General features: G+C 40.1%; 1 protein-coding gene across 3 annotated transcripts; it reads right to left on the minus strand.

The window, feature by feature from the left end:
* Positions 1-16,155: 16,155 nt before the first annotated feature.
* MTNR1B (melatonin receptor 1B) lies at positions 16,156-43,240 on the minus strand. Of its 3 annotated transcripts, none has more exons than XM_054627740.2 (2): positions 42,397-43,235; positions 16,156-21,236 (listed from the first exon to the last, which is right to left on the minus strand). In XM_054627740.2, the coding sequence occupies exons 1-2, from the start codon at positions 42,611-42,613 to the stop codon at positions 20,368-20,370; spliced, it is 1,086 nt and encodes a 361-aa protein (XP_054483715.1). In that variant the 5' UTR covers positions 42,614-43,235; the 3' UTR covers positions 16,156-20,367. The 3 variants fall into 3 exon arrangements, with proteins under 3 accessions (XP_054483715.1, XP_077030105.1, XP_077030104.1); XM_077173990.1 differs by lacking the exon at positions 16,156-21,236 and adding an exon at positions 41,813-42,069 and having other exon boundaries at positions 42,397-43,240; XM_077173989.1 differs by lacking the exon at positions 16,156-21,236 and adding an exon at positions 41,813-42,114 and having other exon boundaries at positions 42,397-43,240.
* Between the last annotated feature and the right edge of the window lie 28,849 nt (positions 43,241-72,089).

A 72,089-nucleotide genomic window follows, 5' to 3' on the forward strand; every position in this document is an offset into this window, starting at 1 on the left:
GGAAGCTGAAGGCTTGATTTAATTGCAGTTGTTCACTCTCATAATGAGAAATGTGAAGAAGATGAAACCATCATTTCCAGAATGTGTGCAGTGAAAGAAGAGGAAGAAATGTTGCAAAAGTTGTGACAAGGGAAATGGAACCAGTATAATTTAAAAATCCTCAGCATGAGTGTCGGATGGCATTAGGATGTGTTCTGAGAGAGATCAAGGGACATCTATCCCTGGAAAAATTCAAACTCATTTGACAAGGCTATGGGTGACTCCAGATGAGCTCCAGAGGTCTCTTTCAATCTAGATATTTCTAGAATTCTTTGACAAATTATGTCTTTGCAGAAATTATGAGAAAGATCACACTGCTATTACTGAAAACAATGGAAACAGTGCTGTATACTCAAAGTGACCCTGGAAGTGTCACTAACAATGAGATATCTCAGAATTCTGACTGGGTTGCAAAAATAAGGATTGCACCCCAGTGATCAGTGGAAAACACCCAGTGCTAAAGGGGAACCAGAACAGGATACACCCAGTGGTGTGTTTGGAGGACAAAACCTGTTTTCTTGTTGGGTGCTTAAAGGTAAACACTTTTCAGACAAAAAGAGATATGTACAGTACTGCATCTATTATGAGGCTATGAAAACCCTAGTTTTCATGGATACATGTGGAAACCAGCAAAATGCCACAAGGGATTTTGGTGGTATCCACATGTATCCACGAAAACTAGGATGGGTTGATGGGTTAAGCCTCTGCCACAAAAGAATATTTTATTCTATTCATAAAAGTATGACAGGTTATGAACTGCTGGTTCTTCCCTTGCTAATAGGAATATCCCAGAGAAACCATCTCCTGTAACCTTAGTCCTGTCCTGAGTGACCACCATTAATTTGCAGGTCTATTGTCAGTAATTAAATTGCCTCTTTGGCAAGAATTCAATGTAGCCAGGAACCACACATTGGCAAGGCTGCCTGTGGGCTTTTACCATTTACAGTGAGGAATAAAAAAAGTACATTGCAAATAGGGAGCTTTGCAGCAAGAATAATGTAGCTTTAAATTATACCTTTACCTCTGATTAATTGCATAGAAATAAAAATTTCCAAATAATGGATATAAGATTATTTGGTTTTGTACTGCAGGCAGTCTGGTGCTCTCAATATGTGTCACTTGATGCATTAACCTTACAGAGATGTTTTTCTGACAAACAGAAATAAAGGCAGAAAAGAAGCTGACTTTGAAAAATCCCTTTCATTAACACTCTGGCTTCTTGGTATAACTGAATTCTTGTCACAATCCACTCAAATTGTCATGTTACTTACATAAATGTAGCACCTTCCTGCAGCAGAGCATATTAACTGCATGGGAAAATTGAGCTGGAGTGGTTAATTGGAATTGGGTTTGGCTAGGAACAAAGTAAAAAGCAAAGCTAATCTTGTAATGAAATCATGGTTTTAGCAGATTACAGTGATAAAGATTTGGCTGATGAAGTACTTATTGGGTTGTTATGTTAGAATTTAGTACTCCTGACTTTTAAAATATATTGTTTAATAAGTATAATCTGGAAGAAGGTTGAGAGGTCAAAATATAAAGTAAGTTATAAAAGGATATGAAGGAAAAAAATTAGCAAATACTGTGTTTTCTTTTCCTTTTTTCTGAGCAATCTGATCTAGTGGAATATTCCCTGCCCAACAGGGAGGCTGGAACTAAGTGATCTTTCAGGTTCCTTCCAACATAAACCATTCCATTATTTTGTTTCTTTTTTTTAGCTTCACTTTCATCTTCCAAAACTTTCCAAATTTTGAAAATCCTGTTTAATTTGAGTTTTTAGATAAATTTGTGTTTTTCAAAATTGAGACATTTTATAAACAACATGGTAGTAAAATAAAGAGGAGGAGAAAATACCTATTTATATGTCATCTGTTCCATTGCATGCTCAGGGACAGCTTGCATGACTGGTTGAAAGTGAGCTCAGTTGGGCAACCCATGCTGCCAAAGAGGCAGAGATCTAGATGAATATATGACTGTATGAGTAAATTTCTATAATGACTAAATTTCTCTTCTAGAAAATATCTCTTCTAGTTTCCAAGCCTCTCTCAGAGTCTGCAGGTCAGTATTGTGAGGATTGCAGAGGAAAAGCTCTGCCCAGACCCCCAGAGATTCCCAGAGATGTATTGGAGAGTACTTGGGAGGTGAAATATTACTGAAAGTTGCTGAGGTACATCCAGACTCTTGGTCAAGGCATAATTCTGCTTTTTCTCCTGAGCCCTGCTAGTGTTCCTATGCTGATCCAAACTGACTGTGAAATAGTGGAAGGAAAATTGAAGGACTGGGGACTTCCATCTGTTCCTCCAGTGAAGGGACAAAGCACATCCACATAAAAATGTATCCAATTGACAAAGCCATAGCTAAGCAGATGGTGCTGTCAGGAGGGTTTTCACTGCTTCATCCAAGGATATTTAATGAGTCATTCTTTGACTGATGGCAGAGTTTAGAATATGTGAAGAGGAAGAGAAACTTTGAAGTGGTAAATTTTGTAAATCGGTTGAGAAGAGTTTTAAACCAGGATCAAGAGTAGCAATGGACAGTGCACTACAGATGAGTATAAACTCAAGCTGACTTGCTGACTTGGACAAAGGCCAAGAAACTAGAGGAGATAATTTGTTTTACAGAGTTTAGGAGTATCAAAGGGGATTATAGAAAGCCTGCCAAACAATTTACATTTCTGTATATGATAAAAACCATGGAGAACACATCTGTAAACCTGAAATTTTTTTCATGCAGAGGATCAGAATGTGATTTAATTTACAGAATAGACTTGGAGAGAAAATTCACATAATTGGCATATTGATTAAAAGTATTAATTTAAAGGGTATAATGTGTTCATGGACAAAAGGAAGGAAGTGTTCCTTCCATGTCAAAGATGCAAGCTTGATCTGAGGTCTCCAAAAAGCATTAGGAAGTGAGTCAAGCTGAAAATATCTGGGTAGGCATGAAAGGGGAAAAAATACATATAGAACAAGTGGGTCACTAAATGAAGAGTGTGGATGAGACTTTGTGAGAAAAAAGACAATCAACCAAAACATAAATCTCATGACAGTGGGAAAATCACAGAATAAGCTGAGTTAGAAGGTTCCCAAAAGGATCATCAAGTCCAACTCCTGGCCCTGCACAGGACAGCCCAAGAGTCACACCATGTGCCTGAGAGCATTGACCAAACCCTTCTTGAACTCTGTCAGGCTTGGGGCTGTGACCACTGCCCTGGGGAGCCTGTTCCAGTGCCCAACCACCCTCTGGGTGAAGAACCTTTTCCTGACATCCAACAAAACCTGCCCTGACACAGCTTCAGGCCATTCCCTTGGGTCCTGCCACTCATCACCAAAGGGAAGCGGTCATTGCCTGCCCCTCCTCTTCCCCTTACAAAGAAGTTGTAAATGCGATGACGTCTCTGTCAGCCTCCTCCAAGCTGACCAGACCAAGTGACCTCATTTACTTCTTGGCTTCTATGGCTTCCCCTCAAGACCCTTCACTGTCTTTGTTACCTTCTTTTGGACACTATCTAGTGGCTTAATCTCTTTCTTACATTGTGGTGCCCAAAGCTGCACAGAATATCCAAGATGAGGCTGCCCCAGTGCAGAGCAGAGCAGGACAATCCCCTCCCTTTGCCAGGCTCGCCATGCTGTGCCTGATGCCCCCCAGGAGACACTTGGCCTTCCTGGCTGCCAGGGCACTGCTGCCTTATACTCAGCTTGCCATTGACCAGAATCCCTGGGTCCCTTTGTGCAGCACTGCTTGCCAGCATCTCATTCCCCAGTTTGTCCGTATATCCAGGTTTGACCCATCCCAAGTGCAGAATCCAGCATTTCCCCTTGTTGAACTTCATATGGATAGTGATTGCCCTGTCCTCTGATTTAGGAAGGTCCCTCTGCAGGACCTCACTGCATTCAAGGGAGTCAACAGCTGTTCATAGTAAGAAATAAAGGAACACAGAAGTTTTACCTCTCCTGCTAAACGAGGGGAGACAAGGACTGATCTCTGTCTTTGAGGGACACACAAGCATGTACATGGGTTTACTGCCTTACTGTTGAGGGCAAACCTTATTTAGAGCAGAGGGACACAGACTGCTCTTCACAACACTTGGTCTTCAGTCTACTCTGATCCCCTGTGGCTTAAGGCACAATCATGATTTTCTATGATATCTTCCTTTGCCATTCAATGTGTGTGAAATAATGCAAGGGCTGTGTTACAGCTCACCAGACTGGTGCTTTCATGGCATGGAATGCAGAGCACATGCTGCTTACCCTGGAGATAACCTGTGAAGGTGGAAACCTTCAAAACCAGGTTACATAGTAATTTTTCAGGTAAGATTTTGGTTAGATTTTATTTTTAATGTACCATCAAAATGCATAGAGCACCAGCAAGGCATTTTTATTATATTTCTGTAAGCCTGAACAAACAAATGAAGAAACTAAATAAAGGAACCAAGAAGACTAGGAGGGAATTTGGATTTAGCTACTGAGGAAAATTGAGGCATGATCAAAATCCTAGAGGCTTGGGAGCATTGCCTTATATAATCATGTACCAGAGTACTGTTATGCACTATATGTATAAACACCTGACTCCAAAGTAAAGTGACCATCACCTTCATTTCAAATAAATGGAAATTGGCTTAGCTCCCCCTATTGCTCCTTGGATCAGGCTTATACTCCCCCAGCACAGGCAATCTCCATTTCTGTAAGAGCATGGCTCCTACTGCCCCACCTCCCTCAGGGTCATCCCTTGACCTCTGCATGGCAGTTGTGTGCTAGAAGAGCTCAGGGACCACTGCATGGGTCAGCATTCTCCTCCTGAGTCTTCAAGTATTGCTCACCCTATATGGCAGACTGTGGGCACCCCAAGACCACGCAGTTGTCGTCACTGTAGGATCTGGAGTCTGCCTTCCTTGTGGCATCTGATTTCTTACTAAATGGTTTGATCTTCAAGAAATCCTGAGCTACTTATGAGACGTCACTTACAGTTCAAGGATCTGCAGGAGTTTCTTAACTCAGTCTTATGTCTATTCAACTCCACAGGACTTCTGAAGCCAGCATGACCCTGTCTGACTTTCATTTGGAAATTGTATACAACTAACTCAGACCATAGCATAACAGTTTTCCTCTCTTTACAACGGTGTTGTGGTTTAACCCCAAGTGGCACCTAAACCCCACACATCCTCTTACTCAGTCTCCTCACATTGAGATGTTGGAGAGAATTAGAAGAGCAAAAGTGAGAAACCTCCTGAATTGAGATAAAGAGAGTTTAATAGGTTAAGCAAAAGCTACACACACAAGCAAAGCAAATTGAGGAATTCATTCACCAATTCCTATGGGCAGGCAGATTTTCAGCCATCCCCAGGACAGCAGAGCTCCATCATGCACAATATCAACTTGGGAAGACAAACACCATCACTCCAAATGCCTTCCTCTTCCTTCTTCTCCCCCACCCAGCTTTATATACTGTGTATAATGCCACATGGTCTGGAATATCCCTTTCAGTTGGGATCAGCTGTGTCCCCACCCAACTCCTTGTGCACCCTCACCCTCATGGCTGGTGGGGTGGGGTGAGAAGCAGAAAAGACTTTAAATCTGTGTAAGCTCTTCTGAGAAGTAACTAAAGTATCTCTGTGTTATCAACACTGTTTCCAGCACAAATGCAAAATTTGCTGCCTGCAAAGTCGAAAAATTTTCACTAGGGGAGAAATGATGCAACAAAGGAACAGAGAAAAGTCTCCAATTCACATTTTCAAATCCCCCCAAAATTTTCTGAAAGTATATGTTTAGAAAAGATGGATTGTGACAAGCAGTTAACATTGCGTTCCTGACTTCAGCTTTTTTGCATGCATGAGGTAATGTAATATATTGGCTAGGAAATCAAGAGAATTTCTGAACATTCAGGCAAATCCTGACCCTGCTGAGTGTACTGAAAAGCAAATCTCAAGCACTGGCTCAAAGATTATTCCAGGAAGTGATTTAAAAATCTTTTAGACCAAGATACTCCTAAATTTATCTTCACATATCTCACACTCCTTATGGCACTGATTTTGTCTCCTTACTCCACCAGTGGAGCCCTTTTTTCATGCCCTGATTCATCCCCTTCCTTCACACCTTTTTTCACTCTTAATGGTTTATTTGTTCCAAATGATGATTCCCGGGTATTAAGCTAAATGATTCTAGTGATATAGTTCAATCTGTCAAGCAAAAGGATGCAATAATTAAGGTTTGGTCTAACTTAATAGTTCTCATGAGTTGAAGTTAAAAAGGGGATATAGGAAAGAAAATGGAAAATCACACACTGACTGAATTCTTAATCATCTCTGGTGTATAAAAATACCCCAGAAAGAATTACTTTTTATCACATTCTTGGCTAAATGAAGCACATTCTAATATTCTAATTACAATATTAAGCAAAGTTATAATGATGAAAGGTCAAAGTAATCAAGAACTATCTTTACTCACAGTATGTGCTACCCATTCTTACACAAAGAGCTGTCTCTGCCAGCCCTCATCCCTTGCTGCCTGTGATAAGGAAATTAAGCAATTGTTTTAAAGCGGAAGTAAGATCAAGTGACATATTATGACTAATGAAGATATTAACACTTGCACAGGGAGGACTAAGGAGAATGCAAAGGTTTTTCATTTTAGCTTTCTTCCTTGTAAAACTTTGAGTTCTCATTCACAGTGTATAGGCTATCTCTGCTACCTGAACCTTGCTCAGTTGTGCTGACAGAGTCCCAGCCTTAATTCTGCAGGGACTGGAAGATTTTAGTTCCATCACAGAATAAACTGTCATTGAGGTAATGAAATAAATCTACTCTTTGCATTTCAGCTGTGGTTTGATTGCTGCCCTTGATTACCTGTATGTGCCAATTTCCCGGGCCTGGGAAGATCAGAGCTGTGACATCTTGCAGCTTTGCAACCGGGTATCTCAGCCTTCTGATCAACTATACATTTACTCTTAAAACCTGGTTCAAGACCTGAGCTCTGTCTTTAACTTGGTGCCAGAGAGGGAAACAAGAGCTGTGTCTCCTTTCTTTTCAATTGCATCACTAACAGTTGAGTCTGAAAGTAAATCACTTGATTGCATCCTTTTGTCCATAAACCTCCTTTGTATCCGGTGTGCTCATTTGTGAGCCAAGACTTGTTTTACAATGTTCTGGAAGCTTTATGTACACTCTGGTCTGATCAAATCATAACAATCATGATTTATAGCCCAATCTCTTCCATAAAAATGTGGACAGTGAAAAAGAGAAATATTCAATGTAGATGGAAGATCTCAGCCCACACCTTTTTCACTGGTGAATAACTGCAAGTGAGAAACTGAGTTGACCTAATTTGCTTCAATGATAGTGACCTGTTAGCTCCTTACTGAGTGCACCTCTAGAGGATTAGGGTAAAATGAGACTTTTTATCCTGGAAGATAGTTTGAAAGTCTGACTGATATTTAATATTTAGCATCTAAACAAGGCAGAACAGAAGTACACAAGTGGTGCTCTGCCAAACAAGGATTTTGTTGCATCAGAGGCATTATGGAGTAAATTGGTCACTAGTAAAGTCCAGAAACTGAAGCATTAGGGAGAATTTCCCTGAGTTTCAGTGGTGTATTGAAATTTTCTGTATTTTATTGCTATACCAAAAGTTTTTTGACTGAAAACCAATGGAAAAATAGGAGGACCCATGGCTTGGGCTGTACTCTGAGTTTTATTGCATTAAAAACTTCTTTTCTTTCTTTTCCTCAATTTCTTTAAATGAAATAGAATTTTTACTTGTACCTTTACCCAAGCTTGAGTCCAAGACATTTGGAAACTGTGAAGATGTCCCAACAGCATATAATTATATTTACCTGCTTTTACACTTCCTATCATGAAACAGAAGTACCTGGTTGGAGGACAAGTTGCCACAAGCCCGAAGCACTCCAGTTTGCCTGGAAGGCACCTGGAAGGCTTTTATTCTTCTTGCTATGAATCCAGACTCCAATTATCCTTTTTCAAGTTCTTACCCCTGAAGAAGGAAACTAAAAGCAGATTTTTCTGTGTAATTTCATACCACATCAGTTACCTGTGTGTGTCCAGAGCTTTGTAGAGATTTGCTGCAATCATTCTTCATTGAGCTACAGATGCTGACTCTGAACCTTTATTTTCCAGCAGAAGTGCTTGTGGAACTGCTGTCTAATCTAATTGATTAAGCATGATCTACCTTCTCTTGGATAGTAGATCGCTTTTAGTCCTAGTTGTATTGAATTAGTTCTGCCAAGGAGCAATTACAGGGACAGTTATGCCATCGGATGTGAGGAGCAATGACCGGCCTTGGGCATAGGATAGGGACAGAAAAATTTTCATTGGAGTCAGCCACAACTGAAGACAAGATATGTGATACCAATCTGATGGTATTTTGAATACAAGTCATGAATCTAGACTTTTGTGGAAAAGAGTGCACAGCAAGGTTTCAAATTAACTTTGAGCTACAAATACTGAAAAGTCAGGAATGAGTGGTTGTCGGGATTTAATCTAGCCTAAGAGGTAGTTGAAAGGGAGAAGATGAATGATAAAAGCCTCATGCCCAACTTTAAGATAGTTCCCTTCTTGGTAAGAGTGGAGATATTTTCCTTAGTTATTTTGGGAACCATTCTTTTTTCTGCTTTAAAGAGCTGACATTGTATTAAATTATGCGTCAAGTCCTCCACAGATCAGCTGTGCCCACCACTGACAAACAAGTTGAATTTATTAGGTTTTTAGCCTGTGTTGTGTTTCTCAGCCTTGGAAATTGTTTCTTTTGGATATGAGTTTTCAACCGGAAAGTGGTGCAGAGGTCTCTTCACCACTAGATACTAAAGACTTCTAAATGGCCCAAAAATACAAGTCAGTTCTCACTTAGCTGAGTCAAGCCCATAATTTTGTTGGAAAATGTTTTAGAGGTTTGAGATTCTATAGTAGGAAAAAGAAAACCCACTGACATGCTTTAAGTTACACTAGAAAAACATTATTGTAAATTAATTAAATTAATGTCTTTAATTGCTTCGAGTCATTCTCTCATTAAATGTAGTTCCTGGACTGCTGGGTGTTTGTATTAAAGATGTTTGTGTAAAATAAATCTGACAAAGCACTCATTATCTGAGCTGTTTTTTGCAAGAAAAGTGGTGTTTTGGGAATATGGAAAAAGTTAAAAATCATACCAAACAGATCCTTAGATTTGAGGCATGTAGAGACTACACTTAAAACCAACTCTGATGTGGCCCATGAATTACCCTTTGATTTCCAAATCTCCAGGAACCACTACAACACAGTAGTGTAAATGAGAGGTTTCACTCTTTGGTGTCAGTTTTTCCTTAATGATATTGCAAAGATACACTGATGTTGCTAATTAATGAAAGTCAGTATTTCATTATTAATGTTGCAAAGCTTTAAAATCCTAAGTGTTTTCCTTGATTTTTAGATGTCAAATGCCTACCTGATTTAGCTTGATTCCTGGCTAGATTCCCCACAGAAAATCCTCCTTATTCTGTGGTAGAGCAGCCCCTCTGAGTCAGGAGGCAGAGGCAACAGGGAGAGCTGCCCACAACTCCACACACAGTATGATTCAGATCTTTGTGGGGGTGTCTCTAAATGCTGTGTAAAAGGCTCTTGCCTCCATCATGATGACATAATACAGGGTTTTAACTTACCAACTGTGGATGTGCTCTATTTGTTTCCAAACGAATAGTGAACAGACTGCAGATACCATAAATATTCTATGTAGTTACTCAATAAACCCAAATGGCTGTAAATAAAAAGGACCTTTCTGAATTACTGAGTAAATAGTAATTTCTCAAAGCCCTTTTACCCCATCAGACCCCAATTAGAACTGCAGACTATGTCAGAAAACATTTAATTACTTTGCAGAGGATTCCATGATTATATTTATATATATTATATATATTATATTATATTATATTGGCTACACCTCTCTATTATTCCTGCGCAAAACCTACTCTTTTGATGAGTTTCTGTCTTGGTTTTGTTTTTGGTTTTGATAAAAAGAAACAAACAACTCTAGGAGGAGTCTTGCTGCCTGTCCACCAGAACTTCCTGCTGACCAGAAAATTTGCTGTTCCTCGACTCCTTGTTTTCAGGGCTAGGGATGGTGCTTACACTGCAGGGCATCAGATCTGACATCAACTGAAGTCACTAGAAATAAGTTTAAGTCATAAATTAAGACATCAAAATGAAAATTAACATTTATGACCCAAGTGTCTAAGGTCTCATCTATGACAGATCCACTCATAGAACCCATGTGGCACTGAAGGCAAATTGTCTGACCAGACACAAGAGGTCCAACTGACCAGGGTATGCAAAGGCATTTTAAATCATCTGAAGTGCCCTAGAGTTTCTTGAAATTTGCACATTCCCACAGGTCCATGGTTATATATGCCTTAAAATACAGCCTCAGATATCTCAGGTATGATCCCACTAACTGTTTGGATGTTATGGATTTATAGGAATATGATTCTAGATTTATCTATTTGCCTGAAATTCCTACTCATCTGTGGAGGAAAACTGAACCTGATATTCCATACCCAGTACACTGCTTGGCTGTTTAAATGAAGGACTCTAAGGGAACTAGAATTAAGCTAAAATTAATGAATCTACTCTCTGCATCTTGAAGACCTGAGTCCAGAAACTCATCATGCAGCTTAAAACTGTGGCCCAGAAGCAACAAGGAGGTGCCCCCAGGAAATCTGTAGGACCCTGCACACCCATGTGTGAGCACTAGGTGGCTTAATATGCCTGATATGTAGCTTAATCCACTAGCAAAAAGACATTGACATGACAGTTTTATGCACAGGAGTCAAGTAAATCTAAACCCACATTGTGTTCCTGGATGTTCCAGAACCCAGATAGTTAGATGAAGAATGTGTACTATGTGTAACAATTGTGCCCTTGATCCCTGAATACAGGGGGAAATGCAGAGTACATTTAGATATTCTTTACTTCTCTTGCTTGTTTCTTCCTACTCCAGGAAAAGAGGGTGGACATTTTGTGGCTGCACTGATAGAAGGAAATAGCAAATAATGAACAGAACTGGCAGCTGGATTTTTTTTGTTTTTGTTTTGCTTTGTTTTTGTTTTGAGGGGTTTTTTAATGTTTTCTTTGCTCTCTTGGAGATTTTTGTTTGATTTCATTCTGGTGAATTCCTTCTCCTTTCACCAAGACAGGAAATCTTAGGATGGACGTTTTTACTTACCTCTTGTTTACTTAAAATATAAACTTGTTGCAGATCAGATGCCATATAGTAGCCACCTATGATGAAAAATGAAATGTGTAATGTGAAGACTCCCTCCTACACCAAAAGGCAGCATCCCTATTTTCACTGGCAGTTCGAACCTCACTGGGAGTGTATGTGTATGTATGTCTTGCATAAGTGCATCCACTGTATGGATAGATGGCTACTGCCACATGGGATGAGGCTTCTGTCTTGTTTTGTGGCTGCATGGGAGATGTAAATGGTCTTTTCCAAGTCTCTTTAAATGCCATGCAGCCTGAGAATGACTGTCCTCTATCTCAATGCAGCTATTCAGTTAACAACTCAGCTATGTTTTCCTCTGCCGGAAGCCTTGCCTTGCTCTATTCTCTCTGTAATTATGGAGACTTGTACCTGTGTAATCTAGAGAAAATGTCATTCCAACATGAAAACCTTCATTGTGGAGTCTGGAAATCATGCAGCAGTTTAGCAGTCTGAAGTTTAGAAAATAGCACATTAACATTTAAATGAAGTGTTAAAATAATAGGCTGCTGCTGAAGTTCAAAGCTGAGGATGTGAATTTTTTACAAAGGGCACTTTGCATCTTCAAAGAAGGAATCATGGGCTTTTGAAAATCCTAAGTTAACTCTTGCAGCCAGTGCCAATCCAGTAATCATAAATGAAAAGGGCCACGAGAAGAATTCCAGAGGCTCCATAGCAAGCTATGCAATGTTGCCTGGAATGAGAGCATCTGGAAAAAAAAGTCTCTTAGGCTTAGTTTACCCATCCTTTTAAAATCAGCTAATTTAACATGTGGGTGACCAGGGAAACCTCAGTAAAATCTGAAGCATTTTTCTCTACATGAAGACAGCCAGTATCCTTCCATCAGCTCCTTTCTCTGAAGAGCCATAGGAAATGATTCAGCCCTTATTGCTGTCACATCTCATAGAGCAGAGGAGAAATACGGATGCTATGAGCAATATTTTACCAAGTTTTCCTAAAGAGCACTCTAGTGCCTGCTTCCTCTTTTCCTGGTACTTCACACTGTAGACAAAGAGGTCTACCAGTATGTCTAAAGGCAAAAGAAACCTGATATAAAGTATGAAGTGGTAAAAAACCTGCTTGCCAACTGTTTTCTTCTAAGAGATTCTCAAAAATGAATTTTCTTAATTTTTAAATATTTTTTGTTACAATTTATCCAATTAAAACCATGAAGACACTGCTTATATGCAACAGACAAATGAACTGTGAGCCACTTGGAAAATAGAAATGTGTAAACAACTTGTGGCCTAATGAAAGATTGTGCTTGCTGCTTACCCTCCAAAAGCACACACACCTTTTACAAGACAGAAATCCTAATGAAGTTATGAGTCTCCAAATAAAAAAAAGTCCTTTAAAATTAGAGGAACATATTTTTAATACATATACTGGATTTTAAAATAAAAATAGGCAATGATGTTTGGGGAAGAATAAAATAAGCTTCTTTCCATGTACTTCTGATAAGAGATAAAATAGTTTAAAATGTCATTTGCATCACAGAACTGTTTACCCCTGTATCCCATTCCTGCCAATTTAAGTGAACATTTTATGATAAGTTCAAGAAAATAGGATTAAAGGATGGAGTGGGAAATTTCAAGTAAATTTTCCCACTTCCTGGAACAACCTGAAGATTTTTATGTCTTGATTTCTTAAATATATCCCTCCTAAAGGCTCACAGTGGGTTTGCAACTTAATAAATAACAGCTTGATCCCATCCTGCTTGTGCAGTCTTTTATGGCATAACAACTCCAGGGAGTTTGTATGTGTATGTGTGCTATTACATGTTCACACAAATCTGTAGCTGATATTCTTTACCTATTTTTAAAAAAACTTTGCCACCATGCCAATGTCTCTCAGGAGCTGGGCAGGCTGGGTCTTCCTTTACCCACACATATGGGCAGTACAGAACTGGTAAGGAGCACAGATTCCAAAAGGATTCAGGTTCCCTGGAATCTTAAGGAATTACAAACCACACATGGTGGAGCCACTGTCCTCTCTTCAACTGCTTCAGCGTGGCCCATAAATGCTGAGGCTATGGAGCGCTCCTAGGGTTTGGGTGGGAGCAAAGCCCAGGACCTCAGTGGAGCAAATCCAGGAAGCCAGAACTGAAAGCTGACAGAAGTGCTGGCTTCTTGTCCTTACCTTGAGGTCATGAGGTGGTGTATTCTAAACTTGGAATATTAATACTTGCAAGACATCAGAACAAACCTCTCTACTTTGAGTCTTCCATAGAGCCATGAAAAATACTGCGTTTTATCTTTGTATCATTAAACTATAAGGCATCCCGTTCAAACTACTTACAAGAAATATCATCTAGAAAAAAGGAAAAAGAGAAACAATATAGGATCATAGAATAGTCTGTGAAGAGAAAGTGACCTTAAACATCATCTCATTCCAAAATACTCCCATTTTATTCTGTTTGTGTCTAACCCCTGTGGTTTTATCACTAGTCTCACGACAATTAGGTGTTTTTCTTTAGCATTTAGTCTTATGATACAAGTGCTAGTGGCTGTAGTAGAGCAGGAGGGGAGGAAATGCTGCTGATAGAGTCACCCAGGAACCTTGAGCCTACTGAACTATTTCCAGAAAACTTGATTTTGCAGACATCTGCCTGTGTCCCAGAGGAGGGTGTGAGAGGTGCACATTTGCATATGTGTTGGGAACTGAGGTCCTTTGCAGAGATCTTTACTCTGAGGAGCAGAAACACTTCCTTTGTTGGACCATTTGCATTACAGCAGCACACAACAAATTCATCCTCACAACCAGTATAGTCTGGCTTTTTAGTTGAATCTCTATTTTTTTATGGCAGTATGATTTGTAGTGTCAGCAAATCTGTTGGGTCAAGGGAAAAAAGCTGAGGTAGAAAAAATGCTTACCTGGGTTTCATTTTCAGGAAGCCAGGTAGGACATGTTCTGCTACAGGGATTTCTACTGCTCTGGAGAGTGTTTAGTGTAGGCAAGTAATCACATGCATGGTGTGTGACATCTAGGAGGTTCTCATACTACAGATTGAATTTTATGACTGTCCAGATGCCTTTCATGCTTTTAATTCATATTCATTCCATGAATAAAAAGTATGATGTGTTTAAGATCCGTTCTCAGAGACAGCTTTTTTGGAATGAATTTGAGTAACAAAGACATATTATTCAAGCAGATCAACAACAAAAAAGCCGTGATGTCTGCACAGTGTTCCACTTGCTGCATACTGGCCTAAGGACAGACAGAATGGATCATGATTTGCATGCATATTCTTTAGTGATTCCTGCAACTTCAGATACCATTCATTAACAAACTATGAAGAAGACCTCACTGTTTCTGATACCTTTTTTTAATATTATATGTAGTTGAGAAAGCTACATTCAAATTTACTGTAAAATTCCTTCCTTTGCTCAAGAAAATGAGCATGTAAGGGAGAATCTATCAGGATACAAAGGACATGAGATCATAGCCTTGTTGTAACAAAGCCCAAAGCTCTGAGGTGGCACAGGGGTGGGGCACAGAACTAAATGCATCAGTAGGGCATCAAATTCTTTCAAATGACACAATTTTTGTTGTGTAGTCTCCATCTTTGGACATGTGCAAAATTGACTGGGCATGGACCTGAACAATTTGATCAGTTCAGATCTGTTTTGAGCAGGGCATAGTGACAATTTGAATTCTGGCGATCCCTCCCAGTCTAAGACATGATTCTGGAATTCTGGCAGTATTCTTGAGATTGTGAGGGAAAATTTCTATCTGCTCATATACTGATTGCCACAGAGATATGAACATTTCAAACCAGAGGTAGTCTTTATTTTAAAGTCCCTTAAGAGTTTTTATGTGTGTTTCCTAAGTAGTCAGGCAGGGTCTGTTTTGTGGACAAAGTAAAAAGCATTTAAATTCGCAATTGTGCAATCTTCCATGTTTTGCCCTCACACCATCCTGTGTGTCCTATGGAGACTTCTGAAAATTAGGAATTGGAATTGCTTTCACAGGCTTTTTTTTTTTTTTTTCCTCCATCTTCTTTCTTCCTCCTTGAACAAAACCTCAATGTTCATTAGTTTGTAAATAAAACACATCTGGCACCAACAGACCTAATTTATGAGGTCTGTACTATCAGTTCACATGCATTTAGTTAATTTTATCACATGACTGTAGGTAAAGGGAACCTCACTAGGTTTACAGAAGAGTAAAATTAGTTGCTATGTATTTCAGACATAAAATATTATTTTTTAAAATGCTGTTATTGTAGCCAACTCTATTTCTTTGTCCCAAAGAGGAATTCTCCCTTTATACTGCAGTTTCAAGGCTTCATTCTGCAGCCACTGAACTATTTGGAGTTTGCCTGTGCAATGCCATGAGATGAACTTGCTCTGTGAGTGAATCACAGCAACATTCCATAGGACCTTCCCAGCTATCCACAAGGAGTAAAACCCTCAGGGCTGAACACAAGAGTCTCTACAGTTAGTGAATGGGACAGTTCCACCTCTGTGACCAAGTCCAGAGGGTCACAGAGTGCATCACCTCCAGGTTTAACCTCCAACTCCAGTTAAATTAGGAGTACCCAATTTTTCACAGCTCCTTCATGTTCTTATCCTGGAGTAATTTTATGCCACAGAAGTATTTATAAATATAGACTGAAAAAATAATCCTATTAATCAGATGAAGGTGTTACTAACAAGACAATGAATAGGAACCGGTTGTGTGTCCTGCAGCTGACATTCATAGTGGTGTCACTGCATGCTCATTGTAATGTGAGGTAAAATATTGATTTATTATTATAGATAATAATGATGTGCATGATCCAGGTAAACTAGCAACATTTCAATAGATGACTGAAAATAAATTGTCTCCCTCATTTTCCATTAAATCTGTAAACATCTTTAGGTGCAACAAATTGTTCTGATGACCAAAACTGTTTTATATACATATTAAGAAATATATACAATCTTCAATATATATTTATTCATTGGCAAATTCCCAGACTGGTTCAATTCATTAAAATACAATTGGGAAATGAAAGCAATAATTTTTGTCCAAGTACGTTCTTAAAGGAAGAAGTGGAGAGACAGAAAAGCATTTCTGCTCCTGAGAATGAGCCAGGCAGAATTATTCCATTCAGTCAATAATTTATGAGAAAACTCATCAAAGTCACCATTAATAGGACTGTGCCTTTAGTTTTAATTCTTCCTTGAGAGTGATATTTTCACTAGCACAGAGGACAGGATAAGATTAATGTATTGTTTAAGTCTCATTTAGACTTTACCAGACCTCCACTTCTCTCTTTACTGAAACAGAATTTACAACTGCTCTTCACCCATCTACATGGGAGTAAGATTTTTTCTAATCTGAAATCTATTGTAAGAACAGTTCTAGAATACATTTACTTCTTTTAATTAACACAAAATATAACACTTTTTAATCAAGGTAATACTTAAAGGTCTGAAAACACTCCACATTTTCTGGAAACAGACTTTTTCCCTGAGGCCCTAGTTTTTCCTTCACTAGTTACCTTGTGCAGGACACAGGGTCTACCTGACTTTTTTTCCTCTTTTTTCTTAAAGTGCCTATATCAGATATGCTGGTGTAAATACTTTTATATAACAAAAGTAACAATTTCCTCAAACACGCATAAATCTGTTCAGAGCTGATATGTTCTTCCTGACTATACTTTCAAATCATGCTATAACCATATCAACTCCCTTGATAGTGCATTTATAGAGTTTTCCTTCAAACTTAACTTTGGGAAAATGGATTTTGAATTAAAGTAAGAAAAGGGAGAAAACTAATTTAAGGCTTCTGATAGAAATATAGGTAGAAATATACATTTCTACACAAAGACTTTTCACCATTGAGAGCTGCATTTAGTTATCTAAATATAATTTTTATGCATTTGATTGACTTAAAAATTTAAATTTTATGGGTTTGATTGATTTCCAGGTCAACAAAAATGCAATACTTTGTAGTTATACATGGTATAAAAACTATTTTAAAAAGCATGAGTTATTTTCCATACATCAGGACTCAACAAGTAGCAGTACCTGGCACAATAATAGCAAAGCTGGCTTTGCAACTACCATGCAGTGCAGGGCCCCTTCCAGGTAATACTGTGGTGATAAAATCCACACCTAAAAAATTAGCACTGTTCTAGAAATTTTCCATAAATTGTGATGAAAGGTCCAATTTTGGAACAGTTCTCTCTGTGACTGGCATGGGTTGCCTGGAGAAGTTGTGGATGCTCCATCCTTGGAAATGTTCAAGGCCAGGCTGGATGGGTCCTTGAGCACCCTGGTCTAGTGGAAGGTGTCCCTGATCAGGTCAGAGTGCCTGAAATAAAATGATCTTTCTAGTTTCTTCCAAACCAGGCCATTCCACAACTCAGTGATTCGATTCAATTATTTGTGTGAGCTTAATTTAGGGTATTTGGGAAGATATCAGAACAAGGATTCTGAAAGTGATATTTAATTTTTAAAGAACAGATAAAATTTGTAAAATGACTTTATACAAATTGCAAGTCTGCCCCTCATGAGTATTGAGAGTGATAGCAGCTCATTTTTGTGGCCAAAGAAATGGTTCTAACATTTAAATTTATTTTATGGAGCTAAACCAATTGCTTTTGGACTCTATTCTGACTCACTCCAGTGAGAGATAAACCAAGGTCTATAAACTTGTTTCCAGTAATAGTTCACCAATAAGTCAGACAACCAATTTTGACTTTCAAGTCACAATTTTGACTACTCAGAGAAGTCAGAAAAAGCAGGACTATCAAGAATCAAATTTTATATCCTTTCCTACAAGTTTCAGAGACGTTTGAAACTTATTTACTCTGAGGGAAATTTAACATGTAGATATACATCTATATTGTGCTGTGGACATCATGGAAAAAGATAATACGTATCAAAATTGTTTCAGACTTACAAAATTATGTTTCAGGTAAAACCTCCTTACTAATGATTGCTACGTTTAGCCACAATATTTTTATTTTCTGCCACGGGGTTATATTTGTCCCATCTCTTCATTACCCCTATGCACAAAATTTTCAGCTTCTTATCAGCTTACCACTGTGTGAGTCTGAGGGTGCTGGACTTCTGAGATTATCAGAAATCATGTGAAGAACATGAAAGCAGCTAAAATAATATTCACATTTGTTACTTTGCTGTATTTTACATAGGCTTTTGGCAAGCTAATAGAACATTTAAAATACTGTGGTTCTTTGATATTTTTCTATCACTCTAGCAATATAAGGGTGGTGTTTATTACATCTTTATGGCTTCAGAAGGAGTATATTTGCTGTACAAATTAATATTACTGCAGAAATATTTTTCATATTAGCCAGGTCAGGAAACCTGAATTCCTCATTGTTCCATTTCAATACCTGACATGGATTTACCAGAAACCTAGCTGTTCTAGCCTGAACAGCATTGCTAAGAAATGCTAAGAGTAATGTGCATTTCAAGCCTAATGATAAAATAAGCTCATTGACTGTGCTTATGCACAGATCCCTAGTCTGATTTCGAGATAGTACAACCACATTGTCTAAATTACTATGATGCTCTGGAGTATAACCCAAATTGTAATCTGATCTGCACAGTCACTGTTACAATTTGTTACCTGGAAAAGCAGAAACCTAGTTAGAATTTGAACTGAGTTTAAAAATAAAGCGGAAAATTATCTTTTATTTTATGAACTGCAAATATGAAGTGTAGGTAAACTATTTATGGAATTAAGATGACCTGTCCTTGCCTGAAATGTGTGTGTGTGAGCTACCAGATCTTTTTTAGAGTCAGTGAAGGTACAGTTACTGAGTTCTGCTGATAGCTCCCCTGATCAATAAAGATTACTGTTTCAAAAGAAAAGGAATAATTTCCTAGGACTCTAAGAACTAGTGTGAGCATTTAGAAAATGGATTGTGTGCAAACGTCTACACTGGGTTCGTCCCAAATTAAGCAAGATAAATCCCTCTCTAGCTATCCAAAATTAGGTGTTTGAACTATTAATCAAAGCTGCTTTTAAAGTCAGTGAAAGGAGAGCAGCACCTCCACAAAGCAATTAATCTTATCCTTGGATGTGTGTTTATCATCACAGATGGAAGGAAACATATCTCCACTACAGGGAACCTTGAAGGCTGTCGTAGGTTAGACACCAGCAGTGGGTTTTGTTCGAGATTAGATGTAGACATGTGAGCTGAGTTTATCAGCTACCATTATAGTCAAAAGGGCTTCTTCTTTTGGCCTAGCATCATTTGAGATGATCTAGGATATCCTGTCTAGTGTTCAGTTGCCAGTACAGATGATCACAGGTCATATGCTATAATTTCCAGTCTGTCTCAAATGTGTAAGGTGTGCTAAAGTGCATCAAATGACATTTTATATAGATATTTTGGCAAATAAAAGAAATTCAATGAAAATTCAATCTTTTCTAAAGGAAGAATATTGTGTAAGGTAAATCTGTGAGAAATCAACCAATTACATTATCTACCATAAAATTAACCACGAAAGATGAAGTGAGTGGACTCAACGTATTCCAATTCTCAATGTATGTAAGTTTGAAGAACTTGTGAGGAAAGTCTCTAATGTTAATATTTGCTTTTACACAAATATTCTTCTCTCCAGTTTACAAATTGGATTCAAAGACACCATTATGGTCACAGAAATGCAATGTTTGGCTTACATGTGAAAAATAGAGTGTCTGTCTCACCCTCTGTTCAGACACAGAAGGGAGGAAAATACCACTCCAGAGCTTTGATGAGCTCTGATGAACACATAGACTCACTACATCTTCAAAGAAATGAATCCTGATCTTGTATAAAGAATGCAAAACTCCCGCTGAAGTAAAAAAATACCTCATTCATATGTCTGGAAGCAGGATTCAGCTCTGAGAACTAAAACAGCTTGCACCCACCTGCTGCTTTAATTCTGAAACACCTTTTCAATTAATGTCTTGTATCAATCACTAATCCAGAGCAATGTGCTTTACTATGAAGACAGTATTCCAGTCATAAAGTGTGATCCAAGTGGAAACGCCCCAAAATCAAGCAGGAATGACCAGAACATTACAACTATGATCTTAGTTTTCTCCATGACAAACTCTTGCATTGACTATTACACATTTACAAGGTTTCAGTTTTCATTTGGTTATTGTTGTTTAAAGCCGGAGAAGGCTTGCTCTTCTGGCCATCAGTTCCTCCTTTGGATGTGTCTTGGAAGAAAAGCCTTGGCATCCACAGTGACATTAAAATTCGTTTATATTCATTCCGAAAATTCTGATTAAGAAGACCATATATTATTGCATTAAGGCAGCTGTTGAAATAGGCCATTAAGTAACTTATAATGAATAGCCATTCAGGAACTTTTGGTGCCATTTCCGTAGGATCAATGGCTACAGCCAGTCCAATGAAGTTTAGAGGTGCCCAGCAAAAGGCAAAAATCACAAAAACAACAAACATGGTAAGAAAGTTTCTGAAGTCACTTGGCTTCAATCTTGGCTTTGTTTCTGACTTTACTCGTCTTCGAACTTGAAGCACTAAAACCCAAATTCGAAGGTAGCAGAAGCTGACAATGGTGATAGGGACGATGAAGTGAATGACCACCACAGCTATTGTATAGTAGGAGCTTGCAGTTTGGACAAACGTGCATGAATAGATGCGTGGATCATACTTCAAAGAGCCAACAAAAAAATTTGGCACAGTTGCAATTACTGTTAATATCCAGACTAAGGAGACATACAACATTGTATTCCAACAGCTGTACACTTTGTCATAGGCAAAACTGTGACATATGTAGCAATATCTGTTTATTGCAATTGCAGTGATGTTGAAAATAGAGCCTATTACACTTAGTCCCATCACAAAGCCACTGGCTTTACAATGCGTTTCACCCAGTGTCCATCCATTGCGGAAAATAGCTAAGAGCACCAGTGGGTATGGATACAAGGCCACCACCAGATCAGCCAAAGCTAGGCTCACCACAAATGCATTACCTGGAAGGAAAGAAAAATACAGAAGCATAAGTCTGAAAGCAAGCATAGCTGTGAAGAAGAAGAAAAGTGTTTCATTATGTTGGATGTCTGCAATGCTAAATTATTGGTGATGTCAGCAAGCAGCTGGTATATAGGACCAACAGGGAAATAATTTTACAGTGTAACTTGGAGCACCATGGAAATATCTGGAGCAACAGGTTGTTTCAAGTCTGTTGGTGACTGGATTATATCCTCCTTGCTCTTTTTATCTTTAATAAACATAGCCATCAGTGAGCCGTTACATAAGCACATGTTGAGTTGTTTAAGTGTAGCTAACTCCATGGCTGGATTATCATTTTTCATTGATAAAATGAAAAAGAAAAAAAAGTCTGAATTGTGCCAGGTAAGTAAGCCATTATGCCATTCTATCCCATCACTGGAATGTTACTGGGCTTCACAAGCATAAAGGAGAAGGATATACAAAGACTAGGTCTATAGGTATTGGAAGGATGTGTTGTTTTAGGTATACTCTAAATTGCTGCACAATATTCTGTAGAATAGATATTTACTGCATGAATGGCCTACTCATACTGCTGTTATTTTCTTTTGGGATTGTCTAAGGAAGAGTGGATCATCTTCACCATCCTCTGCAGAAAGGCATATTTAATTATACAAAGAAAAGTTCCATGCATGCAAGAGGAAGTATTCATATTTTCTGATGATCATATTCAGGGAATATAGGTGATATGGTTGAGCCCTATCTTCTCTCTTTAACCAGTGTCCTTTTCATGGGTTTGAAATTTCTGACATTGTATCTAAGGGTATTTTTATAAAATAGTGAGATAGTAAACTATACTCCTGAAAAATGTTCTTTAGGAACTTCACTCTAGAAGACAGAGGTACTAATGTTGAATTCTTGGCATTTAAGTAACATAAAATGTATATGGTTTGTATGGTTTTGTATATGGCTTGCCTACTCTTTTTTCTTTCCTGGAAGTCCTTCACAACATGAACTGATATGGAAAAATCCAAGCAATTTTAAAAATTGGGCATGAAACACAATAATTTTTTGGAAGGAGTGGTTAGGTGCTCCATTCTACATAATCTGAGCTTACTAGTCCTCAAATAACAAGTTCTCCATGTCATATTAAGAATGGCATTGACTGGAAGTCGTAAAAGCAACAACCGTGTATAAATATGCTCATCAAAAATTACGGAATTTCACATCTACTCATTTCACATTTTCTCCATCTGCTTTACATCTGTAGCTTCTTGAATTAAGGAATGGGGAGCTGTCTTTCTCCCATACACTTTATGGGACGACCATGCTCACCAGAATTTGCACAACAGCAAGTAAACTTAATGGAAAGCAGGATTATCCATCTGTACCCTCAGAAACATAGCCCATCTCAAGAGCAGTGCACAACTTATTTCAGATAGTTCCTTGTTATGCATTTAGTAGCCTGTTTCCTATATTTTGAAAAGTTAAACAAGTCTTTCCATAGCTGCAGCTGGATGCTTTGTGGGGAAAGATTGAACAAATTAGGGAGATGATTGAGTGAGCCATGATAACTTCAAATGTCCCTATGATTGTTGTGATTCCAAGCAAGCTTCAGTCACAACAAGGAAGTTTCAAAACAGACACAGAGAAAAAAATTTTAATGGCAAGAAGAAGTGTGGGAACACCTTGCTTTGAGTCTGCCACTGAAGATTGTAAGAAAATAGAAAACAAGTATTTGTCAGTACTGGCCTAAATAAAGCTGATCCCTTTGTGCAGGAAGGATGACTGTGAAGGCCTCTTGTAGCCATGTGGCAAACAGGACAAAAAATGAAACTAACAAAAGAACAAGGGCATCTTTATCAGAATATATTTACATCCTGGCAACAAGAATTTCTCTTATGTTTTTTCATCACTGTATCTACAGAAGCTTTTTCATCACTGTATCTATAGAAGACAGAGAAGTCAGAAGTTGGAAGTCAGAAGAAAGGAAGGAAGAAAAAAGGACAGAAAAAGGAAGGAAAAAACGGACTCTTTTTTCTGTTTTAGAATGCCTTTTGGAGAAAGAGAGAATTTAGTTTAGTGTGTTCACTATGATTAATCTAAACTCTAAGGCCTTCTAGCATGAGCTTCTACCCAAAATGTAATTGTTCAGTTGAAATAGAGCGGGCATTGAGCTCTTTCAATCACATTTGGAAATAAACTGTAAAGTACATTTAGCAAGATATTTTCAAAGTTTTGAGTACAATTTAGGACTTCTTGAAGATTCCAGGTGCAATGAATAAATAGAGTGAGCAAGGAACTTGTCAAAACCTTAATTTAATAGTTTACAACTCAGAAGAAAAATGGTCCAATATCTATAAAGGCCTCAGGTGATTTGTCACTTCTATGGCTTTTTACAGGGTTGAATGTTCCCACTGTGCACTGCAAAGTAAGCTCCAATGGTATTTTTCTGTCTTTGTGGATGACTACAGTATTAAGTTTAATGTTTATTACTGCAATGAATAATCTACAGAAGTAGAGAGAAACTTTTCTAATTCAAAAAACATAAATAATTGACATTTTGAGAAATCAAAGGTCTTAGACATTTTCTATGTGCTTGGAGAAAATAAAAGTTCCTTGACACACCTAACCCAGGGCTTTCAGAGTGGCCTAAATTACATTAATTATATAACTAAAGAGGTAACTTTTTGCTGCTTCTAACAAAATAGAAAGCACAGAATTTTCATCTAGCTGGAATTATTATCATTGCTTCTGGAATTTACTTGATGAACTTTGTTCTTAGATTTCAGTTTCATTAGAGAGAGAGGTATATTCATTTTTTCACTGGAGTGGAAACACCCCTTAATTACAAGAAGTAGCAACTGAAAGTAAAATGTCTCGCCAGGTATTCAAAACTATGCACATCTGTGCTGTTTTAAACAGTTCTATGCATAAAAAAGAAAATAAGTTCTGGTTTTGAATTTGGGTGCAACAGAACTAGGTAGGTATTTCATGAAGCATTCCTGCATACTGGTTTACTTACTACAATGAACAGGAGAAAGAGAACTGTCACACCCTCTTGAAATCTTGACATGACTTGATGTTGTGGGAATTTACTTATGGAACAAACTTTTTGGTAAAGCCAAAACTTTAAAGGGCTAAGCATCTGCCTTTTGAAAAGACAACTGACTTTTAATTTCTCTACTAAAACCAAAAGCAATTGCAATGAGCAACTATTTTTAAAGGTTTTTCTTCTCTGGTTTTAAACTGGTGAAAATGCTTAATTATATATCACATATCATGGTGTTTGGTTGTTGTTTTTTTTTAGGCAGTGTTTTGGTTGTTACACATTTGTTTAACAAGTTTTTATATGTTGCATACAGACATCATCCTCTTCAATCTATGACATCAGGTGGAGCAGAGAATTAAGTCTTTCACACACTGACATTTGAATTCTCTGTGACAGTACAAGCCAAGACCTAGGGTAAGCTTTGATTTAATGAGACATGTTAATTTGGTATAATGTTCAACAGCGTGTTGCTAACAGAAGGTGTAACATAATGCTCCAAACAAATGCCAGATGGGTGTTTGTTTTCTTTGAATGTGACAGTTTAAAGGCAGTGATATGCTCTTTTGTGGTTATGTTTCATTATTTCAGATATTAGTGAGGTTTGATATAAGGGAAAGAGACAGGCAATAGATTTCCACCAGAACAACATATTTTAGAGCTTCCTGCCCTCCAGCAGATCAACACTGCCATCCAATCTGGTGTTGTCTGCAAACAGACTGAAGGGGTACTCAATCCCCTGGTCCAGATCACTAATAAAGATATTAAACAAGACTGGCCTGAAGAAGAATGCCAGACTCACCAGGACAAAACCTTAGCATGTAAAAAAGACTTAGAGATTGTGGGTAAGTGACTTGCAGACTCCTGGACTGGAACAGAACTGTGTTCTTGGCCCTACATCCACAGCTATGAATTAGTGCTGGAAGCTACATTTGCAGAAGGTGAATTTTAGGCTTATTAGGCAGATCTCTCAGCTGTTGACACAGACACAGATTTACTGAAAGGAGGTATCTAAAATGCACCGTTGTTTTTGAGATCATGATTTTGGCATGCTTGGCAACTAGGCATGAATGTAACCCAAAACAAAACCTCCGCTTCTTCTCCCCTCTTCTTCTCCCTCTGGTTAAATATGGGAACACCAGTCCTTGCTGCGAGCTTGCTGCCTTGAGTTTGCCAATAGACGACAGGTGTAAAAGTGCTGAGTAAAAAGGCCTGAAGTTAATAATCCCTGGTTATTGACTTCAGTTTTGCTCGCCTGTGGCTCGCTCGGGTGCTGCTGGGGACGGTGGTGACACTCTGTTGCCACCTAGTGCGGGAGCCACGGCAGACGCAGCGCATCGCATCCCCTAGCAGGGCAGCAGGAAAACGCCTGGGGCTGGCCCTTCCAAAGCAAAACGCTGATCGTTAATCAGATACTACATTTACGGGGTGATAAATACTCTTCTGGGCTTCTGATACTTTCTGAGATTGCAGGAACTTTTCCACTACCGGGTATTTTCAGAAAGAAAAGGGTAAGCAGAAGGGGCAAGACAGGCTCTACTACTAGAAAATTTCACTGTTGCCTAGTAGTTAGGACACTTCCATGATAGAGGAACTCTTCTTTGAAAAAGACTTGAGTTTATGTCTCCCGTAGTCCCCAGAGAGTGCCCTACTCACCAGCCCTGCTGCTCTTCTGGGGTTAGGGTGCTTGTCTCTTTCTAGGTTATGTTCAAGAATTTCAGCCTAGAATCAGAATATACAGGTTACCACTTGTATTGTCGAGTGCTCTTTATCAGTATAGTCATCCAAAAAAAAGTTTAAAAATCCCTCTCATGATTTAACAGCAGGGAAACTGAGATAATTGCAAGAACTCTCCAAGACACTGATTAGGAAGAACACTCCAGGTTCATGAACCATGCTCTTACTTTTCTCTGTTAGATAATACCACCTCTGTTAGGCATCCTCTGGGAAAAGTGGCAGCACTGGTCCAGCTTTCTTCTCCCAAACAGCATCATAGTGGCATACTGATGCTGAGGGATGGAGCAAAGAGAAGAGCTAGAGCTATTAAATAAGGTTAGTTGTATTAAAAGCAAATAAAAGGGAATGGTTGCTGCACTAGGTAGTAAATCCTTAACAGATTTTGTAGATGAAAAAGTTTTACTTGTGTTCAAGGGAAGACTGGAAAAAGTACTTGTAAGAGTACTTATTTGAAGTACTACATTTGAAGTTTACTTAACAGACATACCATGCTAGATTTAAGAACTCCTCTGAGATGGAAGGAACCACAAGTTGTAATAATTCAGAAGCATTGTGCAGGGTTGTTCTGTTCTCTTTTTCTCCTCAGTTCTTGCTTCCTTCTACTGCTTAAGACAGAGCACAAGTCTAGCTATGCCTTGTTCTGTGTGTCCAGCCATCTGAAACTAAGCTGCATTTTGCAGCAGGCTCAGGGGAGAAGATCCCCTATATCCATGCCCTAACAATGAAGTCAGACTCCTGCCTTGAGGGTAGTCTAGGATGGAAAAGGCCCATATTATAGGTAAAAGTTAAGCTATGTTAAATTAGGGTATAGTTCAATTATATTGTATTAATTATGTTATATTAATTGCATTATGTTAAGAGTGGGGGGTTATTAGAATGTGCTAGGAGAAGGGTCCAGGGTTTGGTGGAACAGTGGTCTGGCGGGGCAAGGCGAGGTCAAAGAGGGATTGGATGGAAGATCTGACCAATCGTTTGAAGCCCTGCAGAAATGATTGGTCCAGAATGAACGGCGTTAAAGAACAATGAGAAGCCTGGAAATGGACCAATCACCATGCGGATCCAAAATGGACCAATCCTGGACTTGAAGGAGGCTATAAATGGGGGAAGTTCGGTTGGGTCGGGGTTCTTCTTCTTTTTGGATACTTGTTTTGTGGGGAGAACCCAGTGCACTTGGGGGTACCGCACTGTTCTGGTTTTGGCTCGCTGTGTGGGTGCCTGGGCTTATCCTGGGTACTCCATTCCTTGCAGCTATCTTAATAAACAAGAACCTCTTTCTCCAGAGAAAGTTTGGCTTTGTTCACATCCATAACAGCCCCTGTTGCTGCTGAGAGAATCATAGACTTGTAGAATCATGGAATGGTTTGGGTTGGAGGGGACCTTAAGTATCATCTTGTCCAACCCCCTGCCATGGGCAGGGACACCTTCCACTGCATCAGATTGCTCAATGCTCCACCCAGCCTGGCCCTGAAAACTTCCCGGGTTTGGGCATCCATGTTTTCTCTGGGCAACCTGTGCCAGTGTCTCACCACCTTCCCAGAAAAGAATCTGTTACTAATATCTAATCTAAGTCTACCCTCTTTAGTTTTAAGTCTCCCCTTTTCTAGTTTAGATGTCACACGGGGTGTGAAGCTGAGACATTCACTCTGAGGCTTAGTGCCATGGCACCAGTGGCAGCCCAGCCTCAGAACCTCCAGTTGCTGATAAATAACAACAAAACCCGACTGGTTTTTCACTGGTTCATGAAATAAGTCCTGTTTTCTATATCTGCCAGTACACATCAGCTTAATTTTCTTCTCTAGAAGTAATCACAGCTGTTGATTGCTTCAACCAAGAAAGAATAGGAAACCTACTTGTATAACTGCAAGTATGAAAACTCATTTACTGCTGACAAAGGGGCTAATATGAAAAGCTGTAAAATACAACAGGTGCAATCTAGTAAGATCCTATAAAGAGCTAGGCGACCTATAATTTTTAATAACTTTTTATTCAGTGTCTCAGCATTATATTGCATGTCAAAAAAATAAAAGTGAAATATGTAGCATTTTATAGGATGTTGCTTTGTTAAAGAAACAAACAAAAACCCTACACCAAAACTTGTTCAAGATCAACTATAAAAGACTGAAGTGTGGAACCAAACAAAGGAAGAATATTTCACTTATAAAAACTCTGGGAAAAAACTTCATTATGCCCTGACAGATTTTAATTTATATTGTGTGAAACAATAGTTCATTCCATCACCTTTATTATTACTTTCATCTTTGCTACTATATCTAAACTATATTTGTGTCAAAGGAAATTATGTTGGTATTTTTCTTTATTACTGTAACAAAACATTGCTCAAGTCTTTAGAATAACTTAACTTCCACCTTCTTTTATAAAAAAAAGACAGGAAATTGAAAAATGAAAATAGTTTTGTTCAAAATAAGACCATGTTTTGTTTTGTTAAGCTGTTTGGTTTGTGTTTTGTTCTATTTTAATATTTGCTAGCAGATTAGTTGAATTTTAAAAAAACCAAACAAACCAACAAATCTCAGACATTAAATAGTTCTATTTTAAAATATAAGGCTTAAGATATTACTGAAGATACTCAGGCTATCATGCTGGTATATGAAGTGAATAAAACTGGGGACTATTGGAGACTATGGGGCACAATCAGGATCAATTTGCCAAGAGATTTGATTAGCCATGATAAGGCGCATCTTGCAGTTTAGCCCTGCAGACCAATTTAAACAGCCCAGAATTTTTTGACCAGTGTAGATGTTGGGGTCTCCACTTAGAGAACATAAATCATGCAAGTGGCAATTTCCTCAGTGCTTTGCTCAACTGCTCTGTAGGGCTGCAGGTGGAGGACTTGCAGCCTGTGACAGCTACCGAGGGAAATATGTGCTAAGCATGGACATGTCAACTGGTTCCATCTGCTAAAAGAAACCAAATCTAGGCCCATTACTCCTCCTATGTACTTTTGGGTGTTCCTGTGTTCAACTCCCAGACATGGTGGAGGATCCTGGATTTTTTAAAATAGGATCTGATACACTGCAGTAAATAAAGTACACGGGAACATCTAATTGGAAAACACTTATGTTGACAAGTTGCCAATGCTTCTAAACAACCCATGAGTCCCTTCATTATAATCTTCTTTTCTTCTCTTGTTTCCTGTTTCACCAAGGAAGAAAATAGATGATACTCAAAAAAATGGCCATTATAACTTTTCAGAAAGGAAAAGCCTTACCCTTTCTGTTCTGATCTTTTGGAAGGCCTCATTACTGTACATGCATAGGGAGATGAACGTCTTCAGAAGCTGTTGTCAGACTCTGCCATCTGCTTCTTTTGGAAACAAGGTCTTAAAGCAAAGTACAGTGACATGATTCACCTTATAATGATACTCATAGGTTTGTAAACAGCGTGTGAATAGATGAATAAATAAAATGCTTTTAAAGAAGATGATTGTGTATTCTCTTCTGAAGTATTAGCTGCTTTGTGTTCCAACTCAATACAGACAAAGTGTGTAATGATCATTTGCTGAATCAAGGTCTTTTCTGAGAGCCAGTAGAAGCCTTGAAAAATAACAACAACTCTACTGTGGCTAGGTCTGCAAGCTGTGATGTTGAGATAGGTAAATGAGGGGTGATAGGCATGCAACCAGTATAGCCATAGGACCACAAAAGCTGGAACTGATCTCTGGAGTTCATCTAGTCCAACCCTCCCATTCAAAGAGAGATAGACTACAGTGGGTTGTTCAGGGGCATGTCCAGTCAGCCTTTCACTGTCTACAGCCACAGAGACTCAACAACTTCTCAGGGTGACCTGTTCCAGTAAGGAATCAGTGTACAGGATATTTACTGTTCTCACTAGGGAATAGAGGCAAGATGCTGTCAGTTTTGTGACAGATGAGGGGTCTACTTGATCTGCTAAATATCAGAGGGTACTTAAGATCATACCTGTTACTATGCATGCAGACACCAGACATGGTCATTAACAATGAGCTAGACTTGCTTGCTCAGAAGAAGAGGCCCCAGTGCAGATTAGAATAGATGGGGCTTTGTTTTTCTTATACTTCTGCCTTCAGATTCTTAGTAACACCAGAACTTTTTGAACAATCTTTGACTGGACAAAATAGCCTGAGCCAAACACAGAACCTGGACCAAGAAACATTTCCAGACCAGTAAATCTACAGACCAGTAAAAGCACAGAACTCTGTGGGGGTGGAGCGTGGAGTCTGGTAAAGGCTGCACAGAAAGAGGCAGGAGGCACCAGCTCCTAGCAAAATCATTTTCAGAAAGCAATTCCCACTGTCTTTAGCAAGGCTAGAATGCTCCTCCCTATCTAGATACTCACCTACTAGGTTAGAATAATCTAACCTAGATTCTGCAGAATCCTGTTCCGCATGCTGCTCTGATGACCTTTGAGCACTGTGAAGTGACTGCAACCAGCCCTTCAGACCAGCTCCTTGTGGCAGTTCCAGTTCACCCCAGTGAGTGACCTCCTGGCCTGTGACCCAGAAACACAGCTGTGGGTGACTTCTGTCTGCCTAACCTACTGAGTCACACCTCTTTTACTCCATGAATACACTTGCAAACTGGAGCAAACCAATATAGCTTTTACTAAGATGAGCTCAAATGGAAATCACTATATTTTATATATATATATATATACATATATAAACTACATGAGAATGTTTGAGAGTGTTTGAAGGTCACCTGCTTCACCATTGTGTTTGCTCTCCGTAAGCAAAGCAGATATTCTTGCTTCATCTTTAACCAGGAAGCTGGCTGTACAGCAAGTTTTATGGTCTTTATGGTCCTAGCATACCAGATGTTTCATAAGAGTGACTAAAGAAGATTGTATTGTTTTTAGATTATCCAACCAAAGGCATAATTACAGGACCTCAAATTAGTTAACTTTTCTTTCACTCTGAAACAACAGATGTTCAGTGCTGCAATTGGACTCTGGATTGTATAGTTGAGGTTTCATACACAGCACCATAATCATAGGTAAAATCTTATAAACTCTTTCAACCCATTTACCAGTAGATATTTTTTTCTAGGCAAATCAATATTGTTACACCATCCTTTACAAAGCCTGCCTCAACATCTGATTAATATTTTACACATTTTGCTTCTAATGACTGAAAAGGGAAGAATAAAAATAGAAAGGAAAGTCTTGCTTAACATGAAAACCTTTTCAGAAAGTAATCTTTTGTCCATGGGCTCTAACCCCACCTGTGAATCTAATAACAATTACTTTTGCAGTTGCTTGAAAAATATCTCAGGGAGACTTCCTGTCCTTGAGTAGGAGTGCTCTAAATTTCTGCAGCACAACACTCACTTTCTGACATTATATTTTATGCCAGTAAAACACCTGGAGTATAATGGTGTACTGTCTGACTCGTGGCAGGGAAGTTTGAATTTTAAATATTCTTTCTGTCATGACCCCTAACATAACAAGACAAAGGCATACAAAGATACCAGTCCCCTATAAATCAATTTTTTTTTCTCTCCAAGAATCCAAAAATTACGGTCTACATTCCAGTGAGTAACAACTAATTTCAAGCAAGCTGGTTGGAATGTTTAGTCTCTTGAATATATTCACAAGACTCTTAAGAACCTTAAGTGGCAGTTCACAGAAAGGAGGGATGGACAACTCCCACTTGGCACGTAGTGACTATGCCATTTACATTCCTTTCCTTGTCTTGAAGAAAAGCAGCATGTTTTAATATAACAGCCTTTTATTTCTCAGTAGAAAGTCTGATTAGAGTTGACTACTTCTAAGAACATATTTTAAAAGTCCTAAGGATCACAACTCCAATGAATTTCACCATGGACAGGATCTGCACAGAATCGGCACCTTGAATAGACACTTTTTTCCATTAAACTGTGTGGATAGTATTCAAAAAGTAGGTTATTTTTACTTGAATAAAAAATCGGCACATAAAAATGCTTAGATTGATTATTATTACATTTATTCATAGGTGATAGCCTTCACACAAAAGGTTCTTTTCCCTATTTGCACTCAAATGAAACTCTGTGTACACTTGAATTATTTGGAAAAATTGAACTGGTTTTAGAATGAAAGTACACTGAGAATTTTGGGTAGCATTGGAGCAAATCATAGAGACCTGAGGATGCTGCTTCTTGGTTCCTGTCTTCTTTGCAGTGATATATTTTACAATTTGCTGCTAGCTCTAATTTACAATTAGTTAACATAATTATATTTACAAGGGCTGAGATACCAAGTGGATATTTTTCTTGTTAGTCAGACTGTTAGTTGCAGGAGCTGCATGTGCTATCTTCTGACAGCAATTATTGCCTACGTTGAGCAAATACGGCAGTATAAACCAACAGGTAAGCAGCTGTTGTTCTATAGCAAAAGGATGACAGTATAAATGGAACTATCCTATAAATTATTATCATCTTCATAAGGTGTTTAAACATTTAAACTGATCCAAGTCCATAAAACACAGCTGAAAAAATTAGTAAGTCTGTCAGAAGGGTAATGTTTTTTCTACAGACATAATTTAAGCAGCATTTATTAAACAGTGTAATCAAATACCTCTACAATTAATAAATAATTTAAAAAAAGAATCCCAACAGTCAGGATTCTAGTCATTTGATGAACGTGCTTAAGGTGTTTTTATTACTTTCATGTCAAGATGTAGCTGTCCCATATGAAGCTGAAATGTCAGGAAAATGCTGCCTCTGATATATCTCAGTCCTTATCAGTATGGAGATTAAAAGTAAACCAGAAGATTCTAAAGCAGCTACTGTTGTTAGGGAGGACTCACCACAGTGTTGCACCCACAGTGATTTAGACATGTTTCTGTGGGATTTTGCTGTCAGGAAATCTGTTCTATGCCCATATCAAGGTGAAAAGTTAAAAAAGCAGAACAACTTCTTGGATTCATTTTTGGGAAGATAAAAATTGTGATAGCATTAGTATTCCCTTCTGTAAATGAAAAAATGGTTTTATCAGCTCAGGATTACATGGCTGTTTTCATAAGTATTCTTGGGAACGAGGCAATGTACTTGCCAGTTCAAGGCACCAATATGCACTGGTAAAGGATAACTTCTAAGAAGCTAAAATCTGAAGCATATCTGAAGGTAGTGGTACTCATAATAGATCTGAATTGGAGTAGGAGTAGAATTTACTCCTAGAGGCAGAGAACAGGTTGTCACTGATTTAATGGAATGAGAGTAGTCTCCTATAACATCCTCAACACAATTATTAAAGTCATCTGGTGACTATATATCTGCTAAGAATAGATGAAAAAGTTAGTCTTTCAAACTGAGTTGTCCTAGCTCTCTGTGGGGAGGTTTGGTCTCTTAGCTCTGGCTGATTGTGCCAAAGAGCACCATGAATCCTTGAATTGCTTCTGCTGGTCCATGCAAGAATAGAGCTTTACTGCAGAGACGTCATTCCTGATGCAGCCAGTGTGTCTTGCAAAAGGAATGTCAGTCCAGAGTCCAGGAGAGAGCTGACAGGAAAAGGGAGTGCTCCTAAGACCCATTGGAACTGCCACAATACAGCTGCTAAGAGCTTCTTCTAATTTCCTGTATCTTAGAGTATGTTTGCATTGGTTATATCAAGGAGATGAAAGAAACTTATTCATACTCTGAGCTGAAAAAAAAAAAAAAGCAAAAGCTGTGTGACTGTGTTAGACTAGACCTTAAGGGGAGCCTGAATACACTGTTGCAGGAAAAGCATCACTCTAACAACATCATTTGGTTTTCCTTCCCTTGAAACATGGGTAGAGTGGACTTGTGGCAAATGAAATATGCAACATAAATACACCCTCAGATTCTTCTTCACAAGTTGAGGAAAACATATTTCTGCAGCTCAAATAAATCCTTATAGTTCTATTTCCTATAAAGATAAGCATACCAATAGCTCCACTTATTAAGTGGAATAGGATTTAATATTACATTCTGAAAGAAAAGTATCTTGGACCTGATCTTGGCAATAAACTTCTTTTTTGCTTATCAACAAATGGATTACCATACAGGATAAAAGTAAATGGTAATTCAGAGCAATGATAACTTGGCAATAATGTATTGCCAAGTGCTTCAAAGGAAGATACAAAATACCCTATGGCTGCAGAATAACCTGCACTAAGTTACAATTTTACCCTAAACAGCATTCCCTGTGGTGCAGATTGATAGAGAAGTTATTTTTCTACTTTATGACGTTTCTGTACTCTTTAATACTTCTTTCCATCCCTCTAGGATCATAATTACCTTACAAACTTTCTGTTTCTGAAATAATTTAAAATTCTGTACCCTTCAGATTTTTTCTCTTCTAGAAAAATCTTAGGTTTCCACTTTTCACTTTTTTCCAAATTTACCTGCAAGATTCATCTCCTTTGTTAAAGAAATTTTCTTATTTTGCAAATTAATAATACTGGCTGTTCCCTTTGCTCTTTCTACTTTTGGATTTACTTACAGGTTAACAAAGTTTAGAGTTATTATTTCACAAGTAACTTTGAAGACTTCTTTTCTCATTTGGTTACTGTTTGAACCAAGTCTCACAGAAAAGAGGATGGAATTGGTGATGAACCCATTCTATTTCCTCTCCAAGAAGAGAATAGAAGTATAATTAGAATTATGAGATGAGTCACGGGCACATGACTGAATAGTTCTAGAAGTTATATGGAAAGATTTGGAGTATTGATCATTTGGAGGTATTTTCTGGGAAGAGGTTTCATATCTTCATGGACAGACTTCACCTAAGCATATGGGATACCAGCTTGCAATCCAAGCTGGCAGAATGAATAAAAAGAACTTGAAGTTGAGAGATGGGAAGAGAGCTTGAGAAGAAACCATATAGTTTCTTCATTTAACACCCAGGGCAAGGGAATCTTGGCTTCAGGAAGGTGGTGGCAAAAAATACAGAAAACGGGAGCTCAAACATTGCAGAGTTCAACTGGAGTGGTAATATAAAAAGCAGTAGAGTCAGTTAAAGGGTTCCAGGAACCTATGCAATAAAATAGGGGATCCAAAAGCAGTAAGAAATAAAAATAAAATGTTATGGAAACAATTCTGCTAGAATGGAATTGCACCAGTGATCAGAGAAGAGAAATACCAACCAAAAGGTCTATTGTCTTCATAAAAGAAGGAGAATGAAGAGAGAGATTGAGAGAGAGAGAGAAAGAGACTAGAGAGGATATCCTGGTAAAAGACAAAATTACATTGGGGAAAAGTTACAAAGACAATGTGCAGTGAAGAATGCAGAAACCTGAAATTGGATGAGAACACCCTCCTTTTATGAGGAAAACATTAATGAAGCCAATTTAACAATGCAGGTCCTCATATGTTAAGGAGAAAATAAGCACAGAAATGGCAGCTGAGTTCTGGACATACACCCAGCAGATTTCTTCAATTCAGAGTCTATTTCCCAATATATCCCAGCCTTTGTTTTCATAAAGAACAAAGACATCCCTGAAGAGCCTGCCATAGAAAATAAGGTTGTATTGAAAGTAGATGAGATTATTTTGGTTAAATTAAATACAAGAATAAACAAAGCAGACATAGCTAAGAAGGGGACTTGCACATTTTGATAAATAAAAGAAGCTAATTAGGAAAGTGAAATCAGCTGTATTGAGGAGCTTAGGGATTTGAATGTGAAGGAAGTTTGGCATTTCTACATATTAAAGGTACAAAAATATTCTGTAACTTGCTTCCAAAAGAGGGAAAAATATTAGAAAAAGTTCCAGATCTAGATGGAGAAGAAGTTGTCTCAGTAAGGACAAGAAATGAGGCTAGAAGTAAAAGATATGTCCACCAAGAAAACTGCTAGAGAGAGCAAGAATTGATAAAATGGAACCTGACTAACCCCCTAAACTTCTTTGACTTCAGAAAAACTTCTAAAATTATTAAAATTCCCTTTCAGCACAGTCAAAAAGAGGAAAGGAAAGACAAGTTACTGGGGGAGTGGGACCCTGAAAATTGATTTAAAGTGGCTCCTGGTTTGAAGAAACATTTTGCTAGACCTTTTAATAAGGACAAAAATGGTGGTCTTGGGGACAAAGCAGGTTGACAGGTGAGAAATTAGCATAACTGCACTACAATAAAGCAAAAATATCAGAAAGATTGAATATACTTGTAGGCAGAAATTTGTTAACATCTGTTATCTCAGAGATAGTGTTGTGTTGTGAAAGTATTGAGAGCTACATGTGGGACCTGTAAAAAGGGGCTGAAATGTTCTCTAGTCCTCACTGCCAGTAGGGAAGTGCAGATTTCTCTCAGGCTTGAGTGATTTGATTTCTCTCAGAGCTTGGCTCCCACATGCATCCCAAAGAGCAGTGTTGCCATGACTCACTTGCAGCTGTGGTGCTCTCACACTTTACTACCCATTTCCTCCTCCTTTGCTATGGTGCTGCACAAATGCTGTTTCTTTTTGCATGAAAAGCAATTAGTCAGGGAGTAATAAGAACAGCAAACCAGTGTTGCCACCTCTGGAAGATTAGTTTGTCTGCCATAGAGTATGTGTTAATATGTCACCTGTATTCAAGGTGGGAAATTTTTGAAAAGAAAGAATGAATTGAGAACTATTTGGGTTCTTAATCTCAGTTGTAGCCAAGACTGGAGAGACAAACTTGAAGGGATAGGAAAATTAAAGATGCATGTATAGACAAGTGGAATAAAAGTCAATGTGAGCTTATACAAAGTGGCTGTACCAACTAATCTGATCATCTTTATTTAATAAAAGCTGGAACTTGGACTTTCTGGATCTGGGAGGTTGCTCTAAACAAATCTAGCCTTGGAATCACCAGGGTACCACTTACAGTTTGCTGCTACCACTTCCTGGACAATGATGAAAGAGAATTGTTGGACCGGAGGGAGATAACCTACATTGAACTAATTTTGTCTGTTTCAGAAGTATTACGTCACAAAACACAGAGAGAACTAATGAAATTTTGTAATACTACAAAGTTGAGAGCCTGCTGATACATGGACATGCCAAGATCTTTTTTTGCTTGAGGACTGAAAGACCAGAAAGTGGATAGAGTATAATAACATGAGATATGAGGTCAGGCACTGAAGGAATAATTGTGTAACAAAAGAAAAAGAAGAGCTGCATCAGCAAGTGATTGCACCAAGAACAGTCACCCATATTATGCTACCACATAAAAGTAAAATGTGTCTTCAAGGCATGCCAGGTCCATTTTGTCTATCCAGGAAAGGACAGAGCAGAATAGAATGTTAATATTTTCTTGAGAGTATTGGTGGTACTTCATCTGCATTACTGTGAACAGGTCAGTTTTCTGTTAAAGACAGATTAATTTAGTTTGGAAAGGCCTGAAAACCCCAGGAAAATTAAGAACTCAGTTACTTAGAGGAAACTTTAAGTATTTGACTTGTCTACTACGGAAAAAAAAAAGCTTGAGGGGTAAACATTTGTTTACTTCCCATTAATATTGCACAAGAGTTCTCAATGGGTGGAGAAAAAATCCATTCAAATTAAATGACAATTGTAATTCTACAAATAAAGATATCCACTCTAAGTAAGCAACTAATAATCACAAAGTTAAAATAAAGTAAAAATGAGTTTGAATCATGGTAAAAGATAGAAAACTTTTATTCTAAGTGTTGGGTTCAATGAACTTCTGTGAATGTTGAAGCTATGTTTCCATCAATTTCTTAGCATTGAGCACCTTTAAGGAGAATGTGAGAGAGAATATGAAAGCCAAACACATCCAGTCCCAGAGTTAAGAATTCTGTGGATCCAGGGTTCAAGAAGTAAGGAGTACAAAAGCTGAAACCATCAGAGTGGGATCTCATGATCCGATCATCAAAATATATTCTTGTCAGCATCACTGCTGGTGTTAAAGGACAATTTTTCCAAGTGGTTTCAGAAACAGGTTTCTCCACTGTCATTTTGTAATAGATGGATTCCATCACAGGAAACAACTACCCTGTATTCCAGTGGACAGGAAAAATAATAATAATAGAGGAATAAAGGAGGGAAAGAGAACTGGTGTGGCCAAAGAGATGAAGAATAACTGAAAACAGCAATTAACAATGGGGATAACTTACCTTCAGCTGTATCACAGAGATGTGGAGTGAGGGCTATGGAAAGGGAAAGAGCATGGAAAAATACTACAAGACTTGCTTATATTGCTGAACAAGTTTGTTTAGTAGATGGATAAGTACCAATATTATAATCCTACATGCAGGATTGTTTATTTTGAACAGATAACCATATGAGAAGCATTGTCCATCTCTAGAGCCACATACACATTAGACAAAACTAAACATGCAAATACACCAATGCTCTTACAGGTAAAAGAAACATGAATTTTGATTTAATTTGTGTTGCAACAGCACCTTGCTATTCAAATGGAAATCAGAGTCTCACAGTGCTGTGTTAGCTGATATATATAGAAAGGAAAATAGTGGAGAGGGTGAGGAGGGCTGACAAAATGCACTAAAAATACCACTTTCCACTAATGCATTCTTTGGCAATGCACCAAGGTTAATACTAATATTCTGCCAAAAGTCAAAGGGTCCCAAGCCCTCATTACTATTTGAAATGATATTGAGTTAATGTGCCTAATTCTCACTTCTCACAGATTTTATGCTGGCTTTAGGACCAATGAAGTATAAATGGTTTGCTTTATCTCTGTCCTCTGGGAGATGCCTTGCTGGTTCCCACTTTCTAGAGTGCTTCCTACCAGGTTCTTACCCCAGCCCATAATGTTACATTTATCGCTATAGCTATACAAAAGTATCTTTAAGGTTCTTAAAAGCATCTAGTGGCTTGGATTTACTTGAAGCACTTTTGGGATACTTGATCACCCAGCAGTGGTTGTTGAGCTCATGTAAACTTTAACACTTCAAAAGTTCAGCAATATAAAAGCTGCTGTCAACCGGGCATGTTTAATTGCAGGCACACAAAATCAATAATTGTTTCTGAAAATTCAGAACACATTTGACATTTCAAATAGAAAGGCAAGCTGATTTAATTTTATTATTTCCACATACGAAGTTTTATTTAATTTTGTAGTGTGTTAGATGAAACTGCTCTCTTCCCAAATTAGAACTGATAAAAGCATTAATTTCTGTAAATTAAATCACTTTCAGAGATCAGAAGTTGCTCAGCCTCTCACAGAAAGACTGGGTGCAGTTATGTAAGACAAGCATGTTGATTCATACCAATTATGCTATGCATTACTTGGAAAAGTCTTCACAGAATTTCCCCAAAACCAAATTTAAATGTGGGAAAGAGGCTCCTGTGTGATCTGAAACAATCATTCTGTTGTAAGGCTGTCAAAATTCCCATGTTTGAGGAGTGAATGAGCAATGTCCCGAAACACCAATCCTAGCTATTCTTTATTTCTCTCCTGCTGAACATAACAGGGTACAAGCCCAGTGGCTAATAGGTCATTTTATTTCACTCCATTCTTGCACCGCCCATTATATAACAGCATTAGAATAGATTTACTTTTGGTCATGCATTAATTTTAAGGGCAGTGATGAATAACTACATTGTTTCCAGTTATCAGATCTCTCTGTGAAGTCTAGAACAGAATAGTGTTGATAAGTCCTGGAAAAACTGCTAGACCTGTATTGCTTTCTGAAGGTATGATTACTTCTTGTGCCACAGAAGTAGGCAGAGCTGGTTAATTTATTTCTTATACACCTGTGACTTATTTGAAGTCCCAAATGCTCATCCAAGAAAATCTCTCACTACCTTCTTCAAAGGGAACCGAGTGCTCATGATGTATAGCTCTTCCTTTTTCCTTCGATCATCTAGATGTCTTCCTGTCATAACCATTCCCCTAACTTCATCTTTTTCTTCTCTGACAAGGTCCAAAACTCCTTTCATGCTGTTTTTCCTCACCATTTCACTTTCTACTGCATTCACTTCCCTTGCAGGTACAAACACATTGTTTCTTGTTTGTTCAGAAAAGAAACCTGCAAGTCCACCTGCTTCTCCACCTTTCTTTGTCAGAGGCTAAGGGCTCCTTTTCCATCCCCTCTATCACTCCACCCACATCAGTTTCCAGTTCTCTTCCACTCTGCTTCCTCCCTAAGAATTTTTTCCTGAAAAGGACTTCTGTAGACATTTACCAAACTATGCCCTTTGAGTTACACCTCCAAGAGTCATCTCCCCCTGATGTAAAACTAAGAACTGCCAATTTAAAAGGTATTTAACCTTATGAAGATTATGCAGAAAGAATTCCCTGCTGTTTTTCACAGTACTTATCAAAGATAAAGAGATCTTTGGGACAGGGTCAGTGACATCACATTAAGGATTATCCTAGAAGATCAATTAGCAGGTATTTGAACTAGGGAAGGCGACTACGTTTAGGGGATTTTTTGTTTTGTGGTGTTGGTTTTGCTTTTTTTCTGGGGGGGGGGGAATGAGGGGTTGGGTTTTTTCCCCCAACAGTCCCAGGGTGCCACAGAGTACTTTGATCAGTATCTTGAAACTTACTCTTCCAGGCATCACTCTCTTCAAGTCCAAACTTCCCTTTGCAGTTGTTTGGGTGAAGGGAACCTTTCAGAAGAGAGTCCCTCTCTTCCTCCCCCTGGACGGGATTTGGTGCTTCGGGCCGGCCGCCCCCTCCAGCGAGAGCCCTGTTCCCTGGGCGCTTCCTGCCCCCGGAGCCCAGGCGCGAATCCCTCGGGAACTCGCCTTCCCCCGGCGCCGAGGGGGCCGGGAGAGCGCCGGTGAGTCACGGCGGGTCCCGCGGGACTCCGTGCTCCGCCGCGGCGCCCAGCCCAGCCCAGCCCAGCCCAGCCCCGCTCCGCTGGCCCGGGGCAGCGCCCGGCGCTGTTCGGCAGCCGCGGTCCCGCTCGGGGCACGCAGGGCTGCGGCTCCGCGGCGTGCGGCACTGCCGGCCTGGCACGGCTCTGCTTCTCTCGGCTTGCTCCCCCGGGACGGACAGCCCAAGCACAAGCGCACGGACTAGCAGCGGCCACCCCCTGCCTTCCCTCGTTCAGCCAAACCACCCTTGCAGACGTTCTCAGGTTCGGTGCTGCTCGGGGGAGGGTGATCTCTCACCCCTGTGTAAACGGGACTTGCTGGCATCTCCCGCCTGCAGCTAGACGTGCAGCGATTGGGGAGAGCAAGAGTTACCCCTCCATAAGCTGCTTTTGCCCCTGATTCCGATTTAACTTAGAGCAAGAGCGAAGGAGCGCCTGCTCCCCGTTAGCAGGAGCTCTAGTCACCGCACGTGAGACACGACAGCGCTTGGGAAGCGACACTGGTTAAAAAAACCCCAAACTAACACCCCCGCTTCCCCCAGGAGAAACAAGCCAGCAGCTCTCTCTCCTTCCCGGTGGCAAGGGAGCACCCGCTGGCGCAGAGGATCGATTGCAGAGCCCTCTGGCTCCGAGTGCGGGGAGCGTAGTGCTTCGCTCTCCTGCCAGCTCCCAGAAAAGTTTGGTTACCCCGACCTGCGTGCGCATGGAAAACGAGGGAACTCGAGTCCCGAAGGAACGAGGAGTTCCGGGAACAGCTAAGTACTACAAGAACTATAGTAGATACACCACAATTTCGGGGGTAGCACTTTATACTGCACCGACACCCAGCATCCAGCCGAGTGCGGGTGTGCCCAGCTCGGCGCATCGGGGAACAATCGGCTCCATCGACGGGGGAGCCGGAGGGGCTGCAGGATCCGCACGCCGCGGGACGTGCGCGACTCAGGGCCAGGAGGCAAATCAGAGAAGTTGGTGAGAAACTACAGAGTTTTGTAGTTTGAAACACGTTGTAACCAGCCCGACAGAGATGAGGAGATAAAGCCAGTACGTTTAGCAAGTAAAAACCGCAGAGCAACATTCTAGCACACACAAGGAAAAAGTGTAGACACGATTCAAAGACAACACCGCACTTTATTTGTTGCGTTCCGGTTGAAGGATATGCGATGAGGAAACAAGAAGGCGATTTCGTGAAGACTACCGTGAACTCTGTTGCGGGCTCCAGAGAGCGGGCTGAGCCGCTTCCCCACGCATGCACAGCACCGTATCTTTAGGACTCTTGAGCAAGTTTTAAAAGCGCCTCCTTCACTCCTCCAACGGCATTGGGCAGGCTTTTTTCCGCCGGATGGCACCGATTCCCCTCCTCGGGAGCTCCATAGAGACCACATAATGCCTCATTAGGAACCACTGAAGGACCTGCGTTCCCGGACGGAGGGCAGCACGAAGCCCGAGGGGAGCGCAGAGGCGGTGCGCTGGGAAAGGCGACTGAGCGCCTGGGGGTCCCTGCACACACTACAGGGCAAGAACCCACGGATGGGGGCTCTGCCACCCCGCCTTCAGCGGGCGGCCCGCACGGACTCCGCAAGCGGGCTGGACTCCTCAGGACAGCTGGAAGCGAGGACCAGGATAGCGGCGGGACTCCGGGCGCTCGCTGCTCCCTGCCACCGCCGGGGCAGGGTGCGGGGGTCAAGCCCTTACCTGAGTTCCGAAGCTTGCGGTTCTTGAAGACGGAGAGGATGACCAGGAGGTTGCCCAGGATGTCCACCACGGTGGTGAAGATCAGCACGCTGGACAGCACCGGCACCACCCAGGCGGGCCGCGGGGCGCCCGCTGCCGCCGCCTCCCGTTCCGCCAAGCCCAAGCGGCCGCGCCCGCCCGGGTCACAGCAGTTCCTCAGGGAGCCGTTCTCCAGCATCGCGGCCACTCCGTCCCGGCGCCTCCCCGCGGTGACCGGCGGCGGCCCCGCGGACTGCCCGCGCGGGCGGGCGGGAACGGCTTTAAGGGGCGCGCCGGGCGCTGCTCCGCCGGCAGGGGCGGGGATGGGGCGGTGCCAGAGCCCCCTCCCCTTTCGCGGGCGGTGGGGGAAGCCCGGGGGCGGGCCCAGCCCCGCCTGCCGGGGGAGGGAGGCGGTGGCCGGCGGGAGCGGCGGCGCGGAGCGGGAGCGGCGGGGGCTGCCGGGGCGGACGCAGCATCCGCGGGTAGCAGAAGCAGCATCCGCGGGTAGCGGAGGCAGCCGCGCTCGGCCATTCCCGGTGACAGCTTGCGTGGCCGGAGAGCCGCGGCAACAGGCGAGGGCAGCGGAGAAGCCCCTGTCCCCAAAACGCTGCTCCTGCCCCAGGGCTCAGCCGCGGACATCCGCCATCCGCCGCCGGGAGAGCGCTTGTTCGGGGGTTGTTTGTGATTTGGCTCTGGGGAGTTGGTTTGGTTGTTGTTTCCCTGCCCCGCGGCTCGGACCGCGGTGTTCCCGGCAGCGCAAGGCCAGCGCTCCCCCCGCCGCTCTCGCCGCCAGGCACACGGTGCCCAGACGAGTGTTCCTGGCACATTCCCTCCTGTCGGCCTGGCAGCAGATCTGAAGGGGTCGTACCCTGCCTTCGCCGTGGCCTTGTGCCTCGCGTTTGAACACAGCGGTCAGGTCGAGACTGAGGGCAGCGCCCGTGGGGCCGTAGCTGCGAGCGCCACGGACGGGACGTGCCCGCACCCATGTCGGCTTCGGAAGCCGGGCGCGTTCCGCGGGATTTTCCCTCCAAGCTGCAGGGCCGACAGAAGGGCACCGACGGGCTTAACTCTGCAATTACGCTTGAAACATCTCGTTTCCTTTGGGCCCCTCAAAGTGACAGCTGCCATATGCTCATTTGCATTAAATAAACAAGCGAGAGGCGTGCGGCAGGGAGGGCACAGCCCGCCTGTCGCCGTGCCTGGCTGGCGGCGTGGCACAGCCGCCACGTGCCGCTGGCACCGTGACACCGCGCTCGCACAGCGGGCACTGGCAATTAGCGCTGCTCTCAGCAGACGTAACTCGGGAGGGTTTCGTGCCCTACTTCACATTGTTTTCACGCCATCCAGGTCACGCTGTATGGTTGTCCTGCTTTCAGAGGAAGGTATGCCCCTCAGGTTTTCGAGAATTAGATCCTGAGGTAACCTGCCTTCTGGCGTTAGTTTGAAAAAACAGGACAAGTTCCTGTCTTTTCTAACGGTAAATAACTTATTGTGGCTCATTGCTTCTTTGAGGCTTAACGTGCAATGGTGTAATCAAAATGCTAAAGATTACTTTGTGGGCTTTTTTTTTTTTTTTTAAAGAAATAGTTTATAGTTCAGTTTAAAATCCTAGTCAATTTTAGATAAGCTGAAGTAGTCCTGGTTGGAGTGAACATAGAATTGTGCATGTGGGCTTTTGTGCCAGTCTTATTTACACTGATTTAAAAAAAAGAAAACAACCCTACTTCAGATGCTTTCTGTTTAACGTAGGCAAAATGTAAGGCAACATGGTCCTTTTCAAACTACAGCTGGAGTTATCACAGCTTCATAGCTTGGACCAAAGAAGAACCTTCTTCTGAGAATTGTCACTCCTAAATAGTTATTTTGCAGTTCTAACATAGGAAACTAATAACTGCAACTTGACAGGACAGGCTCATTCTTGATAGAAGTGAGAGTTCACTTGATTTTCCTTTTTCTTTCTCCAGAAGTTGAAAAGGTAGCTGATCCAAGGAAATGCCTGTTTTCTGTATTCATCAGTGCAAAGGAGGATTTTTCCCTAATGAATCTTTAAGAATAGTTTAAGAATAACTGTTGTGTTACAGTGTTTCCCTTTATCTGCCTCTGTTCCAATTTCCCCTCTCAGAAAGTTGTTATTCTCTCTGCCCATTATCTATGTACTACTCTAGACTTATGGACTTGTTATGGGAAACTTACACACATTATCATTTATTTTCATGCCTGAGGCTCTTTCTGGGCATCTTTCCAGAATCTGTGTAAGTGCTTTCAGGAGAGCTGTACCATTTTGTTGTCTGTCATTACTACAGGATTTATCTTTAACTGTTTGTCGAAAGCTTAAACTGCCCCTGAGCATAAATGTGGCTTTTCAAGGTAGGCTTTGTTCCTGGCATTATCCAGGTTTGCAGTTTGTCCCCACAAGAGGAACAATGTATTTCTCCCTGTCACACACAATTGTTATGTATCATTGCTCACTTCATTTAATAACTCCCAAAAGTGTACCAAGTGATTTAGAGAAAAATTAGAAAGCTATGGCCTGAGCTTGGCCTGAAGTATGAGAATGCCACAAAATGTGAAACATAGTGAGTGTTCTGGCTTTGGAACAAGAGTCTGACTTCTGTGGATGGACTGGCATTTGACAGTAGAAAAACAGGCAGGTAGGAATAAAACTGGCACCTTTCCTGCCTCAGCAACCTGAAAAGAGCATGTTCTTTATCTGCTCTGAATTTCCACTCTCTTCATTAGTATCAGTAACATAGATGGGAATAATTATTTAGTGTTGTCTGTCAAAGGATAAATTATAAATGTTAATCTTATTTGCTTTGTAAAATGATTGATTAAAATGCATTATACAATCTGTGGATGATCTTACTCAGCTTTTTAGCAGCCTTATTTCCAATGAACCAAATTCTCTTTGAAAGTGAAATAGGTATTTAAATCCTATTGATTGTTGCAGTTGTTATAAAACAACTTGTTGCAGAAAGCTCTCCATCTCAAAGGAAGAGATATATTCTTCACAGTTGGATTGTTAAGACCTTTATATTTTTAATTTTGGGAAAATTTTCTTCTATGTCTAGGAAAATTAGCCATGTCTTGTGTTTCTTTTTGAAAGCAATCTAAAGTTTTCTAAAGGCAAGCTCTATTTGTTTTGCAGGGTAAGACCAGGAATTGCCTGAATGGTGGAGCAATCAAATATTCCCTGCATTGCTCTGCTGCCTGAGGCTAAACTCTCTTGTTTGTCTTATTATTTTTTTTAATTTTTTCCCCTGTTCATTCTAAAGACAAATGACTGCTTTCTGGAGATACATTCAAGCACTTTGTTCTCTGTGATTTGTTGATTTGACTTTCTGAATCTGTACTTGGTCACAGAAGTCAAAACTTTTCAGGAGCACAAATGAAATTTCAGGAGAGAGGATCCCTTTGGCAAAATCTCTTGAATTTCAGGTATTCCACAGAAGAAGAAATTATATTTCCTCTATGTTTGTTATTTCAGCACACATTTCTGCAAAACCAAGGGACACCTAGAGCTAAAATGCAGTTTCCATATAGTGTTCCTACTTTTAACGATCTCAGTTTGAGTTGACTGTTCTCACTGTGTACACCATGGTAGGGGTTGGAGTCCTTATACCTTTTATACCTCTTCCATTTCTATACAGTTTGGGGTTTTTTTAATACAAGTCTATATTTTTAAGTCAACTTAAGCCCACTGTTTAAATGAAAGTCTCTGTTTTTGTCCACTGCTGTCATGAGCCTGTACAAAAGGGTATATCTTCTCTGATCAAGAAGGATCTTTCTGTAGGAACAGAAGATGCACTTATCAACACTTTCTGGTCTGGGTTTCATCTTTTCCAATGAATGTTAATACTTTTAATGTAGAAATCAAAGCCTTAGTTAGAGGAATTTTATTTTGTTGTCCATAATTTTCCAACCCCTTTTTACCTGCTGGAAATAGCCCATAAAATGAGATCTGCCATCCCAATCCCAATAATTTATTGTTGTTTTTGTCACACTGAATTTCCATGGCACAGAAGAAGATCCTTTTGTGGTGAATTTTCAGTGAAAAGACCCATTTTTGAAGCTTTAATCAATAGACTGAACAAAACAGAGATGTGGAGTGGGAAGGGATTTAGGTTGAGTACATCTCAACCTAAGGGGGAGGGAGAAGATCAGCTTCCCAAGGATTGTGAACATTTATTGTCTTGTAGTCATTGGATGGGTGTGGGAAGCAGGTGGAATAGATAACCTTGTGTAGTAAACCCCATAAATTTGCGGAAAGCACCATGGAGAATATGAACAATAGGAATGCTGAAACAGGAAAAGAAAATTCCTGTTTCCCTGACCTCCGCCCCATAACCTATCTCTGTAACCTTATAAGGCCATGTTACTTTAACCCTTACTATTGGTCAATTATGGATACCCCTAAACCCTTACCATTGGTTAAGTTTGGATTCTATCCAACCCTATAAAAAGGGCATACTGTACCCCATTTGAGAGAAGAAGAGCTGTCGCTGGGACCCTTTGCAGACTTCCCCAATAAAGCCATCTCTGTGGAACCAGCCAGCGCCTCTCCTTCTCCTCTCTCTGCCGTCTGCTGCAGCCTCAAGCCAAGGGCAAACTTACCTAGCAGGCAAGAGCTGAAATCCTAAGAGCTTGCAATCACTATAAGAGCTGACAGCTACCAAGCTTGCTATGGGGTTGGGCCCACGGTGATTCGGTCTGAGCTAGCTAGCGTCGGGCACCCGGTCCCCCTGGGGACTGAGCTCCTGAGCTATATTGCTCTGCATATTAATAAGGCCAAATCAGAGGCTTTATTAACCTTGTGCATGTCTTTCTTCTGAAACTGAAGAGGAGCTTTGAGGACTAGCTTAGACTAGGTATTGCAGTGTGAGGTGATTAAAGGGGAGGATTGCTTGGGGAAGATTATTCCAAGGGTTATCGCAGGACTAAAGCTCCACGTCAGATCTCTTGATTAGGACTCAGTGTCAAATTTCAAAACATTTCAAAGCCATCCTGTCTCTAAACGGTCTCTCCTATTCCACCTTTGCGACTCTTTAGTGTAAGTGGTTATATGTATATATGTACTTTGTGTACAATATATGTACGCACACACTCTGTGTATATCACAAGCTGCTGTTGCTATTCCTCTCCTGGGACTGTTCTGCCAATTTGAGTTGTGTTTTCCTAATATATAACCACAAGCTGGAGTGGAAGAAACTGATTTTCATTCATGACCTCAACTAATATTTGAACTTACATTTTTCAGAGGTGAAAGGCTAATTCCCTTATTCTGCATAACCCTATGACTAATCCTTTTTAAGATGGAAACCAGAGCCAGAAGAACATAATTGGTTTATATTATTAGAGAGAGCTACCACAATCCTGATGTTTATGTAGCATTCAGGTGCTGTTATCTCTTTCCTTCAGCTTGTTTTTTGCAAGCAGCTGCTAGTTTTGTCACAGCCAGAAGGCCTAGATGGGCTGGGGAGGGAGAGATGCACTGGTAATCAGGAGGCTCTGAAATCCTGGTGGTGACTGTCCCATGAATCTATCATGGGACTGGGGCTAACTAACTAATTTTGTTTCTTTGTCTCTTTTGTTGCATTTAAAAGAGGCTAAGGAAAGTCTGTTATGTACTTATTGGAAGGGAATCGAGAGTGATTTTGTTAATGTTTTAAAATAAATTTAATTTTGCTTTGCAGCTTATTGTCTTTTTTTAAGTTAATGCAAAGCTGTCACGAATGGTCTAAGCTGCATAAAAGCAAGCCTGCAGCTGTCTGCCAACACCAGCAGTAAAGGATGGTCTGCTTCACAGGGTTGACCATGCATGAGCTGAAATTTGGAACCAAAGAATAATTTGGTTTGGTGAATCAAACGAGTTCAAAACTTAAATACAACTTTTTAAATAAAGATAGAGGTCATGTTTCATTCTTCACCACCAGTTTCCGCCAGTGTTGTCCCCAAGACAATATGAACTGTGCTATCTTGGGCTTTCTCATGGTGTGCAGGTATCAGCTGAGATGTGAGGTATCACCTAAGATCAGTCAGGTGGCTGATACAATATACACAAAACAGAGATGCAAATGGCTTTTTCCCAAAAGAGTGGAAGTCTGGCTCCTCTACCCAGCTTTTGATGTTCACAAAATGTCTGAAAATATAATAACCTCAAAGCTTGAGGCCAGGACTCAAATCCAGTGCACTTTAGCAAAAGTTTATAGTTATAGGGAGGGGCTAAGAATAGGCCAGATATGTTAATAGAAGGCCTGATTACCTTAAGTCCAATTTTCATGGGAAGTTTAGGTTACAGTGATTCTGTAATAGCACACTTCCATCAAGACTACCAAGAGCTGTATCCACTTGTTGTTCCTCTCACATATGTTCTTCTGTGCCAGGTAAATATGAACTGGGACTGGAGCTGGAACATGATAGACCCCTGGAAATAAAATATGAGTCAGACTTGGTGATTGCTTGATTAGAATGTATAATTTTCTGATAACGACCATCACGCCAACCAAATTACATCCTGAGCTGAATTTGTTTTCCCACTATTACCTGTGATTCATAGGTAGTGGGTTGACCCTGGATGGATGCCAGACACCCACCAAAGCTTTTCTATCACTCCCCTCCACAGCTGGACAGGGTAGAGAAAATATAATGAAGGGTTCACGAGATGAGGTAAGAACCAAGAGAGATCACTCACCAGTTACCTCACAGGAAAGACAGACTCAGATTTGGGATATTATCTGAATTTATTGCCAACAGAATCAGAGTAGAATAATAAGGAGTAAAAATAGACCTCAAAAAACCTCCCCCCCAACCCCCGTCCCCACCCTTCCCAGCTGTACCTGCTGAACTCAGCATCTCAGGGAGACAGGGAATGGTGGTTATGCTCACTTCATCACACATTGTTCTTGTCTCTGGTCAGGGAGAGGAGTCCTTCCCCTGCCCCACCATGGAGTGTGTCCCAAAGGAGACAGTTCTCCATGAACTTCTCCACTGTGAGTTTCACCAAACAGGCAGCAGCTCTCCACAAACTGTTCCAACGTGGGTCACTCTTCCATGGGGTGCAGTCCTTCAAGGACGGGTTGCTCCAGTGCTGGTACCCAACAAGATCCAAGTCCTACCAGGAAACCTGCTCCAGCATGGCCTCCTCTCTCCACGGGTCTGCAGGCCAGGAGCCTGCTCCAGCATGGCTCTTCCATGGGTTCACAGCCTTGTCTCAGACATCCACTTTCTCCAGTGTGGGGTCCAGCTCCTCCATGGGCTGCAGGTGGATCTCTGCATCCCTTTGGACCCCCATGGGCTGCAGGAGCAGAGCTGCCCCACCATGGCCTGCAGGATGGCCTGCAGGGGAATCTCATCTCTGGTGCCTGGACCATCTCCTGCCCTCCTTCTCCACTGAGCGTGGTGTCTGCAGGGCTGTTCCTCTTACATATTCTTGCCCCACTGTCACAGACATCTTTCATGAAAAATCCTTTCTTAGGATTTTTCCTTGTGAGAAGCTGCAGTTTCAGTAACCAAAGTAAACAATGGTTATCTGCTGCTGTGGAATGCAACAGGTAGACCCATGATTGGTCTCCTGTGGGTGTTTGGATTTCTTGACCACTCATGGCAGAGCTGGCTCTTGCTCTCTGTCTGAGACACAGATCTTTGTTATTCATTCTTTTCTATTCTTAGCTTAGCTAGCTTCTGAAGAAACCTTTTCCTTTCTATTGCTTTTTAGTATAGTCTAATGTAACATATATCATAAAATAATAAATCAAGCCTTCTGATCATAGAGTCAACATTCTCGTCTCTTCTTCATCCTGAAAACCCTTGTGACCACAGTCACACCCCACTCTTCTCTGGTGACAATTACATCTGTACAGTAACTTTTTTTTTTTTTCCTTCTTAAATATATTATCATAGAGGCATTATCATCATTCCTAATTGGCCAAGCCGTGGCCAGTGGCACACCTGTCTTGGAGTTGGCTGGCATTTGCTCCACTGGATATGGAGGGAACTTACAGCAGCTTCTCACAGAAGCCACCCCTGTCACCCCCTGCTACCAGAATGTGGCCATGCAAACCCAGAGCAGCAGGAGTGTGGCCCTTTGACTTTGATAATCAACAGGACCACCAGCGAGTCAGCAGCAGTGGATTCAGCTGCAATGTAAGATGGATCATGTTTCTGAGGGTTGGGAGACAGAACAATAGATCATGGTGTCAATTGGAACTTACTGCCTGTATTCATTGCTTTGCCTGCTGACCCACTGAATAATCTACCACCCAAGGTACAGCTGCTGTTTAGGGGCAATGCTATGTGTCTGTCTTCAGTGGCAAACAACATAGAGGCTAAACATCATTTCAGTTACTCTAGCAGTGTTTAAGAGGGAAACATTATTGTAATAGGTTTTAAGAGGTGCAGTGCCCTTGTGATGGCCTTCATTCCAGGTGAGTTTCATCTATGAAAGTTATTGAGGTGGTTTTATATGTATTAGATCATTCACTGCACCAGAGTCTTCTTCTTAATGTTGAAAATATATATCTAGTTTAGAATTTTATTGTGTTAAATTCAAAAGAATCTCCAACTACTTTTTCATCTTTGTGCACTAATAATCATGCTTTTCTTCTGTCATTCTCCTAGCACAAAGGACAAAATCATTTAGGACAAAGCTATATTTATAGTAAATGTTAATTATTCTACATTGACTGGAATTCATTAACTGTACAAAATGCCAGGAGGTATGTTTATGGAAGTAGCTCAGAATTGTTTTTTAACTCAGAATGATTATTACATCAAACAATAAGAAAGTAAACACTGTTGGGGTTGGTATGGCTGGCATGCAGGATATGACTGAAAGCAGAACAACAAAGGAAGAATTCAGGAAGCAATTTGGAGCATGCTGTGGCAGCATTATGTTTAAAACTAACATAAGGGAAAGGAGTATGTTTGCTTTATGAAGTGAAACTTGGCTGGCAGTAGATGAGGGCTGCATGAGTTATGGAGTAATGGTAGAGGTCATGGATGAAAATTTGAAAACAAAGACAACAAAAATAGCCTCTTTTTCTAGTTTTTAATTGCAATTAGTATATTACTGAAAACAGGATACTTGAAAAATGCACTGTGTCATAAGGGGTTAGTCAACTCAAACTATCATACTTTTAAGCTTTCACAGAAGAAAAAATCAAAACCAGTTCCAATTTTTAAAGTTAAGGTCTCTAAAGTGTGGCATGAAGAACAATAGAATATATAGGATTTTTGACTCAAAATTTCAGAGGGGCCACATTAAAAAACCTACCAGTACACCAATGAGATATGCAAATTGGCAATACGACATTCTTTTGTCAGGAGAAACCTAATAATCATTTCCCCACCCATTGGTGTGGGCAAAACTTGATCCACTTATGGAAGACATCAGTCCATTAGGGATAGTAAGTGGTCATCCACAACTGTGACACAGGGTGACAAAAAAAGTGTTGACTTTGGATTGTACCAACATTGATTTTACTATTTGTCTGACACATGACTTGACAACCTTAAGCTGTAGTTTCCTGGCATTCTTTTTTTGTCGTGTCATAGATTTTCATTTGGAAAAAAACCCAAAAATTGAATACTCTGTCATTCAGAATTACTGACCTTCCTGTGGGCTGTCACTGATAGTGAACCTTATGTATTGAAATCTCGACAGCTCTCTTCAAATTGATGACATCACAATTTGTTGTCATTCTCTGTTTTTTCATCAGCATTAAATTAGTCTGAAGCTATTGACTTTCATGGCCACTTTCAGCAGAAGATAGAAGAAGCTCAGGAATCTAGGTTTCTTTCTAGGGCATGGAAAAGCTGTGTTTTTAGGATTCAAACCTTTCAAGCTGATTCTCCCATATATGTTCCCTTCTCCTCTCTCCTATCAAGTTCCTCCACGTCTTCTTCCTTTGGGTGTATCACACCTTCTTCGTGCTTTAATCTCTTTTTCTACCTCCTCATTGCTTCATTCTTGTCTGCTTTCTCAGCCAGTCCTTGTATCCCCTTTGGGAGCTTCTTTGAGATCCCAGGACCTCCCTTTCCTGATGTGCAGACCATCTTCTTGCCTAACAAAGCCTAATTCTCCTTTCAAAACTGTAGAAGTTCTGTTTCACCCTTTCCCCTGCTCCTTTGTCTCCCCAGTCTCACCATCCTTTTCCTGCTTTAATATCAATCCATCCTGTATTTACTTTTATTTACTTTCTCCCTTGCTGCTGATCCCTTTTTCTCTCCCCAGGAACTTGTCTGTACCTCATGTTATCTTATCTTACTGCTTTGTTCCCTTTTCATTTCCCAAAGTCTAGCCTAGGCTTCTTGAGCAGGCTGGGCCCTCTACCAGCTTTGCCAGACAGATTGTGCTAACTGACCAGCTCCTCCTGCTATGTCTGTCCTGCTTTTGACTTGCATTGGATTGATTTTTGTCCTCTCCAGACAAAGTGAAGGAAAATTCCTTTGTTTGTTGTAAGGGTGTTCACACGATTCGAGGGAAATGAGAACTTAGGGGCCTTTTTTCCTCATTTTCACTCATAAACCCAGCCCAGTCACTCCCAGGACAGAGGACTTTGGGAAGCAGCTTTTGACTGAACCATGGAAAGTCAGGCCAGTGTGAGCAGTATGTAGGGGATTAAATACATCCAACCACTCTGCTAAGGTGAAATTTGCAATAGTCACAGGGTGGAAAGAGAAAAATCTCTGCAGTTTTGAGAGGATTCCCCCAAATGGGATTTCATCATTTTAGTCAACATTAGAACTTGACAAAAGCTCATGCATCTTAAGGAAGAATAGAAGCTACGGACAGGATTGCCCTGTAACTTTGGAGACAACATGACATTAGCCTAAAATTTGTGTCCAAGCAGCTCAGTTCCATAGGATGTGTCAGCAACAGGGAGCATGGTGACATTTGGATATCTTCTTGAGGGTTTGCAGCAGAAAGGTTGGTGAGCTTTGAGATTACTTACTGCATCTTTGGGGAAAAGGAAGTAGAAGAGAATAGCAGCTCCAGATCATTCTCTCCCAAGTGTCTGCCTATCCAAGTCTGTGATCTTCAGTCTTAGATCCATATATGTGTATGTCTTTCTGCTTTGTAATTTTAAACTTTTTTTTCTTTTTTGGTCACCCTCTGGGACAAACTGGACCTTTTCCTTCAGTCAGTTTTTTGGTAGGTATGATTACCATTTCCTGGCATCACAGTCCTTCTGCCTCTATATTTATAGTAGAGTTTCTTCATTCCCAAATTTGTGTCTCAATGTTTGAAGAAGCTTTCATAATTTTACAGGAATTTCCTTTATTAAAAACTTTCCAATCTTGCTTTTTTTTCCTTATTCCACGCTAGCATAATTTTAGAAAGCTCTTTTAAAGACTTCCTCAGAGACCCTTGAAATTACAAATCTTTTCCTGTCTTTTCCCTTGTGTTTGAAACATGATGGCTCACCCTGTTATGTAAGTTCCCTGTTTCATCCTTGTCTTTATGATTGCGGAGGCTGCATTTTTTCAGAGACCATGGGACCAAGTAGGTGAAGCTGGAGGAGGATAGCCTAATAGGTCTAGTAGGAATGGCAGCATTTATACTACTTTGTGCAGTCCTAACTAAAACTGTGTCACCGAAACATGACCAAGCAATGAAAAGAAACACTAATTGGAAAGGGTTAAGGGGTGTGCTGGAATACCATAGAACAGTTTGGGTTGGATGGTGGTAAACTTCCCAGTCTGGCCATTCATGAGACTCTCTGGCAGTCACATTCTCAATGCCAGAGGCTGGGACTGAAGCCCCTTGACATCAGGCAGCTCCAGTGACCCAATGGGACCCTGCTTGTCTCCAGACACACCCCACACTCACACATAGGGAGACCAGGTTTCCTTTCTGCAGATTTTAATCCCAGAGTTAACCACAGATTTTCCATAACAGCCCCATAAATTGCTTTATTCTGTAAAGCAATTTATTCATGGTGCAGCAACAGAGAAAAAAACAAAGCTGGTGCCTTCAAGAAGGGACCCTGAGCAAAGAAACCCCTGGGGCTGTTATACCCTCACAGTCCAAATCTCAGATTCCTCCAGATCCTTCAGATCCTGGGGTGTTTCTAAATGTCTGGTCACCTGGATGGGCCACAGGTCCCTGTGTCTTTTGTTATGCAACTGTCAGGAGTTGATGGTTTGAGCTTAAAATGTCTGTCTCCATCTTCCACGTAGGACCCCTTTAAGTATTGAAAGACCACAGTAAGGTCTCCCTGGAGTTTTCTCTTCTACTGGCTAAACCATTTAATCTCTCTTAGTCTTTCTTCATAAGAGATGTGCTCCAGGCCGCTGATCATCTTCATGGCTGCTCCCCTACATGTTCTTCTTGTGTTGGGACCCCAGAGCTGGACACAGCGCTGCAGGTGGAGTCTCATGAAGGCAGAATGGAGGGGCAGAATCCCCTCCCTCACCCTGCTGCCCACGCTGCTTTGATGCAGCCCAGGATGGGATTGGCTCTCTGTGTTTCCAGCTCGTGTCCAGCCTGCCATCCGTCAACACCCCTAGGTCTAAGATATGCTCTTACTCACTGGTAAAAAATCTTGTCTTCCTGGACAAGAGACTGTAAAGGCTTCAAAAGAAAGGAAAAATAAACCAAACACTGCTGTGTTATAGAAGTCTCCTGATTTTGTAACTCCTACAGAAATACTGACATTTTTAATTCCTGCAGAAGTTTACCAATACTTTTATGTTGAGGTCTTGGCACTTGAGTAATAGTACCTATAAGCCTTAATCTGCACTTTGCTAGTTCTGACTACTCGTACTTCTGCCTCATGTCAAATAACAAGTTTAAAGCAGAATTATTAAGAACTTTAGTTGTTTGAGGGAAAAAAAAAAATCAAATATTAGACTGAAATAAAGGATGTGCCTCTAAAATTTATGTTTGTGTCCACAAGGCCTTTCTGAAATTCACATTTATATAAAGCAAATGTTTTACTGGGACAAAGTTCCCACTAACAGTTTTTAATACTGAGACTCTAAATCATTGTACTTGAGGTCAGAATCAGGACAGGGCAATGGACCTTCTTCAAGGCTTTCACTTTTTCCTATTGGTTTTGTGATGTGAGAACTTGCAAAAGTCCAAGTGCAGCCCATTGATATCTTCTAGTACTGGTTATGTACCAGCCTGCTAAGCTTTGAATTGCTGTGGTCCACACAATTTGCACAGTCACCAAAATCACCCTGATCATTCCTCAGCCATCAAGTACAACTCAGCTCACCTTCTAAATACCCTTAGCATTTGTTGCAATTGATTGAAATTTACCCTAAAAATTTACTGGCCTATTATAACTCACATTTGCAATAATTTAATTAATTAGTGTTATTTTAAAATGCATGAGAAATAATATCCTTCCATAGAGTTTACAGTAAATATTCACAGACATATATATTATAAATTAGTTTATGGTGGTTTGGGCAAAAACACACACAAAGACCATTGCAGCTGCATAGGCAATTACAGATTGATTAGATATGGATGGGACAATTCCGGAGTCACTCTTGACCACTTTTGGAACAGAAAGCTGTTATCTTCCAAAGTGTAATGCCTGCCTTGCCCTGATGTTTGCTGTCCTCCTTCTGTAGAGACTACCCAGAAAATTCCATCTTTTGTTCTACCCCAGGTCCATGATTTTATTCATAGTTGTTTTAAAAAGTCTTGGCTGTAGCACTACATAAACATGCAGTCTTTTAAAATACAGCTCTTACATTTGTGTATCTGACTGATTCACCTTTTCTTTTCAACACTTGGAACAGTAAGTCCTATAAACAGACAAAATTATATCCATGTGCAGTTTTATATTACATACACACCTTTATGGGTTGGTGATTGATAAATCATATTCATATTGATGTAATAAGATATATCCTTCATCAGTCACAACACCAGACAAGGCCACTGACCTCTAAAAGTATTACATCTATCCTGTTTCAGATATGATAATAAAATAAAATTAAAATTAGGTGAAATGGAGTCAAACAACTTATAATTTAATATACTTGTAGTGTTTGAATAGATTCCTTTTCTGTTCTACCTCTGGCAGATAAAGCAGAAAGGATTGTTATTAATAGTTATCCAAGTTACTCCAGCTTAGAGATTGTTATTATTAGTTATCCGAATTACTCCAGCTTAAGGGTTGTTATTAATAGTTATCCAAGTTACTCCAGTTTAAGTACCTCTCTTCATAGGATTTTCTAGTGATCTTAAAGGCCTGATTAACTGCATGTTTGCTTTTTTATTTAATGTAATTCATCCCCTAAGATGGCTCTACTATTGTTTATATGTACTTAATTAATTTTTATTATCCATTTCTTATGTATTATTTATAGGTAGATTTATTTATATATTTATAGATAGGTTTGTTTTATCTTAAATTAGCAGTTCTTATATATGCATAGGCTTCCGCAACCTTTCCTTTCCTTTTGTTTTGTTGGTTTTTTTGGGCACATTTTGTTTGGTTTTGTTTTTTTTTCATTTTCTTATCTGTACTCTGAAAAAAATACTGGTTTTCACATGTCACTTAAAATCAGAAATTATAGTGTTAACTTCAGTATTCAAGAGATAGATCTCTCCAGTTCAGATGAAATAGCTAATACCCCTCTCTCTCTCTCTCTCTCATTGAAGGGTCACACCTAATCCACCATCCTTTCAACTGTTAATTATGTACATGTCCTAAGTAGCACTTGGTTGGTTTTTGTCCTTTTTATTTTTCTGTTGATTTTGTAGGCAATGGACCACCCCCTCCCCCCTTTCTTTCATGCACCTCCTCACATGCCTCACTGAATTTAACAATACTCTCTGTTAATTTGAATGGCTCATTTTCATTCTATTTGTATTGCATTTGCTTGTCTGGTTCTGCAGTTTCAAACATTTTAGCTACTCTAGCAGTTAGATATTCTTTTGTATGTGGTTCTCTTTTTCTTCCAAAATTATTCAGAATGAATGTTGGAGAGTCTCGGAGCTGATGCTGCCTTTTCTTTTGTCGTTTTCTGCTTCTGGGATTTGTACCATATTTGGCTCTCCTATTTATACAATGCTTCACTCTTATCCCTCTTTCTTAAGTCCAATTGCTGCAGGTTATCGTTAGCAAATGTTAAAGCCCTGACTCATTCCTGTGTTTATTATCTCTTTGAGCCTTTTGTTCATCTCTCAACATTTTCCTTGCTTATTGGAACCTCTGTGTTAATTCAGTCGTAGAAGTGGTTCCCAGTCTGATTCAGTGCTTGCTGCTGCTCTAGCTGGGTTCCCCTGCTGCTACCCTAATGGCTTTCCCCCATTTAACCCATAATTCCTCAAAGGTATGCCTGCTAAGAGCACTGTTATTTTTCTAACTGGTTTCATTTGCTTGGAATTTCAGTTCCTTGTGATAGTAATTTGCTTTCCCACCTCCATTCCTTCCCATTTACTACAGTATTGTTGCTTAAAAGAGCTATTGGTTTCCTCTGCATGTCTGTCAGAGCTGGGTTTGCAATAATGCACAGTGTGGTCAATAACAATGCAGCTGTGGTGAGTTCCTCTCCAGTTTTCCCAGCACAGTTATTATTATCAGTCTCTACCCTGGATTTGTCTGGATCACTATGCCTCTCTTCATCCTTGTGTTTCAGGTGTCCCAAAGAGCTGTAGCAAACGTGTTCTGACTTTGAAACTGTGCTTACAGGACTGCTGTGTGTTTCACTCATCCATTACAGTCAGCCCTGGCACAAAAAAAGTGGGGGTCAGTAGCCTCTCTGATTCCAGAATTAAAACCTGCACTTCTGGTACTGTCCTCTGGTTTCCTCTCATTCTATGACCTCTCACTGAACATTGCAGGAGATTTACTTGGCCATTTGAATTTACACCATTTGAGTTTACATGGTAAAGAAACAGCCTTCTGCTTTTCACAGCCACATTCCCATCTGCTAAATCTGACACTTCTTTGGCAAATTCTTCCAAATTTAAGCCTGCTATTCTAAAATGGCTCCTCAGACCAGGATCACTTGAGTGCACTTGAGCAGTTGCCACCAAGTATCCTGGGAAGTGGTGGCATCCTCACAATGAGGCTCATCCTGTTCCAGTCCAACAGCATTACAGGGATGCTCCCAAACCTAGATGGACGTGAGCACTGAGTGGTGCAGCAGCTTCAGGCAGATGTTCAGTCCTGCCTGAACACTGTCTCACAGCCAGGACTAGCAAATGCTGCTCTTTCCCACTGATGCCTTCTCAGTCACTTTTTGCCTTGAAAAATACATTCCAACAGAAACAGGCTGAGAGGCAGAAGGTCTGCAAAGAGGACCTAGAGTCTGATGTCAGAGAAGGGATGTAAATATGAGCAAAGTGCTGTTTTTGTCTTCAGCCAGTTGCTGACCTGCTTCTTTCCTGTCAGTGTGGTCAGCAGTGGGCTGTCAGAAGGGATATAGGCTGTGGGTGAGACCCCCAAATTTTGAGAGTGTAACTGATTGGTTATAAATGGGGTGCTTTCACACATTAATATTTATGCAGCATGTCCAGAATCAGCAAAGGAAGGTTAATTTTACATTAAGTTGTATTTTAGTGCTATACAGATCTGAAGAGGTGTTGTGAGACTTCAGTGGCACAACCAATATGAAAAAGTGATTTTTTTGTTGTTTGATGAGTACTCAAGGGAGTATCAACATATAAAATCTATAAGATTTCATGAATGGCTGAAGGTACATTAATTCCTTCATCAGTTTCACAGACTATTGAAGACAGATTTTAGTGAAACTGGTTACTGTGCTATTAATTATTAAATGAGTTCTTATTACCCCTAATGGGCTTGAATCATCACTAAGAATGTTTTAGCTTTGATTTTGACCATGCTAATAATAGTCTCACCTGTCTTGTTGCATGATACAATTGCTTTCATGTGTTACTTTCTGTCTGCTCTAGAAGCAAAACTTACTTTGGTATCATAATGGGAGATATATATGGATTGCAACACAGTTTTGATCTGTGTTCCCTTTCCAAGTGCCACTATATCAAATCCATTAAGTGCTTACAATGCACGGGCTGGAAAAATGACTATGAGAAAAAAACAAAGAGCTGCCATATTTCTATGTCTCAGTGACTCAGCAGCAGATCTACTGAGTTCACAAACAAAAATCTAATTTTTAGTCCTGCAAACTAGATTTCATCTCTGATAGTCAATGGGGCTCTTGACTTTACAATTATCAGCACCTCTAATAAGGAAAACTCTTTGAAATTATCATTACCATGGTCTGTTCTTTCCACTATGTCTAAAATTGCTCTGACAGCCCCCTGTCTCCCCATAAAGGCACTTCTGAAATTATTTCAGACTGTGATTAGCCAGGACAAACCTCACTTTGATTTCCAAAACCCCCATTGAATAAACAGAATTTGCAGTTAAAAAATACCATAGTTTTTAAAGTCTGGAACTAAGTAATAACTGAAAGAGAAAATGGAGAACTTCCATCACCTTGCAGATTTCTTTTAATACTTAGCACCAGTTCTAATCCAGTAAGGATGTATTTATGTTTGAATGTGGTTTAGTTTGACTGTGACTGAATACCTTGACAAGAAGAAAATGGTTCTCTTTTAGTGACCTTAATCCCTCAGAGCAGAGACATGATGTCCAAATTACATACCTTGGCTTTCATATATGCTTTAATAAGCTAAAAAGATTTAAAAAAATAAACTAGTTACCTTTAGACAAGAGATCAGTATTTTCACTGGCAGAATCCATGCAATTCATCTACTTAATCACAACCATTTTCACAAACTGATGCCCCTACATGTGGTAGGTGCATAGGGAGTATGCTTCCTATATATTAGCTGCAGAGTTTAGACAGCAGCTGGGTCAGAAGAATAAAATTTGAATTCCTGTTTCTTCAGAAGCATCTCTTCCTTTCCACAAAATGACTATTAGGATGGATCTTAAAAGGCAATTATTTTTTTCATTTAAGAAAAGTGTTTTTAAAGGATACTACAGAGTGGGAGTTTGTTACTCCTTGTAGACTCTTCTCCAGCTTTAATTTTTTGAGCATACAATAAAAAGATCACAAGGATACTGTAGGGCTTACTGTGTTAAATTCTCTTTGTGAACAGGCAAACAACTCCCTGTGCTCTGAGCTCTGAGTTCTTTTATTCTGATCTTTTCCCAACATTGCAGCATACAGCAGTCCAAAACCTCCACCATTTAATATGGTATTGCAGGTTTCCTTAGTGTACACAATACAGCTTCAAGGTTTTCCAAAAACTGTGTGAAACCAAATAGATAAAAATTTCCCCTCTGTCGGAGTGCTGATTATGAACATAAAAGTGCTCCCAAGGTCTTCTGAAAATTGATAGGCCATAGTTGTGCTTTCATTTCAAAGGGTTCAAGCAGCTCTTAACTCTGCTTTATCATCACGTGATATATCATGCTGTTCTGGGCATTTATTTTTTTCTATCTCCAGCACACACAATGTGCCTGTGACTTTTTCTTGTCAAGCAGAATTAAGTTCAGGGGTGCTGTTGAACCTAGTGAGCTTTTTCACATGCCAGAAAATTGAAATCTAATAAATCGGTGTAATTTACACAAGAAAGCAAGAGTGATGAGAGGTGTCAGAAAAAGTAGCCAACAGGGAAGTACATGAAAATAATTCAAGACTGCAACAAGACCAAAAAGCTGACTTTAGGAATGTTCCTTGTAACACCCACCATAAGGGTTTTTTGGGCCAGTTTTGTTTTCATCTGGCAGCAAGCCAGCAACTTATCCTTTATGGGCTCTTCAGTGCTTTGGAAGACTGAGCTGGAGTCTCATTGTCCTCATCAGTCAGTGAAAAAATGATGGGATTTTAATTATTGAATATTCAGTGCTGATAAAATGAGAAGAGGAATAGAGAGCAAGGGCGATATCTAGATTCCAGATCTGTGGTTGTTGGTAGTTACACAGGTAATATTTTAACTTCTAAAATAGCACTGCCTTGTTATCTGTGAAACTGTGTTTTATCTTACTTCCCTTTTATTACGCGAAGTTTGTCATTCTTCTTGTCATTCTTCTTGTCATTCTTCTTGCACCTTCGACATTTTGCCTCATGTTTTTTACACCTTCAGGATTTTGCATCCTGTTGTCACTTCTGTATATTTCATTTCTTCTGTTGTTAAGTTATGCCTTTTCTAGTTGCATAACTAGACAGCAGAGCTGTTTGAAAAGTTCTACTGCCCTGAGAATGCTTTTCTGAGCTCACCTACCGATATACACATCTCTTCTCATTCAAGTACTTCCCTAAAAGTTACTTCCATTCTTACAAAAGTCAAACAACCACCATTGAGTAGGAGACACTAGACAGTCACTCCACATAATAAAAATTTAGTAATTTTTATTTAGCAAAAAAAAATTTAGTAATTTTTCTCCTAGCATATATGTCTCCCTTTCCTTACTGCCTACCCTTTTATCTCTTTTGAGAAACAGTTAAGATTACTTCTCAGAGATTTATTTCTTTCCATGGAATTTTCCAGAGATTGTTGGAAAATTAAAAATGCTAATAATTGATAATACTGAGAATAGTGACAGTAGTGAAAATGGAAGTAGGAGAAAAAACCAAAGTCAGACAAAAATAATCTCATTTTTATATCACTGTAGTCATATTTTAATACCTCATGTCACACACAACACCCACTTTTAAGAGTCCTCATATTTCCTCCACTATCCTAGCTTTTCATTACAGCTTTTCAAATTCAAATTCATATTTGGACATGAATAGTGAGTGAATACAGCATTCTGGGTTAGTCACCTCTTACACCATATTTCGTGCTGTATATTGGAAACTCCTGGACTGATACACTTTTTCACTTTGGTGGCTTATGTTTATCCTGAAGAATAATCAGTTTCATCACTTTTATTTGCTTCCAGCAGATGACTTCTCAGCTTTCAGACAAAATTCTCATTAGATGATTGGTACCCAGAGTTCTGTTTTTCACCATTCGACATATTTTGGTCACTGAACCACTCAGTTCTTCATCTGTATCTTGGTATCTTCTACACTGCTAATACCAGCTCAATTAGTGATCATGTCAATGTTTATCCTCTCTAATCTCCTTTATAGTTTGTCTTCCTTCAAGGAAGTTTGTTGTCACTCATTCCTTTGCCAACACTGCCAACATGCAGTTTTTACACCTCACTTGCAATACAACTTCTAGGCCACTGGATGGAAAGGCATGAGGTTATGGAAGTCACTTCCAAATCCTGCAGCTGGCAAATGTTCAACATGACTGCAGAAAAGATTGGATGCCTTGACACAAGTGCAGTCAAGAAAATGTGAGGCAAAGGGCCAGAGACTTCTTGCATAGAGTTTGAACCAGTGCTGTAATGTGCATAGGTTTGTCACAGGAGCGACTCATCTGAAACCAAAGAAGTTACATGGTAACCCTTACATAGTAAAGTCAAGGAAGAGTTCAAATGTAATGCTGTTTCATGAACAGAAGATTACAGTGAACAACTGAGCACCCCAACCATCCACAAGAAAACCTCAGGAGCAGTGACTGTTAACCTTATAATGTCTTACAATGGGAGAAGTCACTGGAGGAGAAACATCAGGAGAAGGTGCAAAACTGTGGCTCTGTTGAAGAAAGGTTTTCAATATTCTCTTCTGTGAAATTCTCACAGAGAGGGGATGGATCAGCAGATAAATACAGTAGATTGAAAACTGGCTGAACAGCTGAATTCAGAGGATTGCCATCATGGTAGGAGATCTAGTTGAAGGCCAATAATTAAAGATGCACCCCAGGGGTGAACACTGGTCCAGTTTTATTCAACAATTTTATTAATTAACTGGATGCTGGGACAGAATGTACCCTTAAAATTTTGCTGATGACATGAGACCGGGAGTGGCTGATATGCCAGAGGGTTGTGCTGCCACCCAGAGGCATCTGGATGGTCTGGAGAAACGGACAGCCAGGAACCTCAGGAAGTTAAGTGCAAAGTCCTGAACCCGAAGAGGAACAACTCCAGGCACCAGTATATACTAAGGGCCACCAGTTGGGAAGAAACTAGGCAGGAAGTTTGAGCACCAGGTTGAATGTGGGCCAGCAATGGGCCCTGGCTGCAAAAACAACCTACTACATCCTGGGCTGCCTTAGGGAATGTATTGAGGGAGAGGGAGGTGATCCCTCGGTGCTGGTCAGTCCAGGTCTGGAGTGCTGTGTTGAGTGCTGGGTTGCTCAGTTCAGGAGAGACATGGACACACTGGAGAGAGTCCAATCAAGGGATGAGGGAGGAATGAGCACCTCTTCAGAAGAAGAGAAGGTTTACAGGGATCTCATCAATATCAATAAATAGCTGAAGGGAGATGCTTGGAGGATGCAGCCAGGTTCTTTTCACTAGTGCCCGGTGCCAGGACCAGAGGCAATGGACACAGAATAGAAACACAGGAGATTCCTTCTGAACACTAGGAAACACTTCTTCCCTGTGATGATGACTGAGCACTGGAATAGACTGTTCAGAGAAGTTGTACTGTCCAAGCATGTGGTTTGTTAAAAGTTTTTTCAAGAGTCAGTGGGATAAAGGTCTGAATAACCTGGTCTGATCCTTCTGTGAGCAGGAGGTTGGGCTAGAGGTCCTCCTGAGGTTCCTTTGAACTTGAATTATTTTATGAGCCCATGAGGTTCTCATCTATTTATCTTCTACAATAAGTACTATCTTGGAGATAGTACTCCGATTGTTGCTCTAGCCCACAGCTACTTTCCCAGTAATGTAAATTTTTCAAGTATGAAAATGCACCCATGATTAGTTCATTGTGGAATCAGGACAATGGGCTTAAGAGCCTGTACATATAATATAGTTGCATGCTGTTTCACACTTCTATGTTTTACAGATTTGAAAATCTGTTTTACAGACTTCAAATGATGCATCTGATTGCCAGCAAAAACCTCAAAATCTGCAAACAAGAAAAGTGAGATTGCCTTCTAATTGCTTATCTCTATTAAAAAAAAAAAAAAAGCTTTCATTAGAATTTTGTTTCCAGTCAAGAGCTGAATGTGTCTCTCTCTCCCTTGGTGCACCAGGGCTAAAGAAGCTTAGCTAGAAAAAGAAGATATTTTGCCCAGTTAGTATCCTTTCATCTCAATGGGTGGAATAACTTTGCTAAGTAAGAAAGTGCCATTATTATACATCTTCTTGTCTGACCTTCCTTACGTTTTAAGCAGACTAGAGTAGAGAAAAGCGTTTCAGCTTGCTCATGTCTCATTGTGATAACAGGGCTAGACTTCATTTTGAAACGGAAGGATAATGTGTTTGCTTGCTACCTTTATTGTGTATTTTCACCATGGTTGCAGTGAAAAAAGAGGGAACATTGAAGAGGTGTATATGAGTGATATGTAGAAATGATGGAGGTATGCAGTGATTCATTTGAGCCAATGCAAAAAAGGCAATGTCAGCCATCACCAGGTACTTAAATTGATTTTAATGACAATATAGAGGTGCAGAGCCAGATAGAGAAGAGAAACATTAAAGGCATTTAGATAAGTTAGATGGATTAAATTTGTTCAGACCTACTGAAATTCACTCTAAAGTCATTAAAGAACTTAACCATTAAAAATTGCCTGCAAGGCTTTCTGTAAGTGAAGGGATCACAGCAGACTGCAGAGAGCAAAATTTAAAATCAACAAGATTAAATTCAATACAGGTAATCATGGAGAACGACTGTTAGGAAGAGGAAATCAAATGCACAAACTTAAAAATGATAAGTAACCAGGCTGAAGAGAAGCAGAAAAAGGATTTAGGGGTGCAATAAATCAGAAACCAACCCAACAAGTTATCATGTCAAAGAAATTGAGGCACAGTGCAATGCTTTTTTCCAGAAAGTTGTGTTGTGCATTAACAGAAGAGGAAATGATAAGATAGAATTGGGTTTTTTTTCCCATCTACTAAGTGCTTAGCTAAGTTAAGCCTTACTAAAATGCTGCATACAGTTTGAGCATTGTGTTTAAGTAAAAGTAGACAAATTCTGATTGCCCTCAGAACTCTTTCCAAGAATAATTAAGCAATTAGATAACATGACTTAAGAGGAAGATCTAAAGAAATTGGATATGTTTAATCCAGAAAAAGAAAACATGAGACAATATATAAAGACAGCATTCTGGTTGTAACAAGTTGCTATAAAATAGACAATGAGCAATTGCTCTCCCCATGCACTATGATTGGAGGAGACAGAGAGAGGTAATCTGATTTATTACAGTAAAGAAAAATGGGTTATTATTTTAGGAAAAGATTTTATTTGGGGCTTGGAGACAGCTTTCTGTGTGGAGCTAATGAAAAATCTAGATTAAGGGAGGTAAACCAAGCTCAGACTGTAGGCTTAAGGTTTGCTGCCAGAGAGCTAGGTCCTAGCAGCAAGGCGAATTTGTACTCTAAAATCAGAATTTTTGGAGGCTCTTGACTGTAAATCAAAGAAGGTCATAACTCATTCATGCCCTCCCACAGACATGCCTGTAAAATGTGCAATTACTTATTCATGTGCCTGGCAATGCTGATGTTGAAGAGAGTGACTGAATAAGGAATGACAAGCTGTGTGAAACATGAAGCCTGAAATTGAACAGAATTTATATTGAACTGTGAATGGACAGCAAATGAAAATGCAGACTGCAAGATGGCTAATCCCTTCCAACATAAAATAGAAATATATTAACATCACTAGTCCTTTTTTTGCATTATAATTATGTTCTCATTTTGTTCAATTGGCTGTTTGCATGAAACCTATGCCTGCCTATGAAAGCCACTAAGGATAAAATGTCACTCTCAAGGAGGTTGATGTGACAAAAGATGTCTGGGTTTATGGGGGAAAGAAGGCATCTATAAGCAGAGGAGGAAGAAACAGGCTCTCTATCTACCCAAGTTAACTGGGTTTGGTACTAACAGAACAGCAGGTGTTGGAGAAGATAATTAAGGCATGAAGTTTACAGTATTGTGAAATATTCCATAAGGATGGATAATTGTATTAGAAAAACACCTCTAATGCTCAATGGGAAGCAGCTCTCTGCCTGAAGAGTCTTCAGAAGTGTGAAATACAATGTATAAGTACATCTGATAAATAATAAATACCAATCAGCTCAAACATTGATTTGCCTGAGGAAGACTGACATCGCTGTGAGTCAGGTATGCAGATCTCATGTACAGAATGGATTGAGTTACTGCTTGAGGAATTGGAAAAGTTTGTGAAATTTCCCTATATGTTCAAAAGGAAATTTCCTTCAGAATTGACTCGTTTATGTGTCTATAAATATCCACATGTTTATCCATATGAATGCATTTTTATTGATAAGCAGACTGCATTAAAAACTATTGTAAAGAGCAGGGAATAAGAGTGTGTCATTTAACATCTCTTTACATTAAGAAAAGTAATTAAACATCCAAGTTACCAATTTAAAGAAAAGTACTTTGCCATTTTTCTTCATGCATTGCAGAACATAGTGCCTTCATGAACTAAACAATTTTATCAGTGAATTAATGAAATAATTCATGCTGCTAAAGGAAATAATGTGTTTAAAACAAAGTGGTTTTTTTTCTTCCTCCTTTTGCTCTTATAAGAGTTGTATTGGCACATTTCTTCAGAGGAAAAAAGTGCACAGATTATTTCTTAATGAATAGGATGACAAAAGCTGAGGAGGGTTTTCAACAGGCCAATGTGTCTGTATGTCCCAAAGCCTATCCATCAACATCATGCTTGAAGGCCCATGCAAACAGAACAGACGACCAGTAAATCTAAGGCCAGCATGAGTAATCTCTTTCCTGAACCATTAATTTCTGGACTGACAGCTAAGCTGAGGAGCAGAATGATTCTCCAGTTTCATGGCATTCTTTTCCATCTGCTATAACCTAAATGCAGGTAACTGGTGGCAGGCTGTACATAAACACAGGGAATAAGTCAGAAGGCATTTGTGTTAATTCAGCTCTCTTTGTCATGCTAATTCTTTGATGCCTCAAGCGGCTGTTCTTCCAGAATATCTGCAAGGTGATGTGTCGTATTTATGAATATTTGAAGAAGGTTTCTTGCTTATTGTAATTATGCTGATGCTAAAGAGCTGAGAGAAGCAGATCAGTTTGCTGTATCATCACTGTGCTGTCCCAATGTCTTGTAAAGGCCATCAGGGTCTGTTGAACACTGACAGCATTTAGGGTAGTTTAAGACATGAAACACAGTTCTTCTTGTTAGAAATTAAAATTCTAGAGGAAAAAGGTATGCAAGATGCACTCTCACTGTGAAACTCCAAAATAAAAAATATCACAATTTTTATTTATTCATTTCTATAGTTTTTGTTGACCCTTTACTTGAGAGTAGTACATATCAATATAATGAAACTGGGATTAAGCTTAAGATAATTGTGTAATTCCATTTATCTATATTTTTAGAATTCATTCTTTAGCATAGCAGGTGAGTGTCTTCTGCATTGAAAACAAAGTGCCAGAGAAACTTAGGCCCGATTCATCTGACTGTGATTTTTTCAGCTACTGTTGAACTACTTGTTCACAATCCCAGTAATTGTAAATTAGTGAAGCAGGTGAGATGGCTTTTGTGATGAAATTGTGGTGGGGTTTTCTTCTGAAATAGATATTTAATAAAGCTCAAGTGAACCCCATGTCAAGAGTGCTGTCACCAAAGACATCTACAGTAGAGTTGCATTAGATCCTTGATGGCCTCCTTCATGCTGAAAAGCTTTTTCTAGCCAAGTGCAAGAATTGTCCTGGCCAGAACACAGACCTTTAAAGAAGCAGATAAGGGAAGTAGGTTGGCTTTCTAATAATAATTACATAGCAGAAATTCCTAAATTTGATGATATGCCTTGAAGATATGCTGCTTTGAAAGTGTTTGTATAGGTAATAGATAGGAAACTCAGAATAACGAACCTCTAAAAGAGCAGAATGCAGAATAAAGAACATTTTTCCTGGGTTGACATTTACACTTGCAAAATTGGTTTCTCTCTTGAAAGGAAGCTTAGTCTCACTATCTCTAAAGTTAGGCAAGGTGAGTCTGGATCAGAGAGTGCCAAGACACTATTGCTAATTTGTAAGACGTGTTGGACTACAAATACTAAATTCAAGTTAGATAAGGCAGACGTGAGGCAGAAAAGGTGAGAAAGGCAGGATTTGGCCAGGCTGAGGTGGAAAGCAAATAACCACTGTGTGGGAAAAAGATGCATCTACTTTAGCTAGCTCAGATGAGTGCTCCAGCTGCAGTCCTCCATGATCTGGTACACAACAGCCACCAAGGAGGCTTTCTGTACGACTTTCTGGAGATAAAACATATCTCCTTCACAATGCAGCATGTGACAAATACAGTCTCCACATCTCTTTTTTCCCTTAAAAGAAAACAGCAACACAGCTCTGCATAGTTCACCTTTTTCCCATTTCAGAGACCGCAGTCACAGTCTCAAACTTACAGCATCTTAGGCAGACTGAGCATGTGCTCTTATACTCAGGCACAAGCCCCTGCCCACACAAGGGTTGTTTATTCTTCTGAAGTCTCTTCAGGGGATGTTGGGGTTTTGCTGATGTATGTTGTAGACAAGAAAAGAAGTTTTAAAAAAGATTATGACCAGCACTCAAATGCTGATCAATACACATACATGTGCTATACTGTTTCATAGAAACACAGAACTGGGGTCATCAAATCAAATCAAATCAAATCCTGTCCTTTGTAACTGAGGTCAACCATGTAACGTGTGTTAAACACACAAGATCCTAGATCCCACAACACCCCTTTGGTCCACAGTATTTCTCTGCCATGCTGCAAATATCCTTTAGTAGACCAACTGCCCAGAAAAAAAATGCAATATGTCCAGGATGATTCACCAGAGCAGGAGCAGTTTGTCAGTGTGTACCTGACACAAATCAGTAAGCATTTTCACCATGCTCCATGGGATTTTGGAGCTAGAGCCCCAGTAACATTTACACCTTCAAATGATGAAGAAAAAAATCTCATGCACAACATAGCCTGGTTTATCATAAATATGACTAAACTGAAGTCCATCCTGTCAAATTACAGTTATAACAGAAGCTGTATCGAAGGTGAAAAGTTATTTTCTTTGATGGCTTGCTAATTAACCAAGGTGACAGATATGTATCACAGGGAAGAGGGTGTCTGACTGGCAATTTATCCTCGACAAACAGAAATGTTTCTCACTCTTGTTTTTCTTTTTTATTTTTCTTTTCATGGCTTCTGATAGAAATGAGTTTTATAGTCAGAACAACAGCTAAACAATGCAGTTTGCAGCAGATAGTGAATAAAAGTTTATGTAATGTCTTCACCATGTTCTAATGACTCATATAGGTGTTAATGATGAGCAAGACACGACTCAAGATCACTAGGTCTCTGGGTTCATGTATTTCATGTTCTATTTCCCAGACTGTCAGTTAGAGAGTGATCATGCACTGCAGTCACCACTGCTCATTACAGTGAGTGTCACTGCTTCTCATTATACTGTGTAATGGGTGCTAGTTTAATCTCATTGTGTCCCCCACACAGATACTCGTTGCTTCTCTTGCTTGAAGCATCATTGACTGTTTCAGGTCATCCCACAGTTTCCTGAAATTGGCTGATCTCATCTGTAACACCTGAGTACATGAAGCTTGGTGAAGTGTGCATCAGAGTTAAGACAAAACTGTGAAGGATTCAGTTTGAAATTAGTTTCTTTAAACTAGGATGTGGTTGTGTGGATGTCTATATGTTAGTTGTGTGCCTAGGCTATAGTTATAGCTTTCAGTTGACTGCAGTTCAGTACATCCATGTTAGGATGAGGCATCCTTGGGGCTGCCCAAAACCTCTGCTCAGGGCTGGCAGATGTGACAATGGTCATACACCAAACCAGGGCCCTTTTGGAGTTCCACCTCCAAGTAGCAACCTTACACCACCTCAAATAATGCTAGAAACATCTGCCTAGGCATACGAGTCCTATTCATTAAAGTCAAGGGACAGAATGATGCACTTCATCTTAAAGCAGGCATGTAGAGGTTGGTCATTCAGGAAGCTCTACTGGCAGCACTGACTAGGACTTCAGCTCAGTTTTTGGAAGACAGCTCTCTGCCTTTGAGTATCTAAGGTATGCTGGCTTGGGTGCTAGCTACAAGTCCAGAAGAGCACAGCTTTTACCCAGATTCTGTGTTGCATTAGCAAATCCCATACAGGTGCCTTGAACAGGATATCTGCAACAGCACTAGAGCTCCACATTTGTACAAAAAACATTAGCCATGGAAGCCCTAATACTATAAAGAAAGCTTACTCTGTGTGCAGAGATGCACTGAACTGTCTAAGAGTAAAAGCCTGTAATGGTTTTCACCCAGATGTGGTGGGTTGGCCCTGGCTGGACACCAGGTGCCCACCAAAGCCACTCCATCACTGCCCTCCTCAACTGGGCAAGGGAGAGAAAATAGAGTGGAAGGCTCCTGGGCTGAGATAAGGGCAAGGAGAGAGAACTCACATGTTACTGGCATAGACAATACAGATCTGAAGTGGGGAAATTATTGCCAATCAAATCAGAGCAGGATAATGAGGAATAAAACCAAATCATAAAATCATTTTCTCCTCACCCCTCCCTCCTTCCTGGTCTCAGCTTCTCTCCCAATTTCTCTACCTCCTCTCTGACAGTGGTACAGGGGCATGGTGAATATGATTGCAGTCAGTTCATCACACATTGTCTCTGCTGCTCCTTCCTCCTCAGGGGAAGGACTCAGCACTCATTCCCTTTTCCAGTGTATGGTCCTTCCCATGGGAGACAGTAATTCAATAATGTGAGTCCTTCCCGTGGGCTGCAGTTCTTCACAAACTGCTGTAGATTGGGTCCCCAATGGGATGCAGTCCTTCAGGAACAGGCTGCTCCAAGGTGGGTCTCCAGTGGGGTCACAAGTTCTACCAGCAAACCTGCTCCAGTGTGAGCTCTCTCTCCATGGGGCCGGGAGACGGCTTCCTTAGACTCTTTGGCATCTTCAAAATCTGCACTGTTACAGAGGTTTTAAAGGCATTTAGCACTTGGAATTCAAAACAGCAGGACCTGCTGTGAACTCATAATAAGACTCAGAGCTATGAGGTGATCCCACTTGTTTAATTTATATTATGTAAAAAGGAATTCTAGCTCCTTTGCTGGCATAAATTGTTGCAGCTTAATTGACTTAAATACAGCTGGTGGTTTCTGGTTTGCACTACTTAGGATTAGAGGACATATGTCTCAGTTCTAGACAACTTGAATAAACAGAAATTAAGTAATAACCTTACATTTTTTTTGGTAATAACCTACTGGGTTTTTTTGTAGGAGCTGGAGGAAGGACTTAACTCTTGGACTTTTGCAAGATCAATTCTGAAATGAAATTAAGGTGAAACTGAAATAAAATGTCTATATTGAAGCCTTTTTCTATTCTAGGTCTCAATTGTATACTAAATTGTGTGAAAGTCTTTCATTTAAGTAATGAATTTGTTGAGGAAATTGAACATGTGAATGGATTTGGGGAATCACTCTCTGAGATCACTGTCATAACTAGGCACCAAAATGTAACCAGGTGTTGTGGGCTCTGGACTCTATTAAGGGGAGCTGCAGATGCTTCTCAGTGCCAGCATTTAATTAGTTATGAGATCATTAAATGAATCTAACTCATAGAAATGTTCTATGTTGAATCATGCACACAGAGTGATATGTTCTTAGGCCTCATAGGAGAATATTAGCAAGTTATCATTGCTAAAGTTTAAAATAG

This window comes from Agelaius phoeniceus, chromosome 2 (genome assembly GCF_051311805.1).
Source record: "Agelaius phoeniceus isolate bAgePho1 chromosome 2, bAgePho1.hap1, whole genome shotgun sequence".
Classification (NCBI taxonomy): Eukaryota; Metazoa; Chordata; class Aves; order Passeriformes; family Icteridae; genus Agelaius; species Agelaius phoeniceus.

Excerpts from the sequence above, each read along its gene's own strand:
- MTNR1B (XM_054627740.2), bottom strand. The coding sequence starts at position 42,613 with ATGCTGGAGAACGGCTCCCTGAGGAACTGCTGTGACCCGGGCGGGCGC. Across the intron at positions 21,237-42,396 it reads CCGCAAGCTTCGGAACTCAG|GTAATGCATTTGTGGTGAGC; the intron begins GTAAGGGCTTGA and ends CTTTCCTTCCAG.